Source organism: Stegodyphus dumicola, chromosome X1 (genome assembly GCF_044657685.1).
Source record: "Stegodyphus dumicola isolate Sdum_Otavi_A_Nest chromosome X1, ASM4465768v1".
Classification (NCBI taxonomy): domain Eukaryota; kingdom Metazoa; phylum Arthropoda; class Arachnida; order Araneae; family Eresidae; genus Stegodyphus; species Stegodyphus dumicola.
This window is the reverse complement of record NC_140780.1, coordinates 34,595,162-34,657,189: the sequence shown is the minus strand read 5'-3', so window position 1 is coordinate 34,657,189 and position 62,028 is coordinate 34,595,162. Positions and strand designations below refer to the sequence as shown.

The 62,028-nt window shown below is 35.0% G+C and overlaps 1 protein-coding gene across 1 annotated transcript; it reads left to right on the top strand.

The window, feature by feature from the left end:
* Positions 1-1,399: 1,399 nt before the first annotated feature.
* Positions 1,400-29,228, top strand: LOC118179980 (uncharacterized). Its single transcript, XM_085807044.1, has 8 exons — positions 1,400-1,701; positions 5,548-5,652; positions 11,527-11,665; positions 11,860-11,936; positions 18,042-18,236; positions 26,415-26,586; positions 26,728-26,819; positions 28,934-29,228. The coding sequence occupies exons 1-8, from the start codon at positions 1,491-1,493 to the stop codon at positions 29,212-29,214; spliced, it is 1,272 nt and encodes a 423-aa protein (XP_085663170.1). The 5' UTR covers positions 1,400-1,490; the 3' UTR covers positions 29,215-29,228.
* Positions 29,229-62,028: the final 32,800 nt, after the last annotated feature.

Here is a 62,028-nt window from a genome sequence, read left to right as displayed (position 1 = left end):
TTAAGCAATGGAAAATATTACAATGTCGTTTACAAAAGTCCCTGAGTATTAATTATGTGGCATAGGTTGTAAGGATCCTAAGTTTATCAGGTTCAATATTCCTTCTAACCTTCTTCGGGAACATACAAGGACCTGACTAGGAACAGAGAGCTTACTAAAGCTATGTTCACTAATTTGTAGTAAGTAGACAGGATACAGACGAAGGGTATACAAAAACCCTTTATTTTTCTCTATATACAATAACTTCCGTACTTCGGAATACAATGACCCGCCACTCGGGGTCTAACGTAAAAGTATAAAAATAAAACTAAACTCTAATTTAACTCTAGAATAATACACGTGGAAGATTGGCCTTATAATAACAGGAAGCGTATGTAGCACAGAGACTGTGAACACTACAATATGTTTTAATTTATCAAGAGGATTAAAACCTCTGGCCTGGAAGGCAAGCAGCAACTGCGTAACTTCTAAGGTAAGCGGCCTGCGTTGACTCACTGCTTCCTCTCTCTCGCTTGGCAAAAAGGCCACACTTAAATACTTGGCGTTCGCCAGACAAACTTTGCATAAAAACCTTCACGCTTATAATTCTGGCCGGAAGTAGAAAATAAGAAGTGATAGTAAAGATTTAAAATAAAATAAACGTTAGTAAAACTTAAGATCCTTACAAGTTTTACTAACGTTTATTTTATTTTAAAACTGTACTATCACTTCTTATTTTCTACTTCCGGCCAGAATTAAATGCTTTAACTTGTTTACGCAAATTATCTTGCTAACGCCCAAGTACTTAAGTTGTGGCTTTTTGCCAAGAGTTAGAGAGAGATGAGGAAATTTAGGAAGCAAGCTGCTTGCCACTGCAGTTTTACGAGTTTTCACTCGTTTGCTGGTTGCCTTTAAGGCCAGAGGTTTAGCCCTCTTGATATTTGCAAACGTATCGTAGTTTCAGCAGCTCGACGTACTACATACGTACCTTTTTTTAAATTTAATATTTCTCTCTCAGGTGATAAATATAAGTGTTTAAAGTAGAAAATAAAAATATGAATAGAAAATATAAGTGAGGAGTTTTCGAATCCGAGCATAGAAGTGTAAATATTAACGCAGTTTGTTAAATTAACAAGAGTAGATCAAATGTGACGTAGTCGAATCGAGCCTAATATTGAAACTGACATTTTACTTTAATGCCCGTTAATATACTTCTATTGTAGCTGGAAGTTTCATTAGACTACTACGTAGTAAATCTGATATCAAAGAGTGGATTAAAATTTCCAGTGCAACGAATTCTTTATTACTGTGCAGACTGCAGACAACGAGGTAATGCTGTCTTTTTAAGCTGTCGCTGATAAGATACCATATCAGTTTGCACATGAATTAGCTAATTTTGTGCAAACTTCCTCTTTCACTTTTCACGATAAAATACAAAGTTTGATAATGGAAATCGTCATTCGTGTTTATGTACTTTTCTTTAAGTATTTTTAGCATTTTACATTTCAGTTATGTTAGGACACATTTTATTGATACAAATTACTATCTCTTTACATGTAAGTGCTCAAACTATTGATATACTGAACAATCTTATGAAATTTCGTTGCCATGAAAATTTCTGTGAATCTATAATATGTGAAGAAATAAAGAACTGTTCCAACGGCCAAGTATTGCCTAAAGGTTCATACTGCAACTGTTGTGATGTCTGCATTAAATATCAAAGTAAGTGCTAATTAGTCCCATTTCAAAAATACAATAATGCAATCGAATATTTATCTAGTGACAATACATACAGGTAAATATTTAGGTACAGCTTACCTTATGAATGAGAAGAACATTTCTTTTGAGTTTATGTCTTTTACAAACATCAGTATCTTTTACAAATATTCCTTTGAAGCAGAAAAGGTATTAGCTCTTTCATTTTTCATTTTGTTCAACATCAACAGACAATGATTAATATTTATAACTAAACATAGATTTTCATCCTTCCTAAATCGTGAAATAGCATTTTAAGGCTTTAAGAAACAAATTTAGTTTACCAGCGGTTTAGTACCCTTAAAAAAGCTTTTACTTTGAAGCTTCTTTACAAAAATACCAAGTATGTTTTCGTTACTTTTGGAAGATAAAAGAAAATAAGTTGCAATCATGCTATAACATAATTAGCATCAACTTGAATATGCACTGCATCACCTTGAATAAGTTAGAGCTTTAATAAACATCGTTTGTATAACACGCACAAATTACTTAAGCGCCTTTATGATATCCAACCAATGACTAAGTATTTAAAGCAAATGTAAACCGTTTTCATTATGGGGAGATAGAACGGCTGCTTGCCAGGAGTTTTTATTATTTTTTATTTACAATTAAGCTAGTTTAATGTCATTCATAAAATTACCTTTTAAGTCACTAATCGCTACTACCTAATCACTGTTTTAAGGAACAGAGACCTTTAAATGCTTTGGCATAACCAATCTTAAATTATTATGTTAATGATCCTATGACCAGCAGTTATAAAAGGCCAAAAGCTCATGCGCTTTACCCTTAATAAAATCCAGATACTCAGATCATAATTATTTTACTTATCTAATTTTTCTTATAAATCCTTTCTTATGAATTTTATTTTGCTTAATTCCTCCTTTCTCTCTTCAGGTCTTCAAAGTGAATAAAGCTCAGAAAAATACCCCTCATATAAAATATAAAGCTTTCATAGTAAAATAATCGTTCTAAATCAATCATAAGGCCATAAAGCGTTATAGCCTTAAAATTTTGTTCAAAATGTTATTCGATTTTTCTCTCCATTGTTCCATTCCCATGTTTACACAAGTTACTTTCTCTGAAAACGTATCCTTCATAAAAGCGTCTGTCATAGCCAAATAGTAGTAAGTCCTTTGGTATTATGAGAAGCCTAGCCTACAAGTAATTCAAAGTAAGTTATAATGAACAATCTTTCAGTACTATTATATCATCTGGGAATAGAAAGTTGCAAAAATATGCACTTGCTTTTATATATTACAAGTCTCCTAGGATTTAAAATCTCTTAGGATACTCATCTAAGAAATTAATTCATTGTATATATGGTATATGTCCTCAGAGTGGATTAAACCAAAACTATAGATGCTTTTTTAATGATAAAATATAACTGAAACATATTTTAATCTGTATCAAATACATGCATAATTAATACCTGTCATATGAAAACCCTTTACAGAAACTTTAATTGTATCAAATTTCATTAGTTTCTTTGAGTCATTAGGTTTTCTTTTGAAGCAGGAGACGTGAAAATTGTGCATTTCCCTCCCGGAACTCTCGAATACGCGTCGAATATGCTTCCAATTACGCCACCAAGGCATGCAGAAAAGAGGAGAAAATATCTTTTATACATCCCCCCTTTAAAGGGCGACTGGGTGTTAGGGGATCCAATCGCCAAATCCTAGTGTGACAAATTATCATCCACCATCTTTTTAGTTTGGATGATACTGTAGAATTTTAGGTTATTTTGAAGCAGGTGACGCGAAAAATGTTCAAGGCCTCGCCGGGACTCGAACCCTTGATCTCTCGAATACGCGTCGAGTGTGCTTCCAATTATACCACCAAGGCATGCGGAAAGGAAAGAGAAAATAACCTTACAAAGTAATATATGAGCTTCATCTGTTATATAGAAATCAATGTAAGTGCTACATGGCAGTATTTAAATAAGACATATTTTCCTGGGAGGGAATAATACGATTATCTTTGAAGCTTGAAAGTCTAGATCAATGTCTGCTTTCACAAAATGGCCAAATAAAGCCACATGCGTGGGAAAAACACATTATCAGTGACTAAACAACTATACGTCTGAAGAAGAAAATCTAATTACGAATTCAGGTTGGGATTGTTAGCAAGAAAGATTAATCTGATAACCATTAGGAAAAAAATTGCAATAGGAGAAATGTCGTACGATCTTTTGAATCACCCACATGCGGTGTCCATCAGACATTTTCTTACTCTTGTGACACAATGGACGAATAAAATAAATCTTTCGGCTTTTCTTTTCAGGTTTTTTTTTTTTTTTTTTTTTTTTTTTTTTTTTTTTTTTCAAGTTTCATTTAGAACTTTCACATATAGTTTGTGCTAAAGACCAGAAAAATTAGCTATTTTATTATTTTAAGTTTCGCTTAGAAAAGCACTTGAAAAACACAGTATAGTTATTGTAAATTCACCGTATAGTAATTGACGTTCTGCGATATTATAATGTCTTTAAATAAACTGTGCCGTCTAAAACGGAACACCATAAAGGAAGCATCCAGTAGATTTGAAATTTGCGTAAATAGCTTCATGACAGGCAAATTAGTAACACTGCAACACTTATGTAAATCATGAGCGTCTTTAACATCTCCTGTACTAGCAATCAACCTAATCTGAAAGGGCTGGATATGGTAGAGATGTGAGTCTACCGAAGAATATAGTTATATCATCTCCAGAGGTTGCAATTTAGAAATTAAGCAACTAAATATGAATATTGTTGGTAGGGAAAGATTGAACAGGAAAACATGCTTAGAGAAAGAATATTTCATCCCAAAATTTTTATTTAAAAATATAATACTATATACATCAACTGATGACCAACAGCAACAAAGTTCATTTTTAGCATACTGGAGAAACTGCAAAATTACAATAACCCCAATTCTATTAGAAAAATCAATAAAATATTAAATTATCCCTGATCAGAAGAACGGTACGTGGAATATCCAAGAGCCCAAATTTCATGAGCTTGCCGAACGTTTCCGTCTACTACGTTTCCGTCTAGTCTATTAGTGTTTAGTTTGAGTTCCAATAATGATGAATATTATTAATAAATTACCTATGTGTTAAACCTGATGTAATACTAAAGAAGAATCCGCATTTATCAGTGTTTCGAGTTCTAAGTAATGAAAATAAAAATAAATTTAAGCAATATCCCTACTCCAAAATACCCAAAAAAATATTCTTTAGAATTATATTTCTAATAACTTTTTAATATAATTTTAACCTTTTGCTCAGCTAAGAAAAGTTATTAATATAAAAAGTCCGCATTTGGTTTGGAGATATACACTTTTCCTAAACTTCCGTCATCCCATAGCGTTTCGAATTTGTTTGTTATAACTTTCTGTTGTTGACATACTTATTCAGTGTTTTCAGGGCGTATTTGTATGACGTACTATGTAATATCCCAGATAAATTCATTCAGTTTAATTCAACAGTATTTGAAGAAATAGTGTTGTAGGGAAACTATGTATCATCCCGAACTAAATCAACTTTATATATCGGTTTTTGAGAAATCAGTATTTTTGTGCATGCAAATTTAATTTTGAACACCAGTGCATATATGCCTTTACACATACGCTGGCGGTAAAAATTATCACATCATCAGCTATTTTTGCGCATTTTTCTATGTAATTAATAAATTGTGAAATACTAAACTTGTTGTAATCTGTAATAAGTGAATTCATTAATGAAAAAATTGAAATGTAGAAACATTCTGCGTGACATAGTATCAAAACATTTTGTATTATCTGATGCAATGTATATAAATTTTTTTTCTTCCCCAAGGGCAAGGTGAAACATGTGAAGAGCCGTTGCCTAAACCTCTGGAAAACATTGCAACACCTCAGTGTCAACATGGATTAAAATGCTTTGAAGGAAAATGTGTTTTAGGTAATGCTTTTACAAAATATACTGCTCAAGCAACAATGAGAGATATTTTCTTAAACCTCGAAATACGTCAAGAACAATGATAAATTTTCAGTCATGAGTGAATTTTTGAAAACATAGTATTAAATTTTCTTGCCTTATGTAATAATATTGCTTCATTATAAACGTCTAAATGAACTGTAAGTTTTAAATGCAGAAAAAATCTCGATTCTTTAAGAACAGGTTATCCATTTAATATTCCCTAATAAATAAAGCAGCAAGTACGTTGCCTTACTAACGACGCAGTGATTGATTAAGTAAAAAATAATAACTGTATTATATTTAGTAGTATTAAACTACTAATTAATTTATTTAATTAGTAGTTTATTTAATTGATTTAATTAATTCTAATTAATTTAATTAATCTAATTAATTAATCTAATAATTCTAATTAATCTGATTAATCTAATTAATTTAATTAGTTAATTTAGTTATTAAACTACTAATAACTAGTTAATTAGTAGTATTAAACTACTAATAACTAGTTAATTAGTAGTATTAAACTACTAATTAACTAGTTAATTTAGTAACTAAATATAACTGTATTATATTTAGTAGTATTAGTAGTATTAAATTTTCTTGCCTTATGTAATAATATTGCTTCATTATAAACGTCTAAATGAACTGTAAGTTTTAAATGCAGAAAAAATCTCGATTCTTTAAGAACAGGTTACCATTTAATATTCCCTAATAAATAAAGCAGCAAGTACGTTGCCTTACTAACGACGCAGTGATTGATTAAGTAATTAAAGCTCCTAAGTCGAGCAGTCTAATTAATAACATAACGAATTTATCAGTAATACACAATGTTTTTCCTCGACATTACCTTCTGAAAATTTTTGTGCTCGATTTCAAATTATGACCTATTCCCGTCGTAAAAATTACACCAATTTTGAGCATGAGATATTGCCTACATTTCTCTTCTATCACATGTAATATGCAAAGTGGAGATGAGAAAAATGACCTTGCCAGAAACACATTTTTCAACGGTTTTTGAATTTATCTGGTTATTTTTGCAGTGATGTCTTTTTTTAATGCTTCCTTTCTCCTCTGTCTATCATTAAAATAGCTAAAGGATTTTACGTAAATATTCTTTTACGATTGGAGGCAGTTCATGCTTTCATTTATATTAGTTTAAGTCAAGGTAGTTTTATATGAAAAGGATAAATCTGAAGCTAATAAAGACAAAATCCCAGAATTTATATGCCAGAATATAACGGTTCATTGCGTCTAATCCTCACTTGAGTATTCTGAAATGGTATGTTTGAAACCAACTTCAGCATACTTGTTGCAATTAATTCGTTATCTACGATGTTAAAGTTCTGATAGTGTTTTTCGTTTTGATTTTTGAAATGAAAAAAATAATATTTGTGTTACTACTTTTGCCATAGAATGGGAAAGTACAAGTACAATTCATGCATTTCGATCAAGTAAAATCTTTGTCCTTAACTAACAACAGTAACAGTAGATTATTTAATTCCCACATAAGCTACTAAGGAGCTGAATAGCTAAGACAACCTGTGGGGTTAAATCATATAATCAGCTACAATTTTATTTACCTGTATGATTGGTTGGTTACTTGGTTAAAACAAAGCGCATCAGGGCTACACGTCTTTATGTCTTTGTGCTTCGTGAAGAACTTCTAACCTAAAATTTTTGTTAAAACTTTAACTTTTGTTAAAAACTTTTTTAACTTTTAACTTTAACTTTTGTTAAAAACTTTTTTAACTTTAACTTTTGTTAAAAATATAGACACTACTGACAGCACTAATCGGCAGTAATAAAGCAATGACGTAGACAGGAAATGCTTATCGTAGAACAACTAGTAACGCGGTATTCAGCAGCAAAACACGCTTTGACAAAAAAAATCTCAAACCGTCACTTAAATACAAGCGAGCTAAATTTGCATTCTGGCAGGAAAATGGGAAAAGAGGAATGACAGTATAGATTCGTAATTTAAAATAACTGGTTCTTGCATACTTATATCTAGAATAAATACATACATACCAGACATAAATATCCAGAATGACTTTTGGATTTTTCTATGTAATTTTTCTTTGACTGCAAGTCACTTAGTACTTCTGACAATTAGGCCTCGAGTTCCAGAAGAAACTGTCATTTTCGTAACCTTCAAAGTATTCCTAAACAAAGTCTTGCTTGCCATCGTCATTGTTTCAAAAGAAGTTTGGTTTGATTTGGTTTATTTGATTATGGCAAAGCACTCGAGGGCTATGTGACTAAGCAGGGACGCCTTCCTGGAGGACTTTCTAAGGGAAACTGGCTCCTATACGCGTTACACATGATCGAAACCACGAAAACGCCCATGCAGCCAGCCCGTTCGCGGGATTCGAAACTCGAATCGAACTACCAGCGCTCAGCCACTTTACCGCTCGGCCGCTGGCGGACTGTTGCAAAGGAAGCAACTTCTGATTTTTTAAGTATAAAAAGCCACTTGAACCTCCGGGTAGTGAATACGGTTGGTGAGGGAGTAGTGGTCGTTACGGTCGGAGACTGAACAGAGTAACTTAAATATTGCTTATAGATACATTGTCAAATAAAAACAATGCTTTTCTGCTTGGTTTGCAAAAGCGTTTTTCTCGGTCTTTGTGAGCTAGGGCTACATGTGTTAAAATAAACACTGTTATCGTGATATAAACTCCAAACTGTAAATGAGAAAAGATCTTCTTCATCCCAAAAAGTACTGCTTAAACGCTGCCAGCAAATTTCTGTGTTCTGAAGTTATTGGGATGAAGCATCATTGATCACAGTGATGAATCTGCGTTTCATCTGCTCTCACTACCCGTGAATAAAAATTACCTTTATTTGCACTTGTTGTAAAGAGTAGCATGCATCTCGAGTACAATCAACACGGCGTTTGTTAAATTTCTTGCGTCATACACTGGAGGTATCCATGACGCATACCTCAACATATTAGTTTTCCACGAAAGCAATTTTCCAGCGATCAGTTTCTGTTGCAATCTGGATCATTTTTATCACATGTTTCTCGCCCTTCGTACGCATTTCTTCATTGTTCACGTCCTCACGACGCTTTTTCTAAGACCATTTTCAAGTAACGCGGTGGCTATAGACCAAAACCCGTACGTTCGTGAATATTTACCAGTGTTATGCCTCCTTCCATCCCAAGCCAGTCTTCGAACAGTGTTTCACATTTTTGTAACTTAGAAACATTACCAGCTAGCAGCCCTTTCCGGCCTGAAAAAAGATCAAAGTCTAATAACCTGTGATTCTTAAATTTGTTTCGGAATTATGCATGGTTAAGCTTAAACGGAATTTGACTGGTGGAGAAAAGCTTTAGCGGTAAGATAATTATTGAACACCTTCGGTTGATTTCTTAGTATTAAATCTTTGAAACCCTACACTTAGCCTTTATTAAAAACATGTCACCTTAGAAGTCTGTGAGTTATTTAAAAAATGTCAGTGTCGGTTGTGTGTCTCTAACCAAGAGCAGTTAGAGGGCGATGTTTGTAATGTGTTGGATTGTGGTATCATATCAGGCGAGACGTTGGATAAGAATTTTCGATCCAGTAATCAGAAACTAGCTAATATGCATTATGTTAATGGACCATGGAATGCAAATGGACAAACCGGGAGACATATACATTGACAGCGCTTTTCAAACAGATATCTGCCAAGGTATTCATTGTTTAGACCAGCAGTCGGTCCATGATAACTTTTTGCTGCTCCACAGATAAATTGGGACATTATGTATATTTTTATGAAGATTCAGGTTAAAAAATGACGAGTAATAAAACCTATTACAGAATACGGGTTATACTTTTTCTTTTAAATTTTAGCTACTACTTTTAGCAAAATTTCTTCTGAATTTAGGTACTTTTTAGCTCCTTTTGCAGGTGTATTTAGCGGCATTTGAAAGTGAGAGTTGGCATCCAGCGATATGCTGCTGTTATCAATATTAGCGCGAACTGGAATTCTCTTTCCTTTTGAATTACAAACATATGCTATTGTAGTCGTTAATGACACAGTTTTTCTCCGTGTCAATAGGCAACTTGATGAATTTTTATGAGAACCATCTGCATTCTTGTTTATAATTGCATCACTGGAAGTTTCCGTTTTTGTTTCGTCTAACTGCTGATCGATGGCGCCATTGTTGAGTAAGCGATGATTATTATGTTTACAATAATAAAAAATTGGAGGCATAACACTATCAGTTTATTGATATTGCTTTGCTTTGCCGATTTGTTTCTTTTCAGTGATTTCCATATCACTGAAAAGTTCCTTTTCAGTGATATGGAAATGTGAAGCTTTCTGTACAAGAAGAGTAAGATTTTTGTACTTTTCATGTAATTTTTCAATGTGAAGGAAATATGTGTAGTTTTCTGATTATTAATGTATAAATGTATTTACCTTTTTTTTAAATTCATATTAGTGGTCCGCCAAATATAAAATTATATATGAAGTGGTTCGTGAAGCTCTAAGGGTTGACGACTGATGGTTTAGACAATTGCAATGCAGATTAAGTGAGGCTGGAGTTTTTTGAGTAAGCAGTTACATCGGTCGGCAACGTACTGCATACACACCAGCCGTAGAGGAGGCTGTTCTACGGGAAACTGTGAGGATTTTGATCACTTAGATTGCTCTGATACTTGTGCCCAGGTTCTTCTCAATTTCCCATAACATAAAATATTCCTAAAATGTAAGAATACTAATTTATTACTTTTCTAATTTATTACCCTTTGTAGAATTTGTCTTCAGGTGTCAATTAATCCTTTTCAGATAGCTGGAACAATTTTAATTGCAAATTTATAATCAATAACATGAGTAGGTAATTTTACTTTTATGTCTGTCCCTCATTCGGGCCACCAGCGGGTGGTTGAGTAATAAAGTTTCTGAATAGTGATAGTTCGACCTGGGTTCGAATCCCGACGAACGGGCTGGCTGCATGATTGGTTATCGTGATTTCCTTATGTGTAACGTGGATACGAGCCAGGTCCCTTAAACGTTCCTCCACGAAGCTATCCCTCCCTCGAGTTGCTTTGATGTAATAGATTAACCTAACCTCAGATTATTTTTATTCATGGGTTAGTGTTTCCCTCCATTCTGTGTCATAAAGTAACTGTGAAGAATATTGAATTTTTATTTTGTTAAAGTCAAGAACTGGAAGTTATTATTAACTTCAACAAAGTTAGGAATATCCTTATTGTAAAGAGTTGATTTTCTGAATTTCCGATAGTTCGAACTGATGATTTGAATAATTTTTGCTAACTCCTATAATTGATAGTCGCTCGAAGACTTTCGTAGCTCTAAAATGAAAGTATATAAAGCTGTGGTTGTCAGCCTTCTATGTTCGTGGCACATTATTCAGTGCATTTCATAATCTCAGAACACAATTTCATATTTCTTTCGATTTCTCCATTGCATTTTCGTATCTTACTCCGAATAGCTGCAAAATTTTGGGGCACATTAACGCTCCCTCAGGTTAGGTTAGGTTATTTAATTACGGCAAAGCCTCGAGGGTTATCTGCCTAAGGGGAGGGATAACTTCGTGGAGGACTGTCTAAGGGAAACTGGCTTGTATACCCGTTACACATGGGGAAAACCACGAAAACACCCATGCAGCCAGCCCGTTCGCGGGATTCGAACCTCGGACCGAACTACCCGTGTTCAGCGAGCTTACCGCTCGGCCGCTGGTGGGCCAACGCTTCCTCAGGAATGCCATCAGATGAAAAACGGGTAAAATATTAATCTTAAACAAACAACTTTCAGTCACTTAAAATAAAGCTAGCAATGGTTATTTACATTCAAAATATAAAATTTTCGAAAAAGCACCTCTTCCAATTTTTATTTTTTTATTTTCAGATGAAGGGAGATTTAGCTGTTTGTTGCAGCGCCAATACATCGAAAGCAGAAAGAAAGAAGATATTTATGCTAGCGATATTTCGGTTCCGGAATGTGATCATCAAGGATTCTTCAAAGCCAAGCAGCAAAAGAAGAAAAAGTAAAGAGTAGAAACTGATTTGGTAGATGAAACTGCGTATTATTAATACTGAATAAAAATTAATAACGGGGTATATTCGTTATAAAATTTATGACACTATTTAATTAAAAATCACATTTGAAAATATCAGAAAACGGTATTTTATTAAAGACATAATACATTAATATCCTATTAAAGTATAATTTTGCTTTCAGAAGCATTTGCGTTGATTCTTTGGGAAAGAAGTTATTTGGACTAGAAGAAAGCGCTCTGTCTGAAAATATGACTTGTGGTAAGCAAAGAAAATGAAATATAATTCTTTCGTCTAATAATAAGCCTCTTATGAATAGTAAGAATGTGTATGCATCTTGTTTAAATGCTTATAATTGTTGTTTAAATGCTTATAATTGTTGTTTAAATGTTTATAATTGTTGTTTAAATGCTTATAATTGTTGTTTAAATGCTTATAATTGTTGTTTAAATGCTTATAATTGTTGTTTAAATGCTTATAATTGTTATTTAAATGCTTATAATTGTTACAAATGATAGGATTCTGGTTGATCCATATATCTAATTACCAAATCTCGTCAAACTATAAAGACTACTAGTCTCTTCGATGCGAGAAAACGTGAAAAGTGACTATGTCTTTGCCGGGATTCAAATCACCGATCTTTCACCGCTAGTTAAACATACTGTTTACAAACGCCACATGACCACACCCTGGAAATGCAATAATTCCTTATAAAGTAAACAAAATACCTATATAAAGCGAAGGGTCAACTTTTATTTTTACTACGTTTACTATTATTTGGGTCATTAAAGTCGTAATCGTAAATCCTTATAACTAGGTTGTTGATATTAACAAGGTTGGCATAAAAGTTCCGGGCGAGCCGGCAGTAAAAACACTTAAGTTGTTCTATACTCAATTCTTTGATTTCGAACGTACCAAGGCGAATTGGAAATCTGTCTTAGGACACAATTTTGGTGCCTGTTGCAATCTTTTTCTATAAGATTTGCATGAATATGCCCAGACCGGGCAAGCATAGCATAGTATGGGACGCAATACGGTTTTATAAATAAGCAACTTGTTGTCTACTGAAAGTACACTGTTTCGAGAAATTAAGGGGTGAAGTGTGACTTTACTAACTCGAAACGTTTTAAGGATATATGTTATGTGTGGGTACCATGATAGAGTTTTACTGAGGATCACCCCAAGATAAAGGACTGAACGGCACTAAACGCTGCATCGTAGATTCTATATATATTCATTTTAACATTTTGTGAATTTCTGTTCCTTTTTTTTTTTTTTTCCAAAATTCGACAAGTAATTTCATGTTAAATAGCTACTCCATGAACACAGTGTTCTTCATCTAGACTATGCATGCACAAAATACAATCACAAACATACAAACACATGGAAAAAACTGTACAAAAAATGTTGTTATATTATTACACGTATTTAACAAAACCTTCTTTTATTGAAGGTAAAGATCATCCCGGATAAAGTTCCCACTTTTTGGCGCCGCACTGGAGTTGACAAAAGTATAGAATTAACATTAGTCGACGAACCTTTTGGGCAAACTATATGTGTAAAGCCATTAAAATACTTATTTTCAAAAGATAACCCTGAAAATAAGTAATTTAATCACTTTAAATATGATTTCTTTAATATCTGCCTTTTTTTTTCCCTGTGTGTGTGTGAACTCTAATTTTAACGCCTTGTGTTCTATAAAGTATACCACGAGGCTTATACCACTAACAAATTAAATAAATATACAATAGGACTGTAAATGGATAAATATTATAAAAAAACAATAAATACATTAAAATAATCAACTTGTTAAATAAATAAATTTTCTGTTATATTAAAAATACTTTTTCTAATACTACAAAAAAGCTTTTTTGTATTTTTATTTTTGAGTTCTTAAAATAATTTTTCCGTCATATAAAAAATTATTAGGACATGTGTGCTAAATATTTTCTCTGATTTTACTAGACTAAGAAACTATCAAATTAATATATTCACATTAGAATATTTATGGCTATGGTTTATAGCCATTAGACTCCATCAGAAGGTATCAGAAAGGCCTGTGAATCATAAAACTTCAGCTAACAGTTAAAAACAACTTTATGAAACATTTAGGAAAGGAAATCACATTTCGAAAAAGGTTAAATATTTAACATTAACACACACGAGCCGACGCCAGACATCGGCAATGAACAGGCAAAGGAAGGTGAGGAGTAAGCCTCGGCGAAAAAGCTTAAGTTTTTATACTCATGGCTACGGCGAGCACATACGCACACTGCGCAGCAAAAAGAACGTTGCCACTCAAACTGCTATGAAGATTTCAGCCATAGATTTAATGTACCATCATGGACAACTAATTTTGTCAAACCAAATAATAAGAAAAGAAAATGAATTATACTTTGCATGTAATAAATATGTTTGTTTATAATAAATTTCAAAGCTAGAAGTTATGTTTCGAACGTTATGCAAAATAAGGACATAAATAAAAACTTATGGAAATGCAGAGCGTCTTAACTTAAACTTATGGAAATGCAGAGAGTCGATGTTTAGTAGACGAATTCTTCATATTAAATACTATTTTCTGATTTCTATCTTCTAATTTCTTTTCCAGCATGAATCTATTTCCTACTGGTAATGTCGCTATCTGCCAGCGTGATGATTCGAGACATAGTCCTGTTCAACAGCCATCACAGAGAGTAAATATCTGAATAAATATAACCGAAAGCCATTACGGAATGCAAATATATCATAAACGCGCTGCGATCGATAGCTATCATATGCCATATAAAGTTATATTTAGCTGGATTTTCGTTGGATTTATTGCCTCTAGCCAAAACAATAATCAGTGTAAGAGAATTCATCAGAAAATGCGCAAATATTTTGGCCTTTAGATTAATATTTTATTAGAATACCTTCTTCCTTTCTGTTGCCCACTATGGTTCCTTATTTTTTAGAAGATTAATTACGGAAAACTAGCTTCCATCCATCCAAGGAACGTCCTCAGTTTTATACTGACACAAAAATAAGAAACTAGAAAGATTCCAAAGTCTTTCAGAAAACTGCTTAAATTAAGGGCTCTCAGCGGGGTCAGTATAGACTGCTCCTGGTGATCGATGATGACCAAGAGTTTCACTGGGGATCGATAATCGAATATTAGTATATCAGTAATTAATCTGCATAATCAGGATGTTATTGATTACAAAAACGTTTATTGATAAAATAGATCATTAGCTATTTATTGATGTAAAGCCATATCAATAAAGTACGGAAAAAGGCTTAGAAAATACATATGAGAGTAAATATACAAAATGATTATTTAATATAGTTTTTAATGACTAATATTTTTTAAACATATAAAATTTTTAAGCAATAAGTGAAACAGAAAAATGTAAAACTCGGGAACACAGAAAAACACAACAAAAAAAGTACGAAGAAAGAAAAACTAGTGAATTACAAGCTAAATCTTGCTCTTATTCTTTCACCCATCCCGGCATTTGAAACTTGTTACCAGAAGTTATGCTCAAATGGTAATTACTTCATCAGTACGTAGGTGTACCCTTTACATTTGACAAGAAGACCAGATGCTAAATGAGCGCCGCCGGGGATAACCGTTGACCTGACTTTGTTATAAAAGTCTCACAATGTTAATAGTCATCCTAGCAGAAGGGATTATTTCTTCCATATATAAATATAATATGGGCATACAAGGTTTATGCATAAACATAGTCATGCTAATTACAAACATCGTCTTGTATAACAGTAATTAAATATGTTAATTAGATAGATTAGATATCAGTAATTAGATATGTTAATTACTTTAAGCTAACTGCTATTTCACCCCTTCCGCACTACTATGTTGTATATTACTTGTACAAAGAAAAATGCAAAAAGGTCCATGAAGAAAAACATTCTTTTGAAAAGGGTTGATACAGGAATAAAGCTGTGATGGAATACCTGGCTTAAATGAACTAAAGTACTGATAACCTTGTTATTTGGGAAAATCAAAGCATAAGTTTCTTCGCTTTCTATGAAAAGGAGCTAAATAGACTGGTAGACATTAAAATTGCTACACCATGAAGGAGGCATTAAAACAATGTCAGATTTGCGTAAAAAATGTTGGGATATGCAAATGATTAGCATTCCAGTGCATGTGCTTACAGAAGATACGAGTATCGCCCTCTACATTGTGTATAAATGGGAATACTGCAGTGAATTATATGTGGCAGTATCCTAGGTAATATAATCTCAATAACTCCTGTATCAGGTGTTTTTTTCCATACCACAAGTTCACCGCCTGAACTTTTCCTAGAATAAAATCAATTAACTCATCTGTGTTCGTCTAGCACCATAAAGTTCTGCTTCCAATTTGACCCTATCTTTAACGTACCTTAACCACATGCTCTGAAAAATGCAGTTTTATATAATCAAACTTTTAATTCTCACTACCTGGTTCACCTAGGAGGTACTTTCCGATCACTTTATACAAACTCAGTATTTGACCTCGTAGCTCAGCGGTTGCTGTAGCTACCTTTTGTACTTCTTCAACCGAGTATAATAAAAAAATACGATTCTAGACTTTCTAAAAACGTAAACACCAAATTTCTACCACAGAAACTACTAGATGGTTCCATCAATGCTAGAATAGTATGCACGATTAAATACGAATCCTTCCATTAGACTTTCTGATGCTGCAGGACCTTGGAGTCTTGGAGGAGGCGCAGATTAAAAGTTGCGTTTTCTCCCGGCATTGTTCGTGAGAGAGCTGGGCATTAGCCTAGAATCTATGCCTAGAATCTATGCCTAGAATCTATGCCTAGAATCTTAACTCAGGATCCTTCAGAGCCTACTAAACTGATAAGTGACTTATTGCTCCAGCCTGAATTCAAATGGCAAGTCTTAGAAAGTTTAAATTAACCTTTTGATTGAATTCTTTAAATTAGCAAAAGGTATTACTAATGTACAGATGAACGTGCTGTACGAGCGGGTATTTAAAAAACATAAGATGAACTTTAAATTTAAATTTAGACAACGTAGTCTTAGGCTACACACAAAATTCACTACTCAAACCGGCTTAAGTAATTGACGGCGCGTATTTAAATCTCGGTTAGCAAGATAGTGAAAGCAGATTACAGAGCTTTACAGAGCTGACGATAGTACGTACTACAAGGCGAGGCTGCCATCAGCTCTAAATATACAATATTCAAATTCTATGCTTAAATACACAACAACCAATTTGCATTCTGATGAGGACTACGGAAGGAAGAATTTAAAGTGAAATCTCAAATCAGAATAATTAATTAAGACAAAATCTCACACAGTGACTCCAAAAAATTCAGAATACACACAACGTTTTATTGATAAATGTAATTTTCAAAACAAATAAGTAACTTCTAATAAATACGAAGATGGTGCTTTCATTTCATATACTTAATGAATAATTTCATTTCTGATAATAATGCAGAAAACTGAAAGGAAAATCCTTGAAAATTAAAACTAAGTGTAACATTTAAACTATCTTTTCTCAGCCTTTTTGCTTAAAAAAACTGAATACATAAAACATTTTCTTCTGTTTCTGATAATTACGAAATGTTACTATTTTGTTGCATGTTATTTGCTATCATATCTACGACATGTATTTAATTTGCGTTCGTCACTGAAATTAAACTCTCTTCAATCATTCTGTGTCTGTAATTGATGCGATTTATCAAATTCTAAATGCTTTCTTTAATTTGAAAACTCATGAATGGATTCTTTCATGTTACTCTATCGTTAAAATTACCCTTCCTGATGACACTTCATTTTGGGAATAAATACGCTTCCCAGTGTTTACGGAATTTTTTAAAGCATGTTTAGTGCCCCTTACATTGGAATTCAACTTGATTTCTTTCAGTGTGTTTCCTTTAGCAACTGTGTTCAGAATTTCTCTTCATCCTCAGACACTTAGTTTCGACCAGTCTCCCTCTTTTTACTTTATAGTTCTTTTCCGGACATACGTGCGACTTCGTCCTGTAATTTCAGGATAACCTAAAGAACTATTAATAGTCTTTTACAAAACATGTTACGGAGTAATACAAAATATATATATAAATTATTTACGTTTTTATTTTCATTTTTCACCTCTGCGTGGTTTTTTAATACTTTACACAACATAGCCTGTGACTATTAATCAGCAAGCCGTTGAAAAGGATGAAAAGAAACTGTTTGCTACTACAGAAATATAAGGAGTTGAATATTTAGTCGATTCCATGTCATCTGTAGTGTGTAAGCTATGTTATAAGTGATTGCATTATAATGGTGCACTCACATGACTTATCTTCAAAGTTCACCTGACATGTTTATATAACTACAATTTTTATAAAACTATTTTAGGATGTTCAAGGCACGTGGATAAACTGATGAAACAGAACGAAGCTTTCATGACGAAACCTCAGGAACACTGTACTTCCGATGGAAATTTCGACAGACTGCAGTGCATTGATGATCTTTGTTACTGCGCAAATCTCAACACAGGGCAAGTGGAAAGTAGAATAGTCAAAATAACACACTTAGATAAACTTCCTTGTGGTAAGTATGTTTCCTAATTTTTGTTATAACTTGTAAACTTATACCGTAAAATCTTCGTAACAGTACGAAATTCCGATTTTAACATCTGTCGAAAGTTTCGACACAACAGCCGTAAATTATCAAATCACAACATCAGATACTGCAATCAAAGCTCTAAACTACATGGTTGCAGAAAGCAAATATAATTCAACAGCCATGGCTTTTCTGAAGCCATTTAAAAAATCGTATTCTTATTGAGAAATCTTTCATGATTCTCAGGACATATCCAATGCAACTAAATTCCTCTGACGGGCCACTTGTTGAATTTTCTATTAGAAATAGCCTTACCAGTTGCCGGTAGTTCGAACCTGGTTGCGTGAATGGTTTTCGGGGATTTTCCCATGTGTGACGTGAATACGAATCAGTTTGCCTCAGAAAGTCCTCCACGAAAGCATCCCTTCTCCTAGGCAGATTGTAAGGATTCTAAGTTTTACTAACGTTTATTTTATTTTAAAACTGTACTATCACTTCTTATTTTCTTCCGGCCAGAATTAAATGCTTTAACTTGTTTACGCAAATTATCTTGCTAACGCCCAAGTATTTAAGTTGTGGCTTTTTGCCAAGAGTTAGAGAGAGATGAGGAAATTTAGGAAGCAAGCCGCTTGCCACTGCAGTTTTACGAGTTTTCACTCGGTTGCTGGTTGCCTTTAAGGCAAGAGGTTTAGCCCTCTTGATATTTGAAAACGTATTGTAGTTTCAGCAGCTCGGCGTACTACATACGTACTCTTTTAAATAAAGGCCAGTCTTAGTGCTAGGCATTTGTATACTAATTCAAAGTTAGCTTTTAGTTAGAGTTTTAGTTAGTAGTTTTATATTCTTACGTTCAGACTACAAGTGGTTGGTCTCTGTATCCCGAAGTTCGGGAGTACCTGTAAAAGTATAGAAAATAAAGGGTTTCGTATACCCTTCCTGCTTGTGTCGTCTGTTACTCACAAATCTTGAACATAGCTTGAATAAGCTCCCTGTTCCTATTCAGGACACATCATGTTTCCAAAGCAAATCAAGAGAAACACAAGTCCTGACAAGATAGCTTTCTTAGTTTTACCTTATTCAAATAAGCTAACCTAACGTAATCTGCTAAAAATTTGTCGATAAAATTCTGGGAATACTATTTTAATTTCATTGCTTATTTCTCTAAGTTATAACCAGTTTCTACTTCATAGCTCAAGCTTATGGTTCTGGTCCTAGCGCATCCAAACTTTTACGGTAGAAATTGAGAATAAATCTTTAAATCTCTTAAATATTTAAAGAATATTAAATAACTTGTAGCTTGAACTTTATTAGATTTATCTCTGTGCTTGCTATCAAATTGTTTAATCCAGTTAAAACCTGTTTCTTATCGACGAAACTTTACACAATCGCTTATGAACATAATTTCTTCTCCTTTCGTGAGAGTATGTACCCTGCTTCTTATATCAACAATTCTGACCAGCCCATTTTCTTTTGTTAAATTCACTAAGGCAGCCGAAATTAAAACTTATTTCGAAAGTGTATTTTCTCTACGAAATTTACAAATTGTTGCTACTTTCCCTACACATGAAAATATTTTTTCAAAAAACTCCACTTACTTTTATTTTTCTCTCTTGATTACACTATAAAATATTTAAAAAAACTTCTTCACGATCATATAAAAGTGCTATTTGAAACTACACTATTTCACATGATTTCTAAATACATCTGTTACGTGTTTGCTCTATACTTTATTAAATAATTTGCATTTATGTTCAAAAATGCTCCTGACAGAAGTTTACGAAAATCGTACGCAAATATATTTTTCTGAAAATATACCTTTTCGTGGCACGTTTGAGGTGGTCTTTTATGCGTGTATAATAAACAAATTTTCTTAAGTGACTAAAGGAAATATTACTATCTACATGATGTAACACAAACACTCTTTTTTCTTTCTGAAAATACATTATATCATGCTACGAAAATTGTGTTTTTCCAAATTCCAGTTACACTTATACATCCATTTCATATCCGTATGAATTTAAATCGTTATTATTCTGGGTTTTATATTTCCCAAAAATTCACAGGAAATTTTTCACAACCTCTATTTACTGTGGAAGTGGTGTTCAACCACAACAGACAAATGAAAATCAATGGTTTTTCTATTTTGTAAGAAAAAATGCTCTGAAATTTCTCAGCTGTTATTTACTGCTCTCAATATTAAATTTTTATTTTGGAGTTACAGTTATTTAGAAAGAAATATGAGCTTAGCTTTCAAAATAATTTCAAAGAAATCTCTTGATTTACTTTATGATCCTAAAGATCCATCTCAGATTACTTTTCTTATCTTTAGTCGTTTTGTATTTAAAGCATAACCTTCCCGCTTAATATCTTGTTGTTATTTCGGTGATCCGAGTTATACATAATTTTTATATTAGACTGTATTTCATGCAACGTACCACGGTAAGCAGACAAAACAGATAAATAAGCAAAAACTTGTCGAAATTATTCTGCACATCTCAAAATTCAACAAAACAACAACGTAAAAATGGTACAAATTTACGGAAAACATAGAAGTAACAATGTAAAGTTTGTTTTAATTAATACGTAATTTCTTACGCTAAAATCTTTTTTGCACATCTCCTGTTTTGTCAACTCAACAAAACTGCATAGATGAAGAGAGCTTTAAATAAGAAAGAGAATGTATAGAAGTTTGGCAACATCAGCCGGCCCGACTTTAATGATACTCCTATGTCCTCCTTGAGCTCTGTTTCTAAATTTTGTTGTCTTTCATTGAAACTTAAGTTAGTAGTCGTGCAATAGCAACGCCGGTTTTTTAAGATTTTAATTTAAATTTTGTCTTGTAAATACTTTCAATCATTGTTATTCGCCAATTTCACCAAAAAAAATTAATTTTGTTAATAATTTTGGTTCTGTACATTAAATGGAAGTTTAAAATAAATTGTTTTGTTGTTTTACATTGTTATGTTCATTTAAGATTTGGTTATGATAGGCAAAATGAAAAGTTTGTTAGGTAGTCTCTAAGGCTATATTAGAGATCGGTGCAAGTCAAATTGAGTTTAATCTTATTAAAAATTATATAAAAAATATATTATTATTATTATTATTGTAGAGGCATTAGATATTTTGGAAGCAGGAGAGATGAAAAATATGCAACTCCTTCGCCGGGAATCTAACCACGGTCCTCTGAAAGACCGACCCAGCGTACAGAACCACTACATCACGAATGCACGCTAGGAAAGCGGTAGAAATACCTTTTATTATTATTATTATTATTATTATTATTATTATTATTATCATCATTATTAAAAAGCTGTTAATTTTGAGGAATAAGTTCTGAATGACAGCCATGTTAACCAAAATGTTTCCTAGGTTTTCCTAGGTCAGCTATAAAGTAAATCAATCAAAAAAGAAAAGGTGCAAAGCAAACTAATTATGATTGCGATTAACAACAGAAAAGAATGAACCCTTTGGAAAAGAATGCTTTGATAACTTACGTAACAATTACAGCCGTTATTCAATTGTAAAGCGAAAATGTGGCAAGAAATCATTCTATTGTACTACTTCTTCAAGCTTCGCCAATGAGGATGAAGAAAAACGTAGAAAGTTTTGTTGATGGAAATTCATTCTCATTCAACAGAAAATCAGAAAAAAATGAGAAAATCAGGTCTTTCTGTCTGTTTCTTAAATATGAATAAGAACTTAAATCCTGATGCTTTTAGTTACACAAAGATTTAAAAAAAATTATCCGAGCAATTGTAATCGTTCTACTTTACTTGCGTAATAAATTAGTGAAAGCTTCAGGTGTTTTCTGCTTTGGAAGAAAAATATGACTGAAATTACCTTTAATCAAATTTCATATATATTTTTTTATACCACTTCACCATTTCTACCCTTTTTCCTATCATTTGCATATTTTAACAAGGCGGTACCCTTTAATTTATCCGACGATATTTCTCTTTCTCTCTTTCATATGACAATTCATCTGTTTTACTTAAAATTATCTGTAAAGCATATACTTTTTGATGCAACTTAAGAGTTTTGACGATGAATGTTATTTTCAGATCAGAATTTCGTACCCACATATGTACGTAATATTACTTTCTTAACTTGATTAGGATCAACTACTCTCTGATTTTAAAAAAATATCGAGGAACATACAGTCAGTCCCCCCCCAACTAGAACAGCATGCTGCATGCGTAAGGTACATGCATTATAAAGAGAAATAACTGTAATTCCAGAATTGTGAACTACTTATTCTATAAAATATGCTACGTATAAAGAGTTAATCTATGAGTAGTATGATCTAACTTTAGCTCAGATGCAAGCTGATACTTAGTATGGTAGTACAATTTTCGAGACAGATAATTACACGCTGCTTTTAACATAATAAAAATAAAAATAATTTAATTTGTATAAGATGCCGTTTTGAACAATAATAAAATAAAGAGTAGCTGAACAGGTAACTAGGATAACAAAAACAGATCGTTAATAAAATATTAACAATAGAATAATGATTGTTTTGTTTTTCGTTGCTATGAGTTACCAGACTGGCAGCGTTGAGTTGTAGTAGGCAGGTCGCCACAGTACCTCCCCCTCCAGTGCTAATGATTCCTTACAAATACTTTGGGTTGATGCGAACTCTACGACCCGAGCGTGTTCTTGTCATAGCATCTGATAAGTCGGAAGTCGTGGTTTCTGTCGAAGGCTTGGAACAGTTTGCACTGAAGTCCGTTGGAGATAAATGTGGATCTTGAGATGGAATTTGCGATGGTGAAGACGCATTCGCTCCAGTGGCTTCTGGTGTGTAGATAAATGCCGGCTTATGATGGTCGATACTAACGACGACTTCTTTTTCGTTGACCAAAATTTTAAATGTTTTTTTTTTTTTTTTTTTTTTTTTTTTTTTTTTTTTTTGTTTTTTTGTTTCCAGCTAGCACTTGATGTGGCCCTGAAAATTGTGGTGCGAGAGAATGCTTTGAAGCATCACATCTGAGAAGAACATGAGATGAGTTTCTAAGTTCTTTATGCACGAACACAATTTGTTTGCAATGAGCGTTGGCAGGAACTGGTCGCAATTTTCTAAGCTGATGCACGAATGTAACAGGATATACGTTGCAGGTATGGATTGACTGAATGTAGGAAATCCCCAGGCAAACGGAGATTAGTACCATATACCAGTTCGGCAGAAGAGGCATTGAGATCCCCTTTTAACGCTGATCGAAGAGCTGGAAGTACAGTAGATACCACATCAGTCCACTATAATGCAGTGTGGCATCGAATTGATTGTTTTAAGGAGCGATGAAATCTCTGGACAATTCCATTGGAACTTGGATGGTAGGGGCTGGTTCTCACTTTGTAAGTGCCTAAATACCTAGTTAGAGACGTGAAGAGTTTGGACTCGAACTGACGCCCCTGGTCAGTAGAAATCTGCTCCGGAACTCCAAATTGAGAAATCCAAACGGTGTAAAATGCCTTTGCCACCGTATCAGCTGAAATATCTACCAAAGGAACGGCTTCGGGCCAGCGAGTAAATCGATCAATGCAAGTAAGAATATAGGAATATCAATTAGAATGCGTCAATGCCCCCCGACCAAGTCGAGGTGCACGTGATTGAAGCGATATGAGGGCAAATTAAAATTTTTAAGATGGCTGGCGGCGGTGTGTCTGAAAATTTTAGATCTTTGGCAATCCAAGCACGAACGTGTCCAGTTGGCTATGTCCTTTTGCATGCTAGGTCATACGAAACGTTGCTGCATCAGTTTCCTCGAAGCCTTGATGCCAGGATGTGACAGACGATGTAACTGATTAAAAATAGCACGACGAAACCCGGAGGGAACATAAGGTCGAAATCTTGAATCCTGAACATCACAATAAAGTGATTTTTCCAGCTGACAGCTTCATAGGGTGCAAGTTGAGATTGGTGGAAGATTTGCTTTTCAAGAGGGTTTGTAGTTCTGAATCCCGGTGTTGTTCATTCTCTAAGGCAGCAAAGTTTATTGGCGAAGGAACGGCTTGTTCTTCAATACGAGACAAGGTGTCTGCAACAATATTTTGCGAACCCTCAATATAACGGATATCTGTTGAAAATTGCCCTATGAAGTCTAGGTGTCTCATTTGACGAGGAGAAGCTTTATCCTAACGCTGTTGAAAAGCATAAGTTAAAGGTTTGTGATCTGTGAAGATCATGAAAACGCGTCCCTCTAGCATATGTCGAAAATATTTGACAGCTTCATAAATTCCTAATAATTCGCGATCGTAAGTGCAGTATCTGATTTGTGCTCGTAAGAGTTTTTTTAGAAAAATATGAAAGTGGTCTCCGTAATTCTTGATCTTTCTGTTGTAAAACTGCTCCTATACCTGTTGTTGATGCGTCAACGTAGAGTGATAATGGTTTAGATGCTGAAGGATAATGTAAATTGGTTACCGAAATTAAATCATTTTCGCATTTTTGGGACGTTTTGCGAGATTCTGTGGTCCAGGTTATAACACGTTTATCGTTTTTTCTGCTTCCAACCAAAAAAGAATTTAGAGGTGCTTCTTTGGTCGCAGCATGAGGTAAGAAACGTCGATAAAAACTGAGCATAGCAAGAAATTGTAGTTCATTTCAGCATTGTTATTTGAATTATTTCACGTAAGGTTTTATTGTTATGGAAGTATTGGTTTGGGATTCTTTGATTCCCCCCCCCCAAGATGTTTATTTCCTTCAACGGAAACATTAGCAGAAATAAATTTTCGTGTAATATTCTTACAAAATTGAAATTAAACTGAAGTATGTAAATGAGTTTAAAGTAAATTTAGTACATAGCATGATATCTTCGTTCTCTGGCAATAATAATAAATTACAGAATACGAAGATTCTAATATCTATCACAGCTATAAAAAACTTACTTGGATACTTCTGCCATATTTGAGTATCAGTTGCCTTATTTCACCTGTAATTCGATCATAATTCCTACTTAGGTAAGAGAAATATCTCTTGAGATATTAATATCGGAATATGGAGTTTTTCATACACGCTTAAGAAAAATATCAGCAAGGACCTTTTTTAATCTTATTCAATACTTTATAATGAAAGCCCTTGAATTTCGGGAACTTCATCAAATCTGCATCTAATATTAGTTGTATGATTTATGCTCAACTAGAACCAGATTGTTCACTTTAATGAATCTTGACATGTTTCAATATGTATCATGACAATCTATACATTCTGAAGATAAAAGCAGATGTCCTAAAGCCTTTGATAAAATAATTATTTGCGTCGTACACTCGCATTTCTCTCCAGTACTCTAGTTTATTGTAACACCAAAAGTTAAGTTAGCTTTAATTATGTTTGCTGATCAGTGTTTTCCCTTACATCAAGTGTAACGTTCCTGTTTATTATTTTTAATTACAAATTACAGGTGTAATTACAGATTTCAATAAAGGCTTTAGTTAGAACTTCAGGCTAATTAGTAAATAATATCAAATTGTTAAAAATGAATACATAAAAGTTTTAACAAATCTGTGTTAATACAAAAATTGTATTAACACATAAAATACAAATGAATTAAAGTAAGACATAATTTACTTTTTATCCCTCTTTACACTGACCATCCATAATACTTTTCAATACCCATCAGATTTATGTTTATAGTAGCCCATGGGTTGACTGATGATATAAAATAATTTCTGCAACTTTAGTAAGGAACACTCATTGTGAAGGAATTTCTCTTTTAATTAAAATATATATGTAATTTATATCAAACTTTGTATAATAAACGACATGTGTTACCAGTAATATTTTATGAAATTTCAAAAAGTCTTTGAATTTAATGAAATGACAATACCTGAAATTTACAGAAATGTCAAATTGTATGCTCGGTAGGAAATTTTGGGAAATGGTCGTTTTTGGCAAATATGCTTCTAATTCATGAAAAAACAATGAGATCGCTTCTTAACTTATTTACAAAAAAATTTTAATAATTTTGAGAAATGAAATAGAGCTTTTAGGTAAACTTCAGTTTTCTCTGTTGTTCATTGAGACAATGAAATTTATGCAGTATGAAAATAAAGAAATATCTGAAATTAAAATAATTTACCATTTTTAAAATCTTATATTTAGTTTGGGTTCAATATTCCCGAAAAATGTCATTTTTTGCAGGATTTGATCGATTATCATTTTCTTAGGCCGTGACACTAATATCAACAAGCACTATCTTAGACCCTGTGAGAAAGAGCTTCAAAGATCCCGGAAGTTACGCTATCAGTTTCACTTGAAAGGAATTGATGTCAAGGAATTGCAAAGTATCAGATGTGATCCCGATGGAACATATTATTCAAAGCAGTGCGATACAACCAAGTAATAAATTCAATATTCATCTTCAATAGACTGAAACTGATATGCTTATTTTTAGTTGAGTATTGGAATGTATGATTTTGTTTATTCCTTCTGTGAATGCACTCTGATTTTGTTTTCGCTAAGTAATCTTAAATATTTCAGTTGCGTTTGCACAGATAGAAGCGGAGTAGGCATCGGAAGCTACTTTATTGCAGTGGAACAACATGAAACATTGAAAACTGAAATGACATGCAGTAAGTTTACTTTAAATACCCTATTATTAAAATGATAAACTCTTATTTAGAACCTATAACATTAGTCATTGCTTTATACTAATAACTATGTGTCGACTTTATTATATGTCTAAAAGATCGGATATCCGCAAACAAAACTTCTTTCAGCATAACACAATACTGTTAAAATAACTCCAAAAATTATTTCAAAAAATAGAACAACGATATTTTAAATGGCTGATAATGACTCCCTAATAATATGTTGAAATAATCCTGATCACCAAATGCCAGTTATGTTTAATCCAGTTATACAGGAGACGCGTAAATCACCGAAAGATTCTGCTGCCTATTAAAACTAAATTACGAGAAGCAACGATAAAAATACTTCCCCTTAGATTTAACATTCCACATTAGAGAATGTAGAAATTCTTTTTTTTTTTTTTTTTTTTTTTTTTTTTTTTACGTTACGAATGCATTGCTTGTCTCTCAGATTAACATCTGGAAAGAGACAAAGCACTCGCATGGAATAAAATGTTCATGAGCATAGAAAAATTGCGTTATCATCTTTTGATCCTATACAGAATAGATCTAAGCGAAGCCCCATATTACTGGCGTTTAGGTCCGTAATAACTTGATGTTAAGATAAATCTAAAAAATGCTGTTTTTGAAAGGCGGAAAAATGAATTGATATGCGTGCTACCATAAATTTGACGAGAGAAACTTGCTGCCTAGTTAGATTTGTCTTTTAGAATTTGATCAAACAGAAGATATTAATTTATTTCGGGATAATGGTCTTAATTGTTCAAAGAAAAGGACATCCTCACTAACAGAGGGGTGTTTACTAGTCTTAGAAATTTGAAATAAGCCCATTTGTTAGTAAAAGAACAGAATGCGAGAAGATACAAGTAATTTACATCATATATAAAAATTACAGTAATTACAAAATTTACAAATCTTTACATATCTTTATATGTAAGATAAAAAAATGCAAATCAAAATTATAATTTAAAATGCCTCTTAATTGCACATTTTTAATTTGCGTACTTTGTCTCTAGTAATAACTTTCTCTAAACTGCGTCATATCTGAAAACGTTTTCCGCATTATGCCATCTTGAAACTTCTGCATTGCCTATACGTTTTAGCCAATCAGATTAACGAAAAAGTCAGATTAACGAAAAATTTTACTATAAATATTGTTGCAACCCTACCCCACCCTCTTTCTCTGCTTGTGCTTGCTGGCTGAAGAACGGCTTTTGCTTTTCTGCTTTGGTTAAAAATGTAATGCGCCATCATCAAAATTGTGGGGTGCAACAAGTAATAAAGATATATTTGGAATATCAAGTGATTTGGGGATTCTTGAAAAGTTCGCGACTGCCAAACTAAATTGTATCATCCCATATATATTGTATTACATCTTATCCATGAGATTGTACTTGTTAACAAAGACGGAACTTGCTGAAGATTTTTTTTCCCTAATACGTAACACTGGATATAAAATTGTGTTGATTGTAATCGCATTCACAGTACTTAACACTGAATATAAAATTGCATTCACCTTAAGTTTATTACCGCAGCATGCAGAAAATCATATTTTGGGGATCTGCTAAAAGTATTCCTTAAAACAACTGCCAATCGGATACCTTAAATTTAGACTTCAGCATCGCGATTTAATTTAAATTCCAACAACACAGCAATTTTAGCGAAAAATTGGAAATAAAGCAATACATCATTCAGGTTTATCGAGCTCTTACACATAAATGAATAATCACAGGATTAAGAGAACAACAAAAATGTGCCTAGAACTGTGTGCACTTAAGCATGCGGCCCACTCATAAATATAGCACCCCGTAAAGATCAGTGTTTATTTCTTTGGTATGGCTAAATATTACAATTGTTTCAATTTTCAAAATATTACGCATATGCAATGTAACGGATTTACGTGAAATGCGCAGCAAACACTGTTTGAATACAATATATTTGCAGTTTTATAAGATTATTTTAAAGTGTCTTAGAACTTGAAAAAGAAACTTTAAGTATTTAAAAGAAAAAGAAAAATTAAAGATATCCAGTCCAATGAGTTTGTCAGAATTCTTCTCAGTAGATAATAATCTCAAGAATTCTTTTTCTTCCCGCAGACTGTGCTCGTGACATCGAAAGTTTGTCTTCCCATTCCCAGTACCCTTCATTCAACTGCAAAAGTTATGGAAATTACATCCTTGCCCAGTGCTTTGAAAGGAACTACTGTTTCTGCATTGATGAAGAAGGAGAAATTATTTCCACAGTATTTAGCAAAACAAATGAGCATGAAACCTTCTGTTTAAACCTTTTGCAGGGACTTACTGTGAAGCCAGGATTATCTACCACAACTATCATTGATGATTCAAGTATGATCGATAATTATAGCGACTATGATTAAAAAAGCAAGGCATTTTCCTTGTAAATTTATTCATAGATCTTATTACATTCACAATCAATTTTAAATATTTTCTCACATTACTTTACAAATTATACGTATATATTATGCCCATTGCTTGGGCATATTCTGGATTACTCCACTCACTGGATTACTCCACCTAAGTGATAAAAGAAACATAATCTGAATTACTCCACTCAGTGTCAAAAGTTCTCTAAATTTATATCAAATACTTCTTGGACTCCACTGTAATAATAATATGCACATATTTGGCATTTAAGTGTGATAATTTTGAAATATACTTTTGGTTTTATATTGATATGATAAATGGTAATAAACTGTGCTAATTAAAGCAGTAATTAATAAATAAAGAAATAGGGAATTGGAAGTATATTTCTAGACAGCTCAATAAATATGAAAAACGTCACTGTAGACAGTGCAATAATTCGTATTCAGTAGGTAATTAAGCGTAGAATATTTTCAGGATTTTTGCTTTTATTTAAATTATCAGGTTCAATGTTCCTTCTTACCTTCTTCGGGAACATGCAAGGACCTGACTCGGAACAGAGAGCTTACTAAAGCTATGTTCACTAATTGTGGGAAGTAGACAGGATACACAAGAAGGGTATACAAAACCCTTTATTTTCCTCTATTTACAATAACTTCCGTACTTCGGAATACACAGACCCGCTACTTGGGGTCTAACGTAAAAATATAAAAATAGAACTAAACTCTAATTTAACTTTAAAATAATACACGTGGAAGATTGGCCTTATATTAACAGGAAGCCGTATGTAGAACAGAGAACTGTGAACACTACAATACGTTTAAAACTTATCAAGAGGATTAAAACCTCTGGCCTGGAAGGCAACAAGCAACTGCGTAAAACTTCTAAGGTAAGCGGCCTGCTTCGACTCACTGCTTCCTCTCTCTCGCTCGGCAAAAAGCCACAACTTAAATACTTGGCGTTCGCCAGACAAACTTTGCATAAAAACCTTAACGCTTATAATTCTGGCCGGAAGTAGAAAATACGAAGTGATAGTAAAGATTTAAAATAAAATAAACGTTAGTAAAACTTGAGATCCTTACATACTTCCCGCCAGAGTTAATTAGTTTGAAACTGAGGTCTAAAACGACCTTGTTGAAAACTTTTAGCTCTAGAATCTAACGCGAGGCCAATCTTTTACAAATATTTTTCGCTAGAAACTAGAAATTTAAAAGAAAGAAATTTGTTTTTACAATAGCAGCTCCCAGGACACACAAATTTTTTTCATCTGTACTGCATCCAAACAGGAGCTCTTATTCAAATCTGGTTCCTTCCAGAGATCTGGAAGGAAAACTAGTTTAATGAAATGTTACACAATGAAATGGCAAGTAACATGTATATTTCTCTTAACATTCTTATTTCATTCATGACTATTTTAATTATCTCTCCCCGTGCTCTCTGACATGTGTTGTAAAAGAACACCAAACACGAATGTGTTTCTGTCTACGTGTTCCACACTTCCTCCTACAATCAAAACACTAACGTGTTAAAATGCAACATGCCAAGACCTCGTAACACACTGTAATTCCAACTCTAAACCCTGAGGTACTATTCTGAAAGTGGCTAACTCTGAAGTGTAGCGTCAGAGAGCCTAACTACATCATTCAACCTTTAACACATATTCACCATGATTTAGTCTTTTTACAGTCACACGAATAAAAAAAAAATTTAACATTCACTTTTACCATATCACGGTATTTCTTAACATTTAAAATAACAGTTCACATTGTATATAAGAACATATCAACATGCCGTTAATTTTACACATTTGAAAACATACATTAGTAGTACATTGTTAACTTCTATTCTTTTCAAAGCAAGTGCCAATTCTTTCTACATTGAAATAATACATTTCAAAAAGTCTTTCAGACTAAACTTCTTTCCTGCTAGAATGTTTCAAATAAAATTTATACAATAACTTTTTACAATATTTAAGTCTTTACACAACGCTATTATACATCAACTTTAGTTTTACGCGCGAGTAATTGAAAAACATAATACCAAAATCGGTAACAACTCATTTCTCGCCCTTTTGGCGATAAAGGTAGACCTCGCATGAGGTAAAACTTCTTGAAATCTGCCACTTGCAGTAAGAATGAAAGATTAACTTAAGTTTGTAAAGTAACATAAAATTTTACTTATCTTTGTAATATTAAGACATCCTTTTCTGGGCCCAGTCCTTAAAGGTATTGCAGACAGTTGTTTGATTTATCCTCCTTCTTGTACGGGCTCGCCCTTCAGTGCCTTCCTCTGGAAGCTTCCTTTTTTCACTAGTTCGGTCACCCTTGAATACCTTCTTCTTCTCCTCTGCTTGTGGTCTTGGCCGTTTGATGGCAGCTGGTCTTGGCGGAACCGGGAAACTTCTTTCGTGTTCCTGCTTGGACCTCGTTGCTGGCCGTTCAAATTTTCCTTGTAACTTTTCCTCCGCCGCTGGTGGCCCTTCCGCAGTTCGGCGACATTTGCTGCGGAGAGTCCTGTCGGATGAGTAGATCTTCCGTTTTAGAGCCGGGTTATAGTTGTCGTCATTTCTCCTGGCTCTCTTTGCATACGTCGTCCTTCTCCCTTCTTCATTCTGTGGGTGTTCGTGAACTCTCTTTTCTGGACGGTGGAACGGCTTCTTTTTCTTGCTACCTTCAATTTTTCCGCGGGGAAATTTTCTTTTCACTTGCTCCTGCCTCTTAATAGCTTGCCCTTGTACTTGTCGTTTTTCCACCTCTGGAGCTTGTGCCTGCGGTGTCTGCCGTGCCGGATCCTGCAAAAGATCTGAAAATATTTGCATTTTATTACGATCGAAGTAGGGTTTGATTTGATCAATGTTTGCGGAGCAGGTTTCACCATTTCTGGCTTTTAACACTACTACAGCGTGAGTTATTTTTTCTATAACATATGGTCCTTCAAATCGTGGAAAACATTTGGCAGTCTTATCTTCTGGTGCTGAAGAAAGTGAATGCTTAATTTTCAAAACTTCATCCCCTACTTTATAAGTTACTCCCCGTCGTTTCAAGTCGTAATATAATTTTTGTTTTCTCTGTGCTACTTCAGTATTCTTCTTTGCTTCCTTAATTAGTTTTTCTATATCACCCATTTTAAATTCTGGGGCTCTTTGTTGCACATAAAATAATTTATCTAACGGCGTTATAATCTTTCTGCCTAGAAATAACTCAGCAGGAGTTTTGCCCGTTGTATCATGTTTTGCGGTCCTAAGGGCGAAAGCAAATTCATTGACATAGTTATCCCAGCTTTTATGAAAATTTTTAACATAACTACGGATAATTTTCACTATATTTCTATTGACCCGTTCCGCTATATTTGATTGCGGCCGATACGGGACCATTTTTAAATGACGTATGCCCAGTTTTTGGCACATGTCTTCAAATATATTACTTACAAATTGAGGACCATTATCCGATATAACTTTTAGGGGCACCCCGTATTTTAAAATATATTTATTTAAAATAGAATCAGTAACTAATTTCGCGGAGGCTCGTTTTAAGGGAACAATTTCGGTCTATTTGCTAAAATGATCAACCATAACAATGAGATAGCGACATTTATTTAACTGACTTTTTGGGAAAGGGCCCAATAAATCGATGCCAATTATTTCATTTGGAAATTCGGATTTAATACTATTTAGAAACCCGACCGGGCGGAAATTAATATAATTAACTACTTGACATGTTGGGCAGGACTGGACATACGCCCTTGTTAACTTTTGCAGTTCAGAAAAGTAGACTGCCTCGCGTACGCGTTGGATAGTTTTTCGAATACCAGCATGAGAAGCTAAAGGGCTGTCATGGAGCTCCTGCAGGATATTTAATCTAAGACTAGCTGGGATAACAGGTCGAAATTCGTTGTTGGAATTCGTAGTTTTTGTATAGAATAATAGACCATCTATTAGTTCGTAATGGGCCGCCCTATTTCTTATCGCCACAATATCTTGGTGGCTAAAATTTTCAGGATCCTTTAAATACTCATAAATGCTTCCAAACTCAGGGTCCTTACCCAGTTCGGTTATTACAGTTTCTCGGGAATTTATTGTACATGCTGTGAGCATTGCGACCTTTACGGTATTACCTTGTTCATCTATTTTAATTCTTGATAGGGCATCTGCTACGATATTTTCCTTTCCGGGGGTATGCTTGATTACCAGATTATATTCTTGCAGCTTGAGTGCCCATCTTATTAACCTTGGGGATAAATTTTTCCCTGAGTACAATCTAGTTACCGCCGCATGATCAGAGTACACTGTTATTGGCGCCTTTCCAAAATAGACTCGGAACTTTTGCACTGCTAACAGAACTGCAAGAACTGCAAGTGCCTCTCTCTCGGTCGCGGAATAGTTTCTTTGTGTTTGATTTAAAGTTCGGCTAAAAAATGCCACGGGCTGCTGATTTTGCGAAAGTACCGCTCCTACCGCATAATCCGAAGCATCCGCTGAAATTTCTAAATTCTCATCCTTTTCAGGAAATTTCAACACAGGGGCTTGCGTTAATGCTTGTTTTAATTTTTCGAAAGCACTATTGGCTTCGGCCGTCCACGAGAATCTTGCCTTTTTCCTTTTTAATTTTAACAATGGCTCAGCGATAGCTGCAAAATCTTTTATAAAGGACCTATAATATGAACAAAGTCCTAGAAAAGAAGAGAGCTTCTTTGCCGTGTTTGGAGTCGGATACTTTTGTACAGCGATTATTTTTGATTCGTCTGTCTCTATTCCTTTCTGAGATATCTTGTAACCTAAATATTTTAATTCAGGGGCTGCAAATTTGCACTTTTCGACATTAACTTTTAGACCGGCCTCATTTAATAAAGAAAACACCTGTCTTAAATCCTGTACATGTTGGTCGAGATTATCACTAGTAATAATGATATCGTCTAAATAGATAAATGTGGACTTTCCAAGAACAGGTCTTAACACAATGTCCATGCATCGCTAAAATGTTGCCGGGGCCCCTGAAAGGCCAAACGGCATACGCAAAAATGCATAAGTGCCAGACTTGGTTATAAAAGCAGTCTTAGGCACGTCCTCAGGCCTAACCCCTATTTGAAAATAACCAGTCGTTAAGTCTAAAGTCGTCATAAATTTGGTTGATTTTATGTTCCTTAGAATTTCTTCAATGATCGGTAACGGATATACCGGATATTTAGTTATGGAGTTTAATTTACGGTAATCAATAGCGAATCTCCACCTTTTTGGATGCGCCAAAGGATAGTCATTATTTTTCTTACATAAAACCACCGGGCTAGCATAACTACTTGAGATGGGCGTTATGATCTTTTTACGTAGCATATCGGTAATATGCCATTCTATAATTTTTTCCTTATTCTTATCATACCGGTATGGTTTTTGACGAACTGGCATTGAATCTCCGGTGTCAATACTATGGTTAGTAACCTGAGTAAATCCTGGAATATCACTAAATAACGAAGCAAATTCACTTACCACTAGTCGGATTCTTCCTTGCTCGTCATTAGGTAGGTGGTCAAGATTTAACATTGGCGGTTCAGCCTTTTCTGCACGAACTTGTTTCATTGTCAGCTTAAGGGACGCTTCATTAAAATCCAGTGTTGCTTGTGCGTCTGAAAGAAAATCTATTCCTAAGATTATATGTGCTTGCAGATTCTTTACTATAAAAAACATCACCTTTACTTGTTCGTCCTTGATACGGATGTATAGTGGTAATTTACCTATGCACTTACATCTTTCTCCTTGCGCAGCTAACACTGTCGTATTATCCGAATTATATATGCGATATTTACGAAAATACTTCCTAAAAAAATCTTCTGCCACACAGGAACACTGCGCGCCTGTATCCAGGAGTGCGGTGGCTGGGATATTATTCACCAACACTTCAATCTTCGGAAGAGTCAGATTTTTCACCATTACTGTACTTAACTTGTAGGAAGAGGGGTTTTCTTGGCCTTCGGATTTCCGCACCCTCCCGTCAGCAGAAATCCGTTTTAGTTTAAATCCTTTTTTGTTCCCATGCTTTCCTTCTTTTTCCACTGGCCTTGAGACTTTTTTCCTGGGTTGCTATTGAACTGTCGACGTTCGCCGGCTGTTTTTGAATGCTCGGGTTTCCTTGCCCACTGATTCGCTTTGCTTCCGTAGCCGTGTGCTTGAGTTTGCTGTAGTCTTGGCGCACCAAATTGGTTTCGCTGTTGATATTGGCGTCTTCTTTCGACGTCCGCCGTTCTTCTACTTTCAAACTGGATTGCTAGCTCAAATAACTTTTCCAGTGTAGTCGGATTTCTTAATTCAATAAAGTCTTGCACTTGGGGCAGTAACCTCGGCAAAATCACGTGAATTATTTCAGGATCCGGACGGTTTCCATACAAGAGTCTGAAGACGTGAATTTTTCTTAAAATAAAGCTTGAGAGATTTTCGATTCTTTGCTGATATATACTGAAAAGTTCCGTTTCTAATTTCGCACGATCCCTTACAACAGGGAAGGCTTTTAGTAGGGCAGTCTTGAAATGCTCGTAAGTATAGGTGGGACTTCCTGCTTGACCCAAGAGACTTCTGCCTATACATTTGAACCAGTTAAGCGCTTGGCCTCTCAAAGCGCTGGTAGCTAAGGTAACTTTTTGAAACTCGTGCACGGGGTAGAGCATGAAGTGGTCATCCAATTTTTCCAAAAAACTGGTTACCGGTGAGTTTCCATTAAATGTTGCTTCTGGTTTCATCGAAGCGCGCATGGTCTGGACGATGTAACGAAATCCTTCCAGGGCGGCAGCTGGCATTTCTGGATTCTGAGCCGTTTCTGCAGGCAGCACAGGTTCTTCTTGAAACTCGGCCATGGTTATTCTTCTTCGTTGGGCGCCACTATCAGGTTCAATGTTCCTTCTTACCTTCTTCGGGAACATGCAAGGACCTGACTCGGAACAGAAAGCTTACTAAAGCTATGTTCACTAATTGTGGGAAGTAGACAGGATACACAAGAAGGGTATACAAAACCCTTTATTTTTCTCTATTTACAATAACTTCCGTACTTCGGAATACACAGACCCGCTACTTGGGGTCTAACGTAAAAATATAAAAATAGAACTAAACTCTAATTTAACTTTAAAATAATACACGTGGAAGATTGGCCTTATATTAACAGGAAGCCGTATGTAGAACAGAGAACTGTGAACACTACAATACGTTTAAAACTTATCAAGAGGATTAAAACCTCTGGCCTGGAAGGCAACAAGCAACTGCGTAAAACTTCTAAGGTAAGCGGCTTGCTTCGACTCACTGCTTCCTCTCTCTCGGTCGGCAAAAAGCCACAACTTAAATACTTGGCGTTCGCCAGACAAACTTTGCATAAAAACCTTAACGCTTATAATTCTGGCCGGAAGTAGAAAATAAGAAGTGATAGTAAAGATTTAAAATAAAATAAACGTTAGTCAAACTTAAGATCCTTACAAAATTACTTTTTGATTATGAAGTAATAGTCGAACTAAAGTATTTCTCAAGCATTTCCAGGAATCCTCTTGAATTTACATCAATAAAATGAAATGCAATTTTTTATGGAATGGAATCCTACCGCTCTTTCTATCTTTATTATATGAAGCCAGACAAAGTTCCTTTTAGTTGACCAATTAACAAGATAATTATTTTTTAAGTATAGAATGAAAGGGAAAATATTTTCGTATTCGAAACTTCGTGTTTCTTTCAGTTGATATTCTCGCCTTAACAATTCTTCTCTCATATCATATTTCTTATATGTAGCCATTAATTTTCGTGGAACTTATTTAAAATAAAATTACATTGTTTATTACTTTACGCAAGTTTCGCCGATTATGTTAAATGTAGTATAGTCAATTAAAAGCTGCAATGAATAATATGCATCTTAATTGCTCCTATGGTGAGGCGTTGGTTTCTTTTCATTTCAAATTGGGCACACACTTAGAATTATGTCGCAAACTTAGATCACTGTCTCTAATGCTCCATCAGTCGTTCACTAAATAAGACCCCCGAATACTAGTAGTTAGCTCCGTTTGGATTCAAATCCCAGCAAATGGGCTGTCTGCTTGGAAGTTTCTGTGTTTATTTCTGAGTGTAATATCAATTTATTTTACAATCCTAGGCGGAGGAATACCTTCCCTTAAGTAGATAGCCTTTCTGAGTTTTGTCATAGCTAGATAATCTAATCCCATTCTAATCCCAACCTAATACATCATAAAGAACTCTTCAAACCAATATGTATAAAATGTCCTGCTGTATCAGAAAATGAATCTTGATAAGGCTGTATGTCAAGACACACCTCTGTGTTAACATCGGAATTTCAAAATGGCGTTTACGTGATGAAATGTATCTCGTAATCCGTCATTACTTTATGGAGCAAAAAAGAAACAATTAATCAGCATGAAATTTTGCTTTCAACACGGCAAATAGGCCGCAGGGATATTGACCAAGCTCCAAGCTTACGACGATAATGTAAATAGTGGTATGCAAAGTCACTATCTCTAATGCTCCATCAGTCGTTCACTAAATAAGACCTCCAAATACTAGTAGTTAGTTCCGTTTGGATTCAAATCCCAGCAAATGGGCTGACTGCTTAGAAGTTTCTGTGTTTATTTCTGAGTGTAATATCAATTTATTTTACGGGGCCGACCAGCAGCCGAGCGGTAAAGTCGCTGAACACTGGTAGTTCGGACCGAGGTTCGAATTCCGCGAACGGGCTGGCTGCATGGGCGTTTTCGTGGTTTTCCCCATGTGTAACGTGTATACGAGCCAGTTTTCCTTAGAAAGTACTCCCCGAAGGCATCCCTTCCCTTAGGCAGATAGCCCTCGAGGCTTTGCCATAATCACACACACACAATTTATTTTACAATCCTCGGCGGAGGTATACCTTCCCTTAAGTAGATAGCCTTTCTGAATTTTGTCATAGCTAGATAATCTAATCCCATTCTAATCCCAATCTAATGCATCATAAAGAATCTTCAAAGTAATATGTATAGAATGTCCGGCTGTATGAGAAAATGAATCTTGATAAGGCTGTATGTCAAGAGACAGCTCTGCGTTAACATCGGAATTTCAAAATGGCGTTTGCATGATCAAATGTATCTCGTAATCTGTCATTACTTTATGGAGCGGAAAATGAAACAATTAATCAGCTGAAATTTTGCTTTCGACACGGCAAATAGGCCGCAGGGATATTGACCAAACTCCAAGCTTACGACCATAATGTAAATAGTGGTATGCAAAGTTTCGAGTGGCACAGATGCCTTAAAGGTAGAAGAACGTCCCTTTAAGGAAAATGCATTATAAGTTATTTTCTCCCTCCTTGCTGCTTGCCTATGTGGTGTAACGGTGAACAGTCGGCGCGCATTTGAGAGGTCCAGAATCGGGTCCTGGCGAGGACATTGCTCATTTTTCACATTTCCTGCTTCAAAAAATCCTAGTGTCTCTACAGTGGCGCCTGAACCAAAAAAGGTGATGGATGATGATTCTTCACCACCAGGATTTGGCGATTAGGTCCCCTAATCCCCAGTTGCCCCTTAAAAGCGGGAGTATGTAAGGTATTTTATCCCTCCTTGCTGCATGCCTTCGTGGTGTAACGGTAGCACACTCGGCGCGTATTCGAGAGGTCCAGGTTTGAATCCCGGTGGGGGCATTGCCCATTAATCACATCTCCTGCTTCCGAAAAAATCCTAATGTCTCTACAGCATCATCCGGACAAACCTTTCATCAGCATCACCCCCCCCCGCGAAATTACGCATGCAGGCCGTCGGAGGATGACCGCAATTTAATTTCAGACACTGCTGGTGTATCCATGCACCTAAACAGAACAATTAGACGATTTGGCGATTAGGTCAAAATAGGGCACGGGCACCTAAACACAACAAACATCGCGTTGCAGTGTACGAAGATACTCCCTGTACGTACCGAGTATTATCCTTCCTTGACGTCCATGATCATTACTAATAACGAGATTTCGAGCAAATCGCAATAGGTTATGGACTAGCTTATGCAAAATGACTTTGAGGCCGCCGCCTTCCAGTGGAAGCAGGACAGATGAGACCGATGCATTGCTATGCATCGTCTCATCTGTCCTTATTAGATGTAACTTATTTAGAAAGTGACTATATTCACATTTGGGTAAGTAACGCACGTTTTGGTCAGCACGATTAGTCTGCGAACTTTTTGTTTCATCTTTATAAAATTTCGTTTTAATGTGGCTTACCACTTCTCAAGTAGCACGATGACGTCATAATGACGTAGAAATCTCTTCGCGTATGATGTTGCAAAAACGTCGCATTATGTCGTCTTTAGACGCACAGATATCCGCGAAATTCCATGCTTTTGCGAAGACGTCGATTTCCCGTATTTGCATTCATTTCCTTTCATGAGAAGACTCGCTTTCGCTTCTTTACGTACCACATTCTCGTCGCAAAAACATAGGATGTTAGGTTGTAAAACAAAGTCATAAAGCGACGTTTTAGAGACGCCTTGCGACTTTTGCACGTTAAAAAGGCAAACTACAAAACTAAAACCTTATTAGTTCTGTAATTTACTTTTTTGAGAATATTGCAAAGGCTCGCTATAAATCCTTTTTTAAAATATAGTCTGTTTTATTGAACTATTGTGTTTATTAAGATACTATTCAATTTTTTAATTCACTGTTTTTTTAAGTTCTCACATATATGTACTTACTTATTGTATAGAAACACTCTGAATAAAGGGCGTATTTAATATAAACTTATATAGTTTTACAGCCTGTTGATTAAATAAGAATGATTTATAAAATAATGAAGTTGAATGAAAGCTTCAGACATGTTGAAATCTTTCTGCATACAATCTAATTGATTTAATAACATAAACATCATTATGAATAACTATTTATTGCTTGATTTTTAATTATTGCTCTATATAAAAAAATGTATTAAGTTTAGAAAACCGATTTTGCATGAGCTCTCTTTTTTTCAACAATCTGTTATGAAATAAAATTTCTGTAAATCAATAAATATGTTAAAATCTGAACTTTTTATTGCAGATTTATATACAAATATTCACCTGATAAGTCAACGTATGGCAAAATATCATTATTTGTGTCTGCTGAACATATATTACTTTTTTCGTACATGTTGAGTTTTAAATACTATTATTCGTTTCATCAAACACTATATTTTTAGTAAGTGTTATTCAAATTCACTGCCCTTTTCTCCCACGTTTTCTCATAACACGAATTGTCTGTAGCATTCATTATTCTAATTACCTTCTTTTATGCGAATATATAAATTCTCAATGTGTATTTTTTCAAGATATGCTAGAATTTCATTAATTAATGGTACATAAAAATATTCTTTTGATAACCAAAAATTATCGAATTCTAAAGCTTTTGTTATTAATTTCCGTAATTTATATTCACATATCATGCTGTATAATTAACAGTGTTAACTAACTACATTTTTTAATTCTTTCTTTCCGCTTTGCAGCATGTTCCTGAATCTTTTTAACAGAAATATTACAGAAAATTCCTTTCTATTGAACTCAAAGGAATACTTTTAATTGAATTGAATAACCGCTATTGAATTTTAGCGTGAAGAGATTATAAGGTATTTCTCCCGCCTTCTTAGCATGCCTTCGTAGTGTAGTGGTCAGCACGCTCGGCGCGTATTCGAGAGGCCCGTGCTTAGAGTCCCGGCAAATGTGTTGCTCATTTTTCATCTCTCTTGCTTCAAAATTACCTAATGTCTCTACAGTGGGGCTCGCACTAAGAGAGTGGTGGATGAGGATTCTCCACCCCCAAGATTTGGCGATTTGGTCTCCTAATCCCCATTTGCCCTTTAAAAAGGGGAGTGTATAATTTATTTCTCGCGCCTTCGTAGTGTAAAGGTCAGCACGCTCGGCGCGCATTCGAGAGGCCCGCGGTTCGAGTCCCGGCGAAGGGTTGCTCATTTTCCATCTCTCCTGCTTCGAAATTACTCATGTGACAAGATTCATGATGATTACCTGCTTCGAAATTACTCATGTGACAAGATACAGAAGATGTCTGTAAAAGATAACCTTTAACACAGCTGACATGTGACACTAAAGGTTATTATACACTTTAGAGTAATCCAACATTTCAAATTTTTTGTGAGCCATTTTAGATCCAAAAACCCAGAATTTCCAAGTCAAAAATCTTTTATTCATAATTTACAAATTAAATGGAATGCCCAGTTGATAATATAAATTGTGCTTAATTCTGTTATCAGTTGGTAACTTGAAACTACTTTCAAAGAATTAAATACACAATAAAAATTATATCTACTATCAGATGATAAAGTAAGATTTAAAGTGAAGCAGCTAATACATTGTAACACAAAATGAGAAATATGAGCATTATGAGTTTTTCTTCACATGTTTAAAATACGTGCAGTTTATTTTTGAGGGTGTAGTTTACTATCATATAGCTTGAATATTATAAGACTTTAAGATTTTTCTCTTATAATATTTTAAAAAACAAATGTTATGACATAATATTATGGCACTTTCTAAACTCATATCTGCATATGTGTTCCCGTCAAGGTGATGTCAAGGAACCATAACCTAATTAGCGTGAAATCAAAAAAATTTTTTGCTGCATTCATCCTTAGCTGCCATAACTTTTTTAATTAACTAAATAATTTTATTTTCATCATTTTATATTTAATAAATAACATTTTTCTTTCCTACTCAAGATTTTGACAATATAGAAGATCAAAACAAATTTAGTCAAAAATATAAAATTTGGAATATTTAAATAAATATTAATATATTTTACATCAGAATAACATTATAAATAGGTTAATAATCTACATCATGAATTATAAAACAAGTTCAAATCAATTTGGTGTTAACTTCAAATCGCATCCCTGTACAGTGAGAAAGCCTCCTGGTTTTTCAGGTTTCAAGATTGACAGCTGTTATACTCAAAAATGTATTGTGTTTTATCATAATTAAAAAATATTAGTTTTTCTATTAAGTGAATTATTGAGATCTAAAATACACAGATCATTTAAACAATCCACAGTCATAGAAATTTGTCTGCTGGGGACGTCGCATTATGTAACCCTGCGTAGTATTGCAAACAAAACATTTTCTAGAGTTCTTCTTCATTTTCCATTCCATTTGTAAATACTTATTCAAACGAAAACGATTGCAAATTCTATATCACAGATGACATTCATGAGGAAAAGGAAGCACTGACATATAATTATACACTAAAAACACAGTTAAACACTGTTTAAAGAGGTTTTGTTGTAACATTAATTTCTTGCGTTTTGATTCTCTTATTTTCTTGAAAAATAGTACCATCTGTAAAACTTAAAAACTGAATGTGGTAACTTTTCATGATCACAGATTTATCTAAACAAATGTAGTAAAGAAAACATGATTTACTTTTCCAAAAGTAGGAAAAAACCAAAACTATGTTTCAAGAACTCAAAGAAAGCTTTCGTGAATGACTTAGATTTTCAGGATTCCTATATAGAAGGAAAAAAAAAAAAGCTTAAAAAAAGGGGAAGAAGGATGTAATGTTGCTAACTAAATGACCTGGATTCATGTCTAGGCTAATATAGCTTTTATTACAAACAGAAAAATATACAGCAGTTGCATTAAAATTTTTAAAATATACATTTTCCTGCAAAGGAGCAAGAAAAAGCCCCACGACTGTTTCTTTCCTCTTTTAATTCTAATTTCCCTCACAACGAAAGAATAAGAATGGGAGAAGGCAAGCTCTCGCAGACATACACTGGTGTGCAAAAATTAAGGACGAGACGGTTTTTTTCAATATAACTTTGTACAAAAGCTTTCCAAATCAACACATTTAATACCGTAAGATCCCCAATACGTAAGGACATGAGTAATGTAAGCAACACTTACTAAAAGAGAAATCAGAGGAATAAAAAGAAGCTTTATTGAAAAAGTAGCATGGAGCGCAATGCGACTGAAGGCCGAAACATCCCTGTGATGGGTGTCCAGCAAGAAACATCCGGTCTTTAATAGGGGATATGATCTTCCCTGACTGCTAGGCAGGTTTCACAGCGTCTGCCCATGCTGAGAATGAGGGTGTCAATGAGTTGTTGAGGCATTGCTGCCCATTCGTCTTGCAGCGCCAATCGAAGCTCCGGAATCGTTACTGGTGGTAAGGTACGAGCTGCCAAGCGTCTGCCTAGAAAATCCCATACATGCTCGATGGGACTGAGATCCGGAGATCGTGCCAGCCAATCCATACGTTCAATATCCTCACTCTCTAAGAGCTGTTCGGCAGCTACTGTGCGATGACATGGTGCATTGTCGTCCATGAAAGGGAACTGCGGACCCATAGCGCCTCTAAAAAGACGCACATATGGAAGAAGAATCTCGTTACAATAACGGGTCCCGTTGACTGAACCTGCGTCGAAGATGTGAAGGTCTGTACGACTACCAAGCATGATGCCTCCCCAAACGAGAACACCGCCACCTCCATACCTGTCCCTTTTAATGATGTTCGAGCGATGATTGCGGCTTCCCCGCTCTCTCCAGATGAGTATGCAATGAGAATCGCTACTCAGACTGAATCTGCTCTCATCTGTAAAGAGTACTCGTCCCCATTCATTGTCTCTCCAATTCCGGTTTCCCGGCACCACAGAGAACGCCTTCTCCGATGGGCAGGCGTTAGAGGTACACACCGTACAGGGCGTCGTGCAAACAGACCACCACCGTGCAGTCTTCTGGCCACGGTTAAACGCGATATCGGTCGTCCAGTCGCCTGTGTCGTGTGTCTAGCGATTTCTCCCGCTGTCTGCCGCCTGTTTCTTCTGGCCTGTAAGGCAATATACCGGTCATCTGCGGGTGTGGTTCCTCGTGGACGACCATTACTAAACCCCCGGATAGCTGTTCCTGTAGTTTGAAATTGTCTCCAAAGTCTTGAATCCATGCTGTGAGCAATTCCGAACTCTGCAGCCACACTTGTCACACTGCGGCCTTCCTCCAACTTGCCAATGATTCGACCTCGGGTAAAAGCATCCAGATGTCGTCTAACAGATTGATTATTCGCCATTTCTCGCTGAGGCAGCAACTCGGTGTGATTTTAACTGCTATACGGCGTGCAATCTCTTTGCCAGAAATACTGATCTTACACCGACAACATGCTTTATACTACTCAGACACTCCCCCATTACGTCTAGCTGCATATCTGCGCATGTGCTACCGTACATCACTTTACTTAATCTCCTGATTGGTCTTTCTGTGCGCTCTGCCTCTTCGTTCAGCTGATATGCTAATTTTTCGACTTCGTCCTTAATTTTTGCACACCAGTGTAACGTAAACCAGCCTGACTCATCTCAGGCGACTTTCGAATCGAAGTCAGTATGCGATAAAGCAAACATGCGGGGTACTGCTGAAATTCCTTCTACTTTCAAATGTTAGTGAAGTGCGAAATATGAATCTGCTATTTGAGACTTAGGTTTTGCCGTTATTTATACTCAAACTTTTTATTCTGCAGCGTGATTTGCATATGATTATTTTAATTTTACAGAAAAAGTGGTCCTTTATAATTATTCCTTTTCACATTTAAATATTTAATAAATAATTATTATTATATTAATATTTCTAATGTATTACTATATTAAATTATTCTTTCATTTTAAATGTCTATGGTAATACATTTCCATAAACAAGTTCATACATGTAACATGTATTATTATTAAAAAATTCTTAAAAAATTACTCAAACTGAAGGGCTTACGTAACCCTTCGCATTGGTCACCCTCCCAAACTCAGACCGTGTCCCTGACTGCTTGGTTTAAGGCGAGAGGTGAACGAATCAATTCTTACCTCTCACCTGGCGAAACGACGGACCTATTAGCAAACTGAACCATAGGTAGAACTACAGCAAGTTGTTATTAATAATGTTGCGGGCGTATGAGTTCGTAATAGATTGCATGCACACATTTCCATGACAGATCAGTAAATTTTATTTTATCAACAGGAACACTTCAAAGTTCTAGAATTTTCCTCAGAAATACTCTCACACAGGAGCTCACAGTATCACAAAGTACAATCAGTAGTTAAGAATTAAATTACTAAGAACGTCAAACACAATGCAAATTGCATCTAAAGCAAAAGCTATCTCAGAAATCTCAGTTTACACGAAACTAACGACTCGCAACTGCAATAACTAAGCGAGTGAGGGCAGATGCTCTTTCTTCGGCCTTAAATAGTTTTCAACCGGCCGTCGAGATAATTATAGTACTCTCTGCCTTCTCTCTCTCTCGAAGTTGCTCGAAAGCAATATGAGAGTAGAATTGCGGTTACAGCTATCGTAGTGTTCAATTACATTTATTCACTTTCATTACATATTAGGGATTGGACCAAAATGGCGCCAAATGGTCGCCAAATTTGCCGACTTTTGGCGATTTCTGCCCAAATTTTGTGATAAAATAAGTCGCCAAAACTGTTGTCAGCTTGGCGATTTCTCCCCAAATTACTTAGATACCCATTTACTCAATGTTAAATGCACCTGCCCCTGTATTCTTATTTTTTCCGCATAGCTTTCTCTTAAAAATTTGTTTCGAGTTACATTACACAGAAGAAACAATAATTTCATATATAACTGCACTAAAACAATCTATTTCTATGCACAAAATTCCCAGCATTGTCCCCTTTCCCATGACTGCATGTCTCGGGTAGTAAAATCCCTGGACAGGAAGCCATACTTACAACTAAGGAAAATCAGCGCAATAATAAACATTACAATATAGTAATAAGCAACATAAACAACAATTTCTTAAACAATAATTTCAATAAATAACTTAAAACAAATCAAAGACTAAATCAATAAATGAGTGCACAAATTTAGAAACAAATACGACCATGGTCTTACACTATTTACATTATATACACTACGCAATATGGACATAGTAAAGAGCTAATCTGCCATAATGAACGACTTTAGGCTTAGAATTCGGTGACTTACAGATCCGGCCTCTTTAAGACCGTGTATAGCCTCTTTAAGGCCGTGTAAGGATCATCCCAAAGTGACTGTAGTTTCGGAGAGAGTTCTTTCCGTCGAATCGGATTCCACAACCATAGCTTGTCTCCTTCGTTGAATCGATGTCCTGCAGCTCTCGCGTCGCAATGGGTCTTAATATTCTCCGCCGCCAAGCTGACTCGCTCTCGTGCAAAATTGTGCATGGCTTCAAACCGGGTCTTGAGATCTTGGATGTACTCCTCAGGCAATGAAGGGGCATCCGGAAGCGTAATGGCAAACCGCACATTGAGTTGATCAATGTTAACGAATTTCGCATCCTGCGCATGCTCAGTGGTTTACCGTTGGCGTGGAAGAAAATACTGGCGACTAAGGGGGCCATAAGCAATCTTACACAAGCCTGCGCGTCATGTAGGTCTTATCAACTGTTTACAATTGCAATACTACCGAAATTTGTTTGTGCTTAATGCATTTGCTTCTGTTTCATTTCGTTTTGGTTTATTTTGTTCGTAAACGTTATGTTTAATATCGGTTATTTATAATAATTTCCTTGACTTTAATTCAGTAATTTAAACTGGATTTAATCTTTAATTTGTTAAAGTATATACGAATGGAACGTACGGTAAATACGCAATTTCTTTTCTTCCTCAGAAGTATAATCAATAAAGATTCAGCTAATATATCTTGTAATGTTCCCTGTTTTGTAATCATTCTTAAACGAAAATTTGCGTAATTTACAATCGATATTTACACTCTAAGTGATAAGCAACTTACAACATAAGTTTCAAAATCTCGAATTGTTTATGCCCAGGTAACAGAATATCAACCACACACCGTATTTATCATCTTTTAAAATTGTACCAAAGTCGTAATTGCGCCAGATTCTCTTCTGGGCATGCGCAGTACGCGAAATTCATTTAACATTGATCAACAGAATGTGCAGTTTGTCATTACGCCATCCGGAGGGCCACCAAACAGGAGATCGCAACGCAGATGAAGGTCACTACGGCAGAGCATCTGAGATGGGGAATAGCCGGTAATCTCGTGAACAGCACTGCAATAAGCCAGCAAAAACAGAGGTAACTTCTTTTCCAAGCCCTGTTGGATTTTCGAAATCACCAACGAGAGGCTATTAAGGATGGTTCCATTAAACCTCTCTACCATACCGTCTGACCAGAGATGTAAAGATGTTGTTTGGGTTTTGTCAATGACAAGTATAGCCGATGCAAAATATCTTCCTTTATCGGAATGTAACTGAAGAGGCACTCCGAACCTGGAAATGCAATGCTGCATCATTGCCTGTGCTACCGTGACAGCTTCTTGATCAGGAATAGGATACGCTTCCAGCCACTTGGTGAAGTAATCACTGACAGCGAGGTTGTATTTCTTGCCTTCAGCATTTCTTGGCAGAGGTTACAGTATGTCAAAGGCAATGCGTTCTAAAGGTGCCCCTGCATTGCAACGTTGCAGCTTGCCTCCATTGCGTTTCTTCGGACCTTTCCGACCCCCACAGACATCGAAAAATCGGCACCACTTTTCCATATCAACCTTTGCATTACTCCAGAAGAAGCGCTATCGAACTCTCTGCAAAGTGTTCATTTTTTTTTCAAAGTGGCATCCCGTAGGGTTGCTATGTAGTTCTTTAAGAACGTCCAGATATGGGATCTTGGAAGTATCAGTTACCATCGGAAAGCCTTTCCTTCATCTGTTTCGAATATGGAATGAGCAAAGAGAGTCCCTTTGTCGTAGTACTGTAAATCGAAATATTCTACCAGGTAGGCTTTCTGTTAAGAAATTATGGGTTTAAGTCAATTATGGGTTTTGTCGTCGTCTTCCATCTGGTCGTTCCTGACTTCGTCACTCCATGGGTTTCGATTAGCCGATGTTTACGTCGTAATTTTTCGTGTGACCGGATTAAGCAGCTCGTATTTCGCTTCGACCCTGAAACAACATTGGGAGCTTTCTGGACAAAGTCTTCCAGACAGGGCATCGGCGTTTCCATATGATAATCCCTTCCGATGACGGAGGCTGATGTCCTCAGAGGCTGAATGTAGTTTGTTGTTTTTAAAGTCCAAGAAAAAATTGTATTTCCTTAGAAAGTCTAATCCGAGTATTCAAGGATCTGTAATATCTGCCACATGCGCCGTGTAATGGTAGGCGACACTTCCAAGCCTGATGCTTACGTCCCATCAATTTCTATTTTATCACCGGACACAGTTAAGGGTAACGCAGAATGGTGTCTAAATGAGTATTTTTTAAATTGTTGAGCGAAATCTTTTCGAATGATTGTAATATTTGCTCTAGTGTTGAAGGTCATATTGCTAGGAACTCCACTGATTTGCCCATTGATGAATAGTCCATTACTGATGCCACTCAGTGCAGACATCTGAAGCGCTTTAAAATGGAGCTTCTCATTATTTTTTAAACTCCACTCCGCGAGATGGCCACTAATTTGTTTCTGCGTAGTTGCTGGGAAACGGTCTTATTTTACGTGCTCTGAGGTGTTCTACAATTCCTACGTATGTGGTCTTCATCACCGCAGTTCCACACTTGCCAAGAGGTCTTCCCAACGTATATGGATATCTTCAGAGAGGGACGAAAAGCCGTGCGTAAATGTTTAAAACGATCAGAATTGTTCCCAGCTGTCGCTATGCATTTTCTTAAGGTGTCAACTTCTTTGACGACAGCGGCACAAAGGCTGTCTTCAGTTTGTTGTTCGATTCGTTCATAGACGGCAAAAATGGCAAAAAGTTTTTCTTCAATTTCTCCAACTTTGTTTCCAACCGTGTCTATTCTATCTTCCATAGCTTCAAATTTGCTCTCTATTATGGCATTAAGATCTCTTTTAACCAAAAACGTGTTGCGAGCTTACGGGTTCGTAATAGATTGAATGCACACAGGTCCGACGATAGGTTAATAAAATCTATTTTGTCAACAGAAACGCTTCAAAGTTCTGGAATATTCATCAGAAATGTTCTCATACAGGATTTCACAGTATTACAGAGTACAATCAGTAGTTACGAATTAAACTACTAAGAGCTTTAAACAAAATGCAATGCAAAGCGCATCTAAGGAGAAAGCTAACTCGTATATCTCAGTTAACGCGGAACTAACGACTCGCAACCACAATAACTAAGCAACTAACAGCAGATGCTGTCAGTTGTAACTGACTCTTCAGCCTTAAATAGTTTTCAAGTAGCCGCCGAGATATTTCTAATACTGCTTCTTGATATTACTGGAAAGCAATATGAGGGTAGAATTAAGGTTACAGCTATCGTAGTGGTCAATTACATTTATTCAATTTCAATACATATTACGGTGATAGAGGGACCGCACCAAAATGTCGCCAAATAGTCATCAAATTTGGCGACTTTTGGCGTTTTCTCGCCAAATTACTGAGATACCCATTTACTCAATGTTAAATGCACTTACTCCTATGATCTTACTTTTCCGCCATAGCTTTCTCTTAAAAATTTGTTTCGCGTTACATCACAGAAAAATACAATTTCACATATAACTGCACTAAAATCATCTATCTATGTACAAAATTCTTAACAAGAAGAAATGTTAATTAGGATAGCTTAATGCTTCCGAAAGTGTTTTTGAGCTTCTTCATTGTGCAAAACAATTCGAAAGCATTTTTATTGGGGTTAGTGTTTTTAACTGTATCGCAGTAAGATTTATTTTGCCGCTACTGTCTGACACCGACGACAGGGAAGTGTATGTCCTTCTCTGGTAGAGCGCGGGAAGAAGTCTCTGACTCTTTCTACAACTGGCATAAATTTCTCACCGATGCGCAAATATAAAGCTGGTCATTGTAAAGGTAATTCCAAAGCATTGCAGTTCTTTTCATGCCCATCAAGTCACCTCAAAAAATGAATTTGTTATCTCTCCATTACAGGGAAAAGCAGGACTTAGAAGAGAAAGGCTGGCTCTTAGGGCTTCCCCTCGTGAAACGGGAAGGGAGGAATGGTGACGTTCTCCTGTTGACACTGACTGCAAAGACGCAATTCGCTGCAAAGAGACAAACATTTTTTATTTGCAAAAAATAGTTTTAAAAACGTTGTGCTTGAAAAGTAGCTTTAATTTACAAGGAAAGATGTCATTACTGTAAGCATTAATAACATTTAAAAAGATAATAATACTTATTTATAAGGAGGATGTTCATAAGGACTTTATAGACTCTTGGATCTTGAATATTCAAGATGCGGGGGCCCTCTACTGTCTATTTTTCCTTACAGGAGGTTTTGGTAGCACCGGCTTCAAATATCCTGATGCGGATGTTCTTTCAAGTGAAGCGCTTACCGACAACTGTAATGGGCGGGATCCTAGCCGTTCTGTTGGGAAGTTTTCTTATGTTCCGTCATCGGCTTTTGATGTTTCGGTTGGTCGAAGGGATAGCAGTATCTTTGCTGAACTGGGGGTTCTCTTCTAATTGCATGTGGTTCTTGATAGGATCTGCGGAGATTCTAGTCGGTTTTTGCTTGCGGACTGTTTTATCATCTCTCGCTTTCATCGAATGCCCTGTATTTCGAGGTTTCATCATCTGAGTTGTCAGAACTATATCGAAGTCGATTGGTGTTTATACTGGCATCTAAGGGAGGGAATTCGTCATCATCAACTTGATTGATAAACTTGCGTTCGTCATCACTGGATTGGAGGGCAGGATTGCGGCTGAATTCCTGATTGCAAAGGCTTAAAAAGGAAGGAAGAAATCTAGATCGCTCTCTTCCTTTGCAGTCAGAAAACCATTTCCCGCTCTTGTTTGCTCCAAGTTAATGATTTAAGTACTAATAAAGTAAAGAAATTTATCCATGGAGAGATTGGTGGTAACGACTAGTAGGACAAAAAATAAAATGGAAGTGGCCTTGCGAGACAGGAAGCACTTGAAGACAGTTCAGAGCTCATAAAATTCATTGGACAAAGTAACAGTAAGGCACAGAATTCACAAACGAGGAGATTGAGCACCTTCAAGCGATGAGTCTTGCAACCTAATCCAATTCACGAAGTGGGTCTGGTCTGGTCTGCACAGATATTGCCGAAATATCGCGCGAAGCGTGATTTGTAACGACAACTAATGCCCAGTGCGCACTTGACATTAGAGTTTCCTAACAATTTGATGAAGGTCTAAGGTGGTAACAAGAGGCGACCATGTGTCGCAACGTCTTCGAGAAGCAAGAACAACGAGAAGCGCGATTCAGGAGCTGTGAAGATGCTGTGGTGTATGTTTGTGTTATTTCAAAAATAACAGAAAAACATCAGACAAGTGATACAAAACATGTTATATGCAATACAAGGATGAAACGAAGTGGGAGGAGTGATGAGCTTATTTATGTTAATGCTATCGGTGGAGAAAAACAGGCACGAACGTAGCGCCCTCATAATATAAAATTTCGACATTGTATCGAAAATTATACAACAAGTTCCATATTTATATGTCAGTAACGACCTTTCTTCTGATCATCTTCCTGTCCACTTCACTATGTACGGTCTGCGACATGGACTCCCTCCACTAAAAGCCCGGATAAACTGGAACAAATTCACTTCTATTCTTGACTCCAACTTATCTGCTAAACCCCCTCTTCAAAATAGACAGGATATTAATGTGGCTATAGACAACTTTAACTCCAGCATCAAACATGCACTTGACAACTCGAAATCTGCAATTAAAAATGAAAACTTCACGCTTCCCCACCATATCCGACAAAAAAATTAATCAAAAGAATCGCCTGCTAAAGGAATTCCAACGTACCCAAAATCCTGCTACCAAATCAAGATTAAATGCTGCCCTTCGGGAACTCCGTATTATAATGCAAAATTACAGAAACGAAAACTGGCAGAATTTCATTCTCAGCTTATCGCACAAAGATCACTCTGTGTGGAAGTTAGCTAATTCTCTTCGCAATAACTACAATAAAATTGGTCCTCTTAAGAAAAATAATATCCTTGTTCACAACTCTCAAGATATCTCCGAAATCTTCGCCGAAGACTATGAAAACCAGTTCACCACTAACAGCGACCCACAAATCTCCAACTTCTCCTATTCTATCTCCGATCAAGTGATTAATTTCCTCGAATCTCACCATCTCGCCACCAACAAGCCTGTTTCTACAAAAGACATCTACAATATTATCTTGAAATTAAATCCCAAAAAGTCTGCTGGTTACGATGAAATATCAAACAAATCTATCAAAAACCTTCCACGCAAAGGAATAGTTCTCCTCACTAATATCATCAATAGTTGTCTCCGTCTCTGCATTTTTCCTGATAAATGGAAGCACGCTCTCATCACTGTTATTAAAAAACCAGGGAACGATAGTACAATAGCTAAAAACTACAGACCGATCAGCCTTCTGCCAACTGCGGCCAAAATTTTCGAGAAAATTATCCTGAAACGTATCCATACCTTCATTCAAAATAATAGCATTCTAAAAGACCACCAGTTCGGTTTCCGCTCTGGATTTTCTACAACTCACCAAATTACCAGAATCACTGAATATATCGGAGAAAGTATCAACAAAAGAGAAACAGTCGCCGCTCTATTTATTGATGTCGAAAAAGCTTTTGATAAGGTATGGCACGACGCCCTCCTTATCAAACTCATCCAACAAAATTTCCCTGCTGAAATTATTATTCTCATCGCTGATTTCCTCAATAATAGGACCTTCCAAACTAAAATAAATAATCACTTTTCCAGTATCCGAAAAATTAGAGCAGGAACGCCTCAAGGAGCGATTCTCTCTCCTACCCTTTACAATATCTTCACTAATGATCTGCCTAATATTGATGGAGCACTCACTGCGTGTTACGCAGATGATACAGCTATACTCTGCAAATCTCTTAATCCAAAAATGGCTCTTAAAAAACTTCAAAGTTCTACTGATGAAATTACTAATTGGTTTGAAAAATGGAAGATCAAAGTTAACGCCGAAAAATCGTCAGTCATCATTTTCAACCGCGAGAATAACCAAAATAGCCTCCCCGATATTCATATTAATAATACCATCATCAATAAAGAACCCCAAGTGAAATACTTAGGAGTCTATCTTGACAGAAAACTTAACTTTGGATACCACACCAATTACATCAAGCAAAAAGCGCAAAAGGCCTTCATGTCTCTTTATTCAATATTAGGCAGAAATTCTCAACTAAATTTACCCACTAAAAGGCTTGTCTATCTTCAAACTATCCGACCCATCATTCTCTACGCGGCACCGGCCTGGGCAGCCACTGCTAAAACCAATAGACTTATCCTACAGAAGCAAGAAAGTATCCACCTCAGAATCATATCCAACTCCCCCTGGTATGTAAGAAACTCGGTTATTCGGAGAAGCCTCAAAATCAACTTACTCAACGATGAAATACTAAAAATTTCCAAAAACTTCCATCACAAATGCGACCATCACGACAATCAAGTTATCAGAAACCTCGGAAATTATGACAGTAAAGTGATTCAATCCTTCAAAAGACCACGCTCCATATTTCATAACAATAACTAGAACTAGCTACTTCATTTTCATCAAACTTCATTTTCATCATGTATATATGTAAATATTTTTCCTGAGCAAGCAGGAATGGACTTTCCGCCTGATCAGCGGGCTTTTGAACTTGTTTTGTGATCCTACTTTTACTTTTTATCTTCAAAAAATTTTTTACTCAACTTTATTCCAGTATTTAACCAAGTTTATTTAGTTTATTTAATCCAGTTCTTTTACGCAACAAAATGTATTTTAGAAATTGTGGAATTCCAAGCCAATGTGATCACGTGATCAACTAACTTTCTGATTGGCTTGCATGAATTCAAAAAAGAGACTTGTATATATTTATTTTACCTATTTTTACTTATTCTGTTTTACTAATGTTGCACCCTGCAAATGTTTTACTATTTCTCAAGTATTTTGAATCATCTCATCATCATTATATGCCACAATAATTGCTTATCTAAAAAATTACTCTACTAGAACAACTGCTTCATGCCACCAACTTCTCCCATCACATACTTCTCAACTTAGCCAAAAGATGGAGCCACCGGAAAGTACTCAATTTTCTGAAAATTTTTCCACTAAATTTTAAAGTGGAAATTTCTTCATCACTAAGACGCACCCCGTAGGGTCAATAATTGCTGAGTAAAAGTCCTAGGACTAAATACTCATCTTCACCGAAATTCATGCCAAATTCATCGAAAATTATTCTATGCTCTCTAACTTTCCCCCTGTCTCTCTAGAAGGCTATCTTTCACTTTCTTTCTTTAAAATTAAGCATTTTTAAATATTCATATGAATTTCCAGTTTTCGCACCTATTTTGGTAATTCCCAGGTATCAATTTAGACATTTAAAATGGCGATATGACCGAAAGAATGAGGATATATGATAACTCTTAAATCATATTAATTTAATAAATGTTACCAAGATATTTTTTTTTAATTATCTGCTGTAAAAGCATCGATTTTATTTCAACGATTCAATCTCATCGATCGCTCTCTACGCGCAATTGAGGCTGTGTCTACCCGTACGACGTCGGACGTTTAGCTGAAACATGGTAAAAATGCTAAACGTACGACTAGTTGCGCAGAGACACTTTCGTGATTTTTGCGCATTCCGACCAGTCGTAAAGAGATCTTTGTTTACATTTGTGTTGATTATCGGAAGGGTGAATTGCTTTTCCGTGTAGTGCTAGAATGTCAAGAAAAAGTTATTTTTTATTTCGTTTGATGACTAATTACTATCATTCTTTGATAGATATCTGAAACATTATATAAAATAAAGAACTTTGAATATATCTGAATATTATTCTTGTTTTAAATTACTAATGTTTGATCATTTTATACTGATGCGGAGTTTACACAAATAATCAAAATTTCTTGAAATTCTTATCAACAGATTTAAATAAATCATGCATGCAAGCAGTAAAATCACATTCTTACGAAACGAAATCGAAAAATCGTCTTAAAACCTTGTGTAATTTTTCTGTCATGCGTAGCTAAATATTTCTATAAAATTGCATACAGAAGCATTTATATACATAAAGAGTGTGTTCAGGAGATTAATTCAGAAATGTATGTGCACATGCTTGTATGTACCGATGTAGGTGTTCATGTAGCATATGTATATGTGTGTACATACGTTTGTGTGTGTGTGCACAGATATAAATGCATACATACATTTTTGGGTCTGGTCTCGAAAAATGTTTTGCTGAAAAAGAATGTAAACAAACCACCCAGCTCCTTAAAAAAAAAAAGTTTAGAAATTTTTTATCATAATTTTGGTTTCTACAGCAAACTTTTGTGTGTGGGTTTGTTTTAAACTCTTAGAAGAACTCAAATTTTAATATAAAGACGTGAAAATTTTTTACCTTTTGATAGTGTACCTGATGATTTATTAAAAACACAATTGACTCTTTTATATTAAATATTGAAAAGAAGGAGGGGGATATGTACAAAATTATAATAAAGATAATTCTAAGGTATTTTTTATAAATATATGTGACTTCTGAATATAGAAAATAATCGCTTACAAATGATTTATGCAGTATTTGTTTTATTATCATATCCTGCCCCCATAAGCTCAAAAATAAAACTTTATGCAGGAAAGTCATTTTACCTCCAAATATATTTTATGGTATTGAAGTATGATAACAGATGATTGTTTTTGTTAGAAAAATTATAATGTTATGAATATTTTCTAAAAAAATATTTTCCTGAAAATAATTATACATTATATTCAAGCATATTTATATATTAATATATATATATATTATATTCATGTAATAGATGACATATTTATATATTCTATTTAAAAATAAATGGCAGCACTATGATCTTGTCATTAACTTTATCAAAAGAACTTATAGGTTTAAAGCACCTAATTTCTAGTATAAGAACTGTACTTCAAATGTCCTTTTCTTTTCCCCTTTATTTTTTATTTTATTTTTATTTATTTATTTATTTTATTTTATTTTATTTTTTTTTTCTGTAAGAGTTTTGCTTTATATTATTTACAGTAAAAATGCTTGGCCTTTTTTATCCAAATATCTAAATATGGAAGTCTGAAATAATGCAATATATTTGTATGTATATAAAGTAAAATATTAGTAAATTCTACATAAGTACATTATTATTCTAAGATAATGTATTTAAAAATATTCAGTTTAATGCAAATATGTGAATCAATTTATACATATAAATTTGAAGTGTATGACTTCTGTTGGATGTTTTAAGTAAAAAATCAAAAAAATTAACCTTTTTATCAACTTATCTTGCACATGTATACATTATTACTTTTTTTTTCCTATAAGAATAAACTTAATCTAATATAATAATCTAAAAATAAATAATACACAACATCTATTAAGGCAGACCATTTTTAGTACAGTAACAAATAATACAAGCAATATAATTTAATACTTTCAGTTGTCAGAGAATGAAGTGAGTTTTATGAAGCTATTTAATGAAAAAATCTGAAAACAATTTTTGATGGTTCTAAAAAAATTAAAATATGTACATGAGATAAATGCCGCTTTTTTGTTTTAACCCCTTTGAATAAATTTTAACCAATTTGATACTTTTTTTACTTCTTTTCAAAACCTTGAAATACATGAGAAAATTATTTCAGGGCCAACACATTTCAAGAAATATTGCTAACTGCAATGAATCAGCACACATGTATGACTTCATCAGAACCATCAGAATGTCTTGTATTACCTTTATTTATTTATTTAAAGTTACTAATGGATTTATATGTAGAAGAGCTGAGATTTCTATACAGTTACCATCCGACATTTTTAATGATCTTTTCACTAATGATATAAAATCTCTCTATATTTTTTTTATTATTTTTCAAATGAAAAGTTTTTGTTCATTTGTTTCCAAAATAACAGCTACTTCCTTAGTTCAATTATTATTTTTCTTAACTGGTTTGTCTGGTGAACTCCTGTGATTTTTTTTTTTTTTTTTTTTTTTTTTTTTTTTTTTTTGTGAATACATTAATTCTGTAATTTGTTGTTTTCAGTTTTTAATTTCTCTTTTGAAATGTTTTCAGCATTTTAACTTAATAGCCTTGAAACTTATGATCAATATTCAAAATCTAACTTCCATTTTAAATTTCAATGTTTACCTGGATTCATAACAAGTGTATTATTTTTAAATTATCCAGACAACTTAAGAGCTCTGTGTCTTACATCTTCATAATGGTAGAAAATTTCATTGTACAGCCTATGTACATTTTAGTTTTGTCATGTCATGCCATTTGTGAAATATTCCTTCTCTCTGCTTAATTTTATTCCATATATAGAGATATTCAGTAAGTTTAAGCATAATAAATTTGTAGAAGATAAATGTCTAAAATTCCATTTTCAGTTTCCTATGTAGACTTAAATGCATTTAGTACAGCAATCAATTACGCATTGAGTTCCAATATAAAAATATTTTTTATCACAGCCTTCAGATAATTCCTGAACATCATTCAAATCATCATCAGACTGCAGTATGAAATATACAAATACTTCTTCTGTTTTAGAAGCAAAAAAGAAATCATTTGATGACAAGGTCTAGTGAACATTGTGCATAGGGTATAATCTGAAATTATCATTCCTGGAACAGCAATCTAGCAAATTTTAGTCTTGTGTGCTGCAGCGTTTTTATGCATAGCGGAATTTTACTGCCGAGTTTGCTACACAGTTTTATAGTTAATAGGAATTGTATTCGATTATTACGTCAAGAAAATGTGAGAACTATCTGTCTAAGAGAAGATATGCCTTTTCAAAGGAACAATATAAGGAAAACTGGCTCTGATTCACTTTATACATGAGGAAAACAGCAAAATCTCCTCTGGAGCCAGCCTATTCGTCAACATAAAACTCTGAGCGAATTACTAGCATTCAGCGGATTTACCTCTCGGCCGCTGGTGGGCCTAGTACAAGTTGAGTCAACAGGTTAGCGTAATAAACACCTTTTATCATGATATTATGTGACCTATAATCTATAAGCAATGCTCTTCGTAAAAAATGTTAATTCTGTTTGCTTTCTGGATTCTGAACTTAGCTCTTGTTTATCTATTCTCTTGTTTTGAGATCTGCTCATCAAAACAGAGCAGCAGGTCAATTAAAGAAGGATATGCATGCAGTGCAATCATCTTCAGTACGATCTCAAGTCATAGTCACGTCTTTAATCCACCTAAAATCCAGTTCCAGTACTTTTCACTCTTTGAGCAAAAGCATAATTCCTGTTGGAGTCTAAATTAAGATGAGCTTCGGTATTTCAATTTTCTACTGAACTATTTTCATTAATTAAATTGAATTATCTAATTTTATTTATTAATTTACATTTTATTTTTATTTTTTTCTTTATTTTTATCTTTGTTGACGACCTTTCATAGTCCTTCTTCTTTTAGAAATTAAGTACTGACCACAATGCATTGAGGCATAAAATTGAACAGGCACTCGTATAATCCTATGGCAAACATTCCACACTTGCTAGATAATGTGTTTGACATTGAGGACATCGAAGCACTGAGCCTACACAGGCCAGATAGAGCTTAAGTCACATTATTTTGATCACTGCAAAACACGCAAGGGCTTTCTGCCTAAGAACAGGGATGCTTTTGTGGAGCACTTTTTAAAGGTTCGATTTGGTTTGTTTGATTTTAGAAAAGCACTTGAGGGCTATTTGTCTAAAGAAGAGCAAAGATTCTTGATGGCTTCATGATGGACCTTTCGAAGAAAACTAGCTGACATTCACATTGCGCAAGAGAAAACATCAAAAACTCCCATGCGACCAGTCCGTTCGCTGGAATTTCAAACCAGTCGAACTAACAGTATTCACCAAATTTACTGGTAGGTTTATACTCAACAAGGGACATATTCAAGGGACAAATATATTGGTGACATATTTTTGGAGCAGGTAGGTTGTGTAAGTGTCAGTAAATGACGTAGCCAGTCTTGGGCAATAAGCTATGAGTGGCGTTCATTATCCTACTGAAATATCGTGCTTGGATTCTTTGTCAGGTATTGGTGTATATTAGTTGAGACAGATAGATTTTCGCATGTTATGTATCATGTGCAAGCAGTAATTAGAATGGTGCAAAGCATAGTATAACATCATCAACGTATTAGACAGTGAGAAATGTGACAACACTGACTAAGAAAGGAATGCAAAGGATACAAAAGCAGATTCGAAATACATCTGTATTCTACTCAAATCAGAAGGTGAATGCCCATATGATAAGGGTAACACAAACGCAATTATCACTAGGGGATATAATCCTACTTAATTGTGATGCAGTCTCTCTACTGTATATTCATGCTCTGTACGAGATCGTCCACGAATTTCTGAGAAATTATGTTCAATTCTTCTTGCAGGGCTGATTACAGCTATGAAAGCATTGAAAGGCACTAGCGACGGGCTGTCAAAAGTCCCCAGACCATACACCATATATTAAGTTGGAGCCTTCAGAATGCCTACGCTAAGACAGGTGCTATATCTTCACTCCTTAACAAGCTAGCGACAGTTGGTATACCGTGAAGTGTAGCACTATTGTTCGCGAAGAATCTTGGAAAAGATGCACGTGAGGAGAAGAACATTAGCACAACTGAAGTCAGTAGTCAATTAATCTTCTTCAGAAGCATGGAGCTTCATATAGCGACCAAGCATTTCACTTCCACAAACGAAAATTTGAGCAGTTGCAAACTGTTTCCTTTCGATAATCTTAGAGGGACGACTGCGTAATCTCTGCTTTATCTAGATATTTAGACTTCCAGAATGGCTAGATAATCTAAATATTGGAAGATTAAAGCTGTTATCTTATTCTTGAACCGGGATGATAACCCCTCATATAATATTGCAGCGGCTGCTCTATTGTCCTAGAAAACTGGATGACACCCCCTTTCCCTGTTTAGTCTTGCCAGCGACTGCTGCTATCCTTAAAGCTCAACTCCATTGCTGAGCTACTCAGTGGCGTAAAGGGGGTGTATGATGCGCCGGTCGCAGAGGGGCGCCAAATGGTCTCCAAACAAGATTTTCATCATATCACTGTGTTTTTTTCGGGAAGGGAAGGCGCCAAAAAGGTATTTTGCCCCGGGCGCCAGTTATGCTCGCCACTCCACTGGAGCTACTCAGATCTTTTGTTTGCAACACTACAGAAGACACTGCCTCCGACGAGAAGGCATGAAAGTCCGCAAAGCGATCAAAACACCATGAGATTGTTTCGTAGTGATATCAGTGTTATAGCTAGAGACGGGCGAGGGTGGACAACTGTCCCTGGGCGTAGTGTCACGGAAATGCCAAACTGACGAAGTTTCAGAATGAAACAGTTTCCATAATTAAGACACAATAACACGCCGAATAAATACTAATTCAGAAGACAAACAACAAAAATCAGCGTTATATTTACAAAATTTCCACAGGACTAGTTTCGATGGTTTTACCGAACCACCATCCTCAGCTGCAAAACCGCAAATGAACAAGATAGAAAAAAATGATTAGATAAGATAAGAGAGCCTGGACAAGAATAAGCAAGTGGCGCCATCTGTTGGTGAAACCAGAACTAAAACATAATTTCTTTAAAGGCCGAATGCAAATTTGGATTGGAATTAGGATCGTTAACTAGAACAGAAAGATTTTTATGAATGTGAAATGCCTCTAGAAAATCCAGTTCTCCAATGGAAGATGTTTTTTTAATAATTTTGGCAGCAGAAAAATTGAAAGTGTGATTTTCGGACCAACAATGTTGCGCAACAGAAGACTTCTGTGTTTCCTTTTCTCTAATATATGCCTCATGTTCCTTGACGCGAAATTTTAAGGCTCTCTTAGTTTGGCCAATGTAAATTAAACCACACTGGCAAGGAATCCTATAAATACCCCAGGAATTCATATCCGGAATAGGGTCCTTAAGTATGGAACTCGGAATTTTATTGATGGGAGAATAAACAACCCGAAAGTTAAATTTCTGCAAAATATGTGCAACTTTATAGCTAATTGATGGAAAGAAGGGAATAACAACAGAATTTTTATAATCTCCTAAACCAAGAGTTATTTGCATTTACATGTATGCTTACTTCTTTAGATGTATTAGACTGTTTTAGAATTACAAAGCTTGCCAGATTTTTTTGCATTTGCACTTATCATCCTAATCACCACTAAATTTTGGAAATATCCAACTCGTAATGGCAAATGTGATAAATGTCATGAATAATTGGGCTAGTAGAATAGAGTGCAGGTTTTTTTTTAGTAGTTACTACTCAAAAAGATATTTTTTGGTTGAACAATATGGCGTAAGAGACCACAAATTACAGTATTTTATATTTTAAATAAAAAATGTCAATAAATGGTTATTTTAGGTCAAATACATTTACTTAGCCTGAACGAAATTTGAATAAGGGCCTGACAGGTATTGTGAAATGAAAAAAATGCAATTTACATGAGCTTGTACAAAACAGTTGCACATAAAAAATAAAAATAAATAAAAATAAAAAAAAAAAAAAAACCTGCAGTTACATATAAAAAAACAAACTAAGCCCGTATTCTAGAGGAAAAGAAAAAATTTTTTTCAAATAACGTTAAATGCTATTACTACGTATTACTAAATATTTTAAGTTTACTTATTTAAGCATATTAGACTATTATGACATTTAGAATTACAAAGTTCGCCAGATTTTTTACATTTGCACTTATCAGACTCGCATTGTCCCTTACAAACACATCGCTGATATCCCTGACCTCCAGAAAGAGATGTCTTTCTAACGCATTCTCGAAGTGATATTGTTAGATATGAAACATTGTCAAGCAAAGTAAATTTTTCTTCACAAATTGTGAATTGATTTCTGGTATACAACTGTGAAAGTCTTCCTTGTGTCGTT

Bases quoted from the DNA above. Each gene is read 5' to 3' on its own strand.
- LOC118179980 (XM_085807044.1), top strand. From the start codon at position 1,491: ATGTTAGGACACATTTTATTGATACAAATTACTATCTCTTTACATGTA. The intron at 1,702-5,547 runs GTAAGTGCTAAT...TTCTTCCCCAAG, and splicing joins TGTCTGCATTAAATATCAAA to GGCAAGGTGAAACATGTGAA. The intron at 26,587-26,727 runs GTAATAAATTCA...TAAATATTTCAG, and splicing joins AAGCAGTGCGATACAACCAA to TTGCGTTTGCACAGATAGAA.